This window comes from Homo sapiens, chromosome 5 (genome assembly GCF_000001405.40).
Source record: "Homo sapiens chromosome 5, GRCh38.p14 Primary Assembly".
NCBI classification, from domain to species: Eukaryota; Metazoa; Chordata; class Mammalia; order Primates; family Hominidae; genus Homo; species Homo sapiens.
Genome location: NC_000005.10, coordinates 56,292,967 through 56,365,055, shown reverse-complemented (window position 1 = coordinate 56,365,055; position 72,089 = coordinate 56,292,967). Strand labels below are relative to the sequence as shown.

General features: G+C 42.2%; 1 long non-coding RNA gene and 1 pseudogene across 1 annotated transcript, besides 5 other annotated features; one reads left to right on the top strand and one right to left on the bottom strand.

Annotated features, from left to right (window-relative positions):
• Positions 5,910-6,054: an enhancer, noted in NCBI's record as "145 bp enhancer 104 fragment used in the MPRA reporter construct; PK_construct_11". NCBI's record gives its function as "activates an SV40 promoter by MPRA in HepG2 cells {active_cell/tissue: HepG2}" and the evidence as "EXISTENCE:reporter gene assay evidence [ECO:0000049][PMID:23512712]".
• Positions 5,975-5,988: a transcriptional cis regulatory region, noted in NCBI's record as "HNF1 motif; enhancer activity is reduced when this motif is scrambled". NCBI's record gives its function as "necessary for full MPRA enhancer 104 activity {active_cell/tissue: HepG2}" and the evidence as "EXISTENCE:site-directed mutagenesis evidence [ECO:0005528][PMID:23512712]".
• Positions 13,641-14,840: an enhancer, noted in NCBI's record as "CDK7 strongly-dependent group 2 enhancer chr5:55646043-55647242 (GRCh37/hg19 assembly coordinates)". NCBI's record gives its function as "activates an origin of replication core promoter dependent on BRD2, BRD4, P300/CBP, MED14 and CDK7 cofactors, with strong dependence on CDK7, by STARR-seq in HCT116 cells {active_cell/tissue: HCT116}" and the evidence as "EXISTENCE:reporter gene assay evidence [ECO:0000049][PMID:35650434]".
• LOC105378977 (uncharacterized) lies at positions 13,994-68,620 on the bottom strand. The gene is made up of 3 exons (XR_948342.3): positions 68,276-68,620; positions 63,385-63,536; positions 13,994-14,453 (listed from the first exon to the last, which is right to left on the bottom strand). It is a non-coding gene; the product is annotated as an uncharacterized LOC105378977 (long non-coding RNA).
• Positions 50,244-50,383: a silencer, noted in NCBI's record as "silent region_16020". NCBI's record gives its function as "represses an Ori minimal core promoter by ATAC-STARR-seq in GM12878 lymphoblastoid cells {active_cell/tissue: GM12878}" and the evidence as "EXISTENCE:reporter gene assay evidence [ECO:0000049][PMID:35858748]".
• Positions 64,716-64,928: a silencer, noted in NCBI's record as "fragment chr5:55595955-55596167 (GRCh37/hg19 assembly coordinates)". NCBI's record gives its function as "represses an EF-1alpha promoter that drives an FKBP-Casp9 reporter gene in an ReSE screen in K562 erythroleukemia cells {active_cell/tissue: K562}" and the evidence as "EXISTENCE:reporter gene assay evidence [ECO:0000049][PMID:32094911]".
• On the top strand, positions 67,367-67,491 carry RNU6ATAC2P (RNA, U6atac small nuclear 2, pseudogene; annotated as a pseudogene).
• Positions 68,621-72,089: the final 3,469 nt, after the last annotated feature.

Below are 72,089 nucleotides of genomic sequence, written 5' to 3'. Positions count from 1 at the left end.
CCTAAGTTCTCCTAAAGTCACAGTTTCCAAGAACATATTGATAACATTAAGTGAGGACTTACTGTATATATTGAATTCATATAGTCAATATATTTCAGAGAATCTTGCCCTCATATATACCTATACACAAGCATCCACTTCTAATCAGTTGCCTTAAGGCAGGAATGGGATATCTATGGAGCTGCTTTCAATAGAAAATATTTGCAAAATAACTTTGCCTTGGAAGTAGTAGAAAGAGAAATAATCATTTTCTTTTATTTAATAGATATTGGGGTACCTATTATGAAACAGATACAGTGCTGGGATTAAAAAATAATAAATAAGACATGATTCCTGCCTTGAAGAGCTGTTATCTGAGTTGGTCTTGGAAGACTGGTAGGAACTAACAGCAAGCAAAGAAGAAAGAGCATTCCAGATAGAGGAAATATCATTTTCAATGGCACAGGAAATGTAAAAAGCCCTAGAAAGCAAGGAGAATCTTCAGAATAACTTGAGCACATGGTTCATGTAGGAAAACATAGAAGTTGAGGCCAAGATGATTCAAGAGGTACCTGAGTGTAATGGTCAGTAGACAAGAGTCTGGCCTGTGTTCAAAGCCTAGCTCCTTTATCAACTCCATCACTTAATCTCTGTGTACCTTCATTCTTCATCTCTAAAATGAGGATGATAATACCTCATGGGTGCTAAGAAGAGTTCCAGGCATGGTTTGCCAAGAAGAGTTCCAGGCATGGTTTGCTAGAGTTTGTCCTGAGAGATGATGAGGACCAGTGCTAAGAGTGTCAGTGGAGACCAATGGCTAGAGATGTCTCTCAGATGTATTTGAAAGATATGTCACATGATTGGATTGGGGAAAGTGAGGAAGAGAACAGCAAGGAAAAGATCAAGCGTGGTGTATTAGTCCATTCTCATGCTGCTAATAAAGGCATACCAGAGACTGGGTAATTTATAAAGAAAGAGGTTTAATGGACTCACATGGCTAGGGAAGCTTCACAATCATGACAGAGGATGAAGGAAGAGCAAAGGGACATTTTACAAGGCAGCAGAAATGACAGAGTTTGTGCAGGGGAGCTCCAATTTATAAAACCATGAGATCTCATGAGACTTATTCACTACCATGATAACAGTATGGGGGAAACTGCCCCCATGATTCAGTTATCTCCAGCTGGCCTGGCCCTTGACACACGGGTATTATTACAATTCAGAGTGAGATCTGGGTGGGGACATAACAAAACCATATCACATTGCAATCATGTTTCTCACTTGAGAAAACCTAGATGGTAGGGGCAGTGATCAAGATCAGAATATAGGAGGTTCAGAATATTACTTTTTAATTTATTGTGTTTAACATTCCCAAATGAAAATCAGGTAGAAGTCTCTGTTAGGCAGTTAGCAACAAGACCATGGAGCTTTGGAAATAGCAAATATAGATTTAAAGGTTGCCAGCATAAAGATAGTAGTTGAAATCAAAGAGAAACTTTAAAGTGAGAATATATAGAGCAGGATTTCTTAACCTTGGTGCTGTTGACACTTGGGGATGGATGATTCTTTGTGTGTGTGCAGGGAGGAGGGGGGTGCTGTCTTGTACATTCTAGGATGTTTAGCAGTACCATGGCCTCTACCCAACATAGGTGCCAACAGCACCTTTTAGTTGAGACAACCAAGAATGTCTCCAGATAGTCCCAAACTTCCCCTGGGGGGCAAAATCGTCTTTCCTTGAGAACCGCAGGTATAGAGTGAAAATGGTAGAGAGGGAAACTTGGGCAAATCACACACACACACTGAGCCTCAGTTTCTGAATCCATTAATTGCAAATAATTCTAGAAATAGCACAGATAATAAGCAGTGTGGGGAAGGACTCCTTATTCAACAAATGGTGCTGGGATAACTGGCTAGCCACATGCAGAATAATGAAACTGGACCCCTTCCTTATACCATATAAAAAAGTCAACTGAAGATGGATTAAAGACTTGAATGTAAAACCCAAAACTATAAAAACCCTAGAAGACAATCTAGGCAATACCATCTTGGACATGGGAACAGGCAAAGATTTCATGATGAAGATGCCAAAATCAATCACAACAAAAGCAAAAATTGACAAATGGCATCTAATTAACTTAAGAGCTTCTGCATAGCAAAATAAACTATCAACAGAGTAAACAGAAAACCTACAGAGCAGAGAAAATTTTTGCAAACTATGTATCAGACAAAGGTCTAATATCCAACATCTATAAGGAACTTAAACAAATTTGCAAGAGAAAAACAAACAAAAAAAACATTAAAAAGTGGGCAAAGGACATGAACAGACACTTTTCTAAAGAAGACGGGCTGGGTGCCGTGACTCACACCTGTAATCCCAGCAGTTTGGGAGGCTGAGGCAGGGAGATCACTTGAGGTCAGGAGTTCAAGACCAGCCTGGCCAACATGATGAAACCCCATCTTTACTAAAAATACAAAAATTATCCAGGTGTGATGGTACACGCCTGTAGTCTCGGCTCCCCAGGAGCCTGAGGCACAAAAATCCCTTGAACCCAGGAGGCAGAGGTTGCAGAGAGCCAAGATCCCACCACTGCACCCCAGTGTGGGTGACAGAATGAAACTCTGCCTCAAAAAAAAATAAATAAACATGAAAGTTAACAAAATAAAGACATACATGTGACCAAATATCATATTTAAAAAAAGCTCAATATCACTGATCATTAGAGAAATGCAAATCAAAACCACAATGAGATATCATCTCACACCAGTCAGAATGGCTATTAAAGAGTCAAAAAATGGCCGGGCACAGTGGCTCCCGCCTGTAATCCCAGCACTTTGGGAGGCCGAGCACCTCAGGCGGATCACCTGAGGTCAGGAGTTCAAGACCAGCCTGGCCAACATGGTGAAACCCCATCTCTACTAAAAATACAAAAAAAAAATAGCCAGGCATGGTGGTGGGCACCTGTAATCCCAGCTACTTGGTAGGCTGAGGCAGGAGAATTGCTTGAGCCCAGGAGGCAGAGGTTGCAGTGAGCCAAGACTGCGCCAATGCACTCCATCCTGAGAAACAAGAATAAAACTCTGTCTCAAAAATGAATAAGTAAATAAATAGTCCAAAAATAACAGATGCTGGCCAGGTTGTGGAGAAAAAAGAACCCAAAAGAACACTGTTGGGGGGAGTGTAAATTAGTTCAGTCATCGTGGAAAGCAATGTAGCAATTCCTCAAAGAGCTGAAAACAGAACTACCTTTCAACCCAGCAATCCCATTACTGGGTATATACCCAGAGGAATATAAGTCATTCAACCATAAAGACGCATGCACTTGTATGTTCATTGCAGCTCTATTCACAATAGTGAAGACATGGAATCAACCTAAATGCTCATCAATGACAGATTGGATTTAAAGACTGTGGTACATATACACCATGGAATATTATGCAATCATAAAAAAATGAGATAATGTCTTTTGTGGGAACCTGGATGGAGCTGGAAGCCATTATCCTTATCAACTAATGCAGGAACAGAAAACCAAATACCGCATGTTCTCACTTGTAAGTAGTTGCTGAATAATGAGAACTCATGGACACAAAGAAGGAAACAACAGACACTGGGACCTACTTGAGGGTGGAGGATGGGAGGAAGGAGAGGGGCAGAAAAAATAACTATTGGGTACTAGCCTTTGTAGCTGGGTGATAAAATAATCTGTACAACAAACCCCCATGACACAAGCTTATTTACATTACAAACCTTCACATGTACCATCAAACCTAAAATAAAAGTTAAATAGAAAATGTGATATATATACACAATGGAATACTGTTCAGCCACAAAAAAAATGTAATTCTGTCATTTGCAGCAACACAGAGGACATGATGTTAAATAAAATAAGAGAAGCACAGAATGATAAATACCACATGTTCTCATGCATGAGAGAGCTAAGAAAAAGTAGAGTACAATCGTGGGTATTAGAGGCGGGGAAGGGTGGCGGGGCAGGGAGGATGGGGAGATGCTGATTAACAATTACGGAATTACCGTTGGATAAGAGGAATGAGTTCAGGCGTTCTGCAGCATCACAGGGGGGATGTGGTTAACCAGAATTTATTGTACATTTTCAAAAAGCTAGAAGAGAGGATTTTTAATGTTCACAACACAAAGAAATGATCCAAGTTTGAGGTGATGGATGTGCTAATTCCCCTGAATTATTATACATGGTATACACATATGGAAATACTACTCTGCATCCCATAAATATGTACAATTATTACGTGTCAACTAAAAATTAAAGAAAAAAGTGGAAACAACTCAAATGTCTATCAACTGATGAAAGGATAGATAAAATGTGTTATATCCACACTATTATTGGGTAATATGATAAAGGACTGATGCATGCTACTATATGGATGAAATTTGAAAACATTATCCTAAGCAAAAGACAGACCCAAAAGACCACAGCTGTATGATTCCATCTATATAAAAAGTCCACAATAGGCAAATATATAGAAACAGAAAGTAGATTAGCGGTTGCCTAGAAAGGGCTGAGGGTTGGACAGGCATCGGGAATGACTGTTAATGGAAAGGGCTTTTCTTTTGGGGGTGATGTAAATGTTCTGGAATTAGATTGTAGTTGTGGTTACACCACAAATATACTAAAAACCATGGAACTGTACACTTTAAATTGGTGACTTTTATGGTATGTGAATTATATCTCAATTAAAATGTTTTTAAAAGTTGAAAATATAAAAGAAATAGCACAGATATCGTTGTGAAAGGCATTCTGAAGCAGTCAAGTGCTAAGCAAATGGTACTCATCACTGCTAGCCAAAGTTTAAAAATTTATGTATGAAACTGGTGAAATGGTGGGATTTTTGAGATCCCTTCTAATTATTGGTGTAATACAAAACGTATTCATCCATCTCCACTGATGTCAGCAGTCACTCCTCACATCACAGGCAAATTCTCAATTTCCCAGATGACAAAGCCAAAAATCCCATGCAGTTTTATAGGAGGATCCTCTGGCTGTTTTATGAAGTACAAGTCCCACTCGCATTCTGATTTCTCTGTTCTTTCTGCTCCTTCTTTAGCCCCAAAGGGAGAAAACTGATGTTAATGACAAACAACACATTCATGGCTATTCATGAATCTTGGTTGTTACAATCACGTGAGACTTGAGGTATCATGTATTTTGGAGTTACTTGGAAACATTTTTTAAAAAGCAAACAAAAGCAAAGTCTGAACCCGGGGTCCTGTTTTCAGCAGCAGTAAATAATTCCCTGTATTCTCTATTATCTCTTTTGGACTGGGCCCTTTACTCATATAGTCTAACTGTATCTCAAAGGAGGTGCCTAAGCATCGAAGGATTCCTGTAAATCAAGTGAACTTGCTTTAGAAAATGGCATAATCTCTATCTAGAAACTATTCCTCACAGCCCTTTAGGGAATAATCCATTCATGAAACTGAAATATTGTTGGGCTTACTTTATATCTGTTGCTCCTCTTGGCTGTATCTGAGAGTTGGCTCTTGTTCTTGCTCTCTCTTTCTCTCTCTCTCTCTCGCTCTCTCTCCTCTCTCTCCCTCTTTCTCTCCTCTCTATTTTTCTCCCTCCTCTTCCCAACCAAATGATCTTGAGAAGCAAAGATTTATTGCCTGGAATCGAGAGCCACTGCTCACTCAGCCAACAAAATCTGGTCTCCAGTTAAGGCTAAGGGCAACTGGCTGTGAGTGCCTCAACCTGCTGAACCTGCAAAAGTCCCCACCTCCCACACTACGGCCTGCTCATGGAAAATTCCTGGACACAGAAGGGTCAGCCCACGGACAAGGAGTCAGCCAACCATGCTCCCCTGGGCACAAGGACCTTGGCGCCTTTCCAACCACTATCATTAAAAGTGGGGGCTTTTATGTTAGTTTTTCTTAAGTTCACGTTTCGGGCAACTCTTTATTATGATGGTGATTATTTTTTCTCCAAGGCCAGGCCTCCACCCTCACAACTTTGGTGGAATGTGTTAATAATTTGCTCTAGGGAGATGAAAGCCTCTTTGATACAAGTAGAATAAACACATGGAACGCTGCTCAAAGGTCTAATTTTCACAATAGGAGTGTGGTTTTTTGGACTGAGAGTCGAATGGGGAGAGCAGTCTCATTCCTGAGTCACTTTCCACCCTGCTGTCTCTCCTCTGCCTCTGCAGCTCCTCCTCACTTGCCCCGCTGAGGGCAATGCCTGCCACTCCTCTGGGTCGCTCCAGACAGCTGGTGGCCAAGAAAGGCTGTCACTCACCATCGTGGTGAACACTGAAGTCCTGAAACAGACCTGAAGGGCATTTTCCTTCTGGATGATGTTGCTTTGTTTGGGCTGAGGATCTTTTCTAGATGCCAGGCAAAGACTTGCTTGGTGAAACCAGAACATATTAGAGCAGAAAAGACATCTTTGAATCCAACCTCTTCCTTTTACAGATGAGGTTCCAGAAGCCCAGGGAGGCTATGTAACTTCTCTAAAGTCAATAGGTTTTCTAAATCGCAGCACAACCTGTTCTCAAGCACCTGTGCTGCCATATTCTCCTGGTCCCCAAGGATTGACAGAAGCAAAACTCGGAAATGAAAGAAACCCATTTTCAGAATTGTTTTAATTTTCTTTCTGCACCACTCTCATTTTGGGGTGCCTCTCCCTACCAGACTCCATTCTTAGTCCCCTTTGCACTTGAGGCTTGTTCAAGTTTCATTTTAATATTCATTCATTGATACATTTGGTTACTTCAGAAGAATTGGTTTGGGGGCAACTCATGGTCTGGTTTGGTAGAAGAGGCCCAGTTAGGGTGTCCAAAGGTCAAGGTCCAGGGCCTGTCTATTAAGACTTGACCTCTGAAGCTGCTTCTCCCTCCCTCTGCGCTACCTGCTCTACTCAATTTCTGGAATGGTAGAGACATAAGTAAACAATAGATACTAAAGCCATTACTTTTGTAAGTGGATGATAAAGAGTCCTACATATTTAGAATGGTATAGTTTTCATCTAATAATTCTATGGATTTGTAAACAATGGATAAATATTCCTATTTATGGTGGCTATTCTATTAACATAGACTCATGCTTACTTACTCCTACTTTAAACTTCTTTCATGCAACATAAATTAAAGGGCTTTATTTGCATTATCATAATTTTCTCTGTATACATTTGCAAGATTCTTTTTTTGTGAGGTACTCAAATCTTCACATTCAGCCATGTGATCTAAAGATCATTCCATCATTTATTTTGCAAAACTTGAAACATGACAGTAGGGTTCTTTTCATCCAAATTGTGTAGCTTTGATCTTCATTATATCAGCAGTCAAAATACATAGATTTTTTTCTATCATCAAAGTCATAAAACATGTTTTGGCCCAGACACCTCAAGAGATGGAGATTGGTTCCTAGGTCACATTCCTCCTTTGTAACAATTTATCTGAGTAGCCCCAGGCCACATTCCTCAGACTCCTCCTCCTCAGCTCCTCTTCTCATCCCCCTGCCTCCACTCAGTACATACAGTCCTTTCTAGAACACACAGTTCAAAGATTACTTGAGAAAAGTCCTTCTTATTGGTGAATTGTCTAATTCCTTCAGGTTTCATTTCATCTCAAAGATAGTATTTAATTTGTGTTTCTAAACTGATACTCTTTCCAAGATTGAAATGTCCTTGAGAAAAACTAGCAGTATTTTTAATCCACTGGGAATTAGTGGCATCTTGCCCCTTAATACTTGGCAGTTACAACAGTTTGAAACTTCTCCCGGAAACTTCTTACTGAAATAGAGCTCCTTGGTCATTTATGTTCAACGAATTATTAATATTCTTAGATTCTACTGTAAAACCATACTCTGGCTGCATGTCCTTTGGGAGGAAGCTTCCTTCCCCAGTTATCCCCACAGAGAGATGACCCACAACATGCTCTTCTGGGAAGGCACCATCCAGTCTGCATTTGGATGTCTAAAAAGAACACCCAAAAGAGAGATGGGTGACCTCTTTTAGCTGCAGGATCTCCATTCAGGTTCTGGGGAAACCAGTCTTCTTTTTTTTTCTTTTTTTCTTTTTTTTTTTTTTGTATGTCATCCCTACCTCTAACCATCTGCTCCAGTTTGATGAGCATCAAACTGTGAATTAGCATGTGACTAGTTAGTGCTTTTCCACAGAAACAGAGAAATCACACTGACCTCCAAGGAGGCTGTGTGAATTTATTCTTGCTTTGTATCTTACTGAAAAGGATCAAAGCATTCTGTAAAATGTTAACACGGCTCAGCGTTTGAGATTTACAACTGTTTACCCAGCACTGTTGCTGCCACTGCTAATACGTCTTGTCACTTGCCCAAGTCTTGCCCTTGTCTTGCTTTCCTCTGACCACATACAATATGGGAACATAAATATGATTTCTCTAATAATGGTTCCTTTGTGTTTATATAATTGCTTTTCACTCAGAGATGCTTAAGTGTATAAACTTGCAAAGCCAGGGGCTCAGTTACACCAGTATCACATTCCTGCTGGCTTCTGGAGCGTAGTATCACAGGCTTGTAAACTCATTGATAACAGAATATATTTTCCACATGTGGCATTGCAGGAGTTAAGTGATTGGTCTGAGACCAGGAAGGTAGTAAAATGTGGCAGAATTCAACCTGTTTCACAACAGGCTCTGTCTGTGAAGTTACCTCTGGATGTCATCCCCTGTTAAGCACTAGATAAAATGGTTGTTGATACTATTAATTGATAACTGACTGGGACTTTCCACTACAAGGAAATGGCAAAACAATAAGCATTCCAATGAGCTGTGTGAGCTGTATTTTCTCCTGAGTCAAATCAACTCCAGGGTTATCCCTTTGAAACAAAGTGCCTTCATCCATTCAATATGCATTTATTAAATGTCTATTTGTCATTCTGCAGGGACTTATATGTGGCAAAACAAAATTACCTCCGTGTAAGAAACCGGTTTTGTCACTGGAAAGAGAAGATATACATACATGTAAATAATAAGTAATAGTTCAGGCAGTACACAATTAAATGCCAGAAGTAATGATTCACTTAATGAGTGTTGTAGGGTTCCCAAGAAAGGGAAATGAATGGGAGCTGAGAAGGTCTGGGAAGATTCATGGAAGAGGGAACTAGGATCTGGGATTTAAAGAATGATCAAGGCCTGCACAGTGGGCTGGGGAACAAGATGGGCATGCTAGCCAGGAAGCGCTACTGTACATGGCATGTCTTTAAAAGAGGTTAACAAATATGGAAAACTTAGGTTGACAAAGGTAAAAGAAACCTGTAAAGCTGAGAATCAAAAGCAAAACCTTTTGCCTTGGTAATAGGAAAAGCTAAAACTGTCAGTGTTTGTCTGGAAACACTGGGGCTCTGAGAGTCCAGACATTTTTCTAAATGCATTTTGGTGTATTTCTACTTTTTCCCAGGTGAGTGATTTGGCCAAACCAAGTGAAGAGCGTTAGTGGTATTTGCTGTCTCTTTGCTGGATTGCATATATTTTAAATTGATTATCCAATTTGAAATTTGTAAAACATTCCCAGAGAGAAGCCTTATTAACGTACTGGAAAACCTTTGATAAAGAGAAGGTAGTGTCTAATGACACTTTTCTTTATCAAAAACTTTATACCTAGAGATGGATAAAAATAAGACAGGTGGTAGAGAGAAGTGCTTCAGGATATTAGATAAGAAAATTGATACTTAACCAACTGAAATAAAGATAACTATACTAGAAAATATTAGAATATACCTCCATGGATCTTGAAGCAGAGAGGAAGAAGGGGAGATGCTGGCTTGCAGTAGGGCCCTGAGAAGATGAGGTGATGAAGGTTTCTCCTGTACCCTACACTACTGGCTCTGAGCCACATCGACATAGAACCTAGAGAACAGAAAGCCCAAAAATTGAACTTCAGAGATACCAGAAAGTTCTCTAAAAGTGTCATCTTCAAAAGAAGCTTGAAAATGGCATGGTAGAATGGAAAAAAACATGCATAGGCTTTGGAACTATTAATACATGACCCTGATTCTTGGCTTAAATACTTACTTCATCTGTGAGCCTCAGTTCCCTCATCTTTAAAATGGGGATAATGTTAGTATGGTTGTTGCAAAGACTGAATATGATCGTGTAAAGCATTTAGTAGAGAATGCTGAGTACTTAACATAGAGTAAGCTTAGTAGATGCTCGCTGCAAGTAATGATGGAGATGGTGATGGTGGTAGAGAGTGTGCCTTACGGTCCTTTTGCAAATCACATTTTGGGGGGTGGGCGTCTGTGTTCGGAAAGCACTGGTTAAGGTCCTCTGGTTTGACTCTGCCATGAGGAACCAGTGAGAAGTGAGATATTTAATGCTAAAATGTCTGATATAATTGCCAAATACATTTATACTTTGGGATGTTTTCTACAATTTCATTTTAGTGGGACTCATGTGTGACTGAGTATGTTCCCAGTGAAACTATATTTTATTCCTTTCCCCACCACACCTACCACATCTCACACACACACATAAACACACACTTAGCCATTCATGAAACAAGAAGCAAATGAAGCAAAATCCACTCATGCTACAGTCCATAAGCACAGCTAGATAGAATGTAAGATGTGGCTTCTTTTCCTATAACTAATCTGACAAGATAACTCATTTCTGTTGCACACCTTTAAAAATTTAACATTTAGCCCTATCTGATTTCGGACCTAGCCTTAACTTGTCATGTAAACCGTGCCTTTGAGTCACAGTTACTCCTGGGCACAAATTCTCAGCCTTCTAGAAGGCTTCCTCCTTCCTTTCCTGTTCCCACCACTCTCCCTCCCCATCTGTTTTTCCCCCTAAAGTGGTGAATGGAAAAGAGGGAGAGGAGAAGGTGGTTGTAGCTTAAGGTTTCCATGACCTCCTGGAGGTGCAGGGGGAGTCCTCTAGCTGCTGGAATCTCTGGCACAGGGATCCTTGCCCACCTGGGGAACTGTGGTGCTGGTGAACTGGTGATCTAGTCTCTCCCTCAGGCTGGCCAGGGCCTGGTGGAGATCCAGAGATGCATGAGTACTACTCTACTCTAGATAGGGTGAAACCTATTACTTACCCTTCCGCCATGAAGCCGTAGCCTTACTGTCCTGAGAAGCATGAGGCTTCTCTACTCTATGGGGAGAACCAATAGGGTCTTCAGTCTTGGTCTTTGGCTTCTTTTTTTTTTCTTTTTTTTTGAGATGGAGTCTCGCTTTGTCACCCAGGCTGGAGTGCAGTGGCGCGATCTCAGCTCACTGCAAGCTCCCAGGTTCACACCATTCTCCTGCCTCAGCCTCCTGAGTAGCTGGGACTACAGGCGCCTGCCACCACGCCCAGCTAATTTTTTTTTTTTGTATCTTTAGTAGAGACGGGGTTTCACCGTGTTAGCCAGGATGGATCACGATCTCCTGACCTCGTGATCCACCCGCCTCGGCCTCCCAAAGTGCTGGGATTACAGGCGTGAGCCACTGCGCCCGGCCGGCCTTTGGTTTCTTGAAGGAGAGATTTAAATTTGTTCTTGAAAATCCTCTCTCAGAACAATAGCCTAATAAATAGGCCCTATATTGAACACAAGAAGCTGAATGTTACCAGGGCTTTTACAATTGACAAATTCTAATTTTTTTTGTCCAACCCCTCCCATCTCCCCACTCCCCCAGCTCCACTCACATACAGACATATATACATACACCGCTTGAGCCTGCCTAAGTCCAAAGGCAGAAGGTAACAAAGTCTGAAAGCAAGAAAATAGCACGTTCATATTTTCCAGTTTTAAATTACACATGAAAGAAAAGTTAACAAGCCTTCTTCAATTAACCAAACCAGCCCCAGTGATATTTCTGAGATGATATGAAAACTTGGTCTACATAGTCATCCAAAATACCTATGTGTTTTCTCTAACATGAAAGCGACATAGGAAATTATGCAAACCACTTGGAAAGAATGTGTTCCTTCTGCAGAATAGTCCCTTTCCTTTCCAGATCTAGCTTTTACTTTTAGGCCCTGTTTACGTTTTAAAATGCCCTCAGTATTAGCAGCACAATAGCCACCAAGACTTATTTTTAGAAAGAACACCACCACCCTGTATTCCAAGACTCTGCTTTACCAAGGGAGCCTTATCTGTTACATTTCATCTGTTCATGTTCTACAATAAACACCTGATTCACAGCCCTTTGGCAATTACTGTTCTAAAGATGACCACATGGAAAATTTGAATTATTAATAAATGATTCTCTGAGATACATAGGCCCCAGCATAAAAAACAATCCAGCCTCAGCCAATTTCTATACACTGAACTCTGTACCCCCGAGATTCAAATATTTAAACCCTACATTCTAATGTGACTGTATTCAGAGATAGGGCTTTTAGAAAGTGATTAAGACGGACTGAAGTTGTAAGAGTAGGTCCTAATCTGATAGGACTGGTGGCCTTATAAGAAGAGGAAGAGAGAGAGAGAAAGGTCTCTACATACATGTATTGAGGAAAGGCCACGTGAGGACATAATGAGAAGGTGGTTGTCTGCAAGCCATGAAGAGAGCCCTCAACAGAAACCAAATTGGCCAGCACCCTGATCTGAGGCTTTTCAGCCTCCAGTGCTGTGAGAAAGTGAGTTTCTGTTGCTTAAGCTACCTAGTCTGTGGTATTTCGTTATGGTAGCCTGAACAGTCTAATACACCAACCAAGATGAATAGCAACACTACTAGGTAAGACAGCTTTGCTCAACGCCACTTTCAAAGGCAGTTTGAACATCTGAGTTACGTTGTGTGTGTGTGCATGCATGCATGTTTGCGTGATGCATGTGTAGAGAAGATATTATATTTTACTCTGAAGTATGCCCCTATATTTGTGAACGAGTTCACAGAAAATAAGCTTTCAATGGTTTCCACATGTTTATTTTAGTTGATTAAAAGTATAGAGCAGTTTCTTGAACAAAGCGGAGGGATATGTCCTAGCCTAGTATCAGATGTTGCTCACAGCTGTCTTACAAATAATCTCTATGAATTTTGAAAACTTTGTGTTAAAAAATAAAGAATACTGTGAATTACTTGTGCATTGATAGCAGACGTTGATAGCAGAGAGAATCACTTACTTATTTAAAAAAGTCGATGGCAGCCGGGTACTGTGGCTTACACCTGTAATCCCAGAACTTTGGCAGACCGAGGCGGGCAGATCACAAGACCAGGAGTTCGAGACCAGCATGGTGAAACCCCGTCCCTACTAAAAATACAAAAAATTAGCTGGGCATGGTGGCATGTTCTTGCAGTCCCAGCTACTCTGGAGGCTGAGGCAGGAGAATTGCTTGAACCTGGCAGGCAGAGGTTGCAGTGAGCCGAGATCACGCTACTGCACTCCAGTCTGGGCGACAGAGTGAGACTCCATCTCAAAAAAAAAAAAAAAAAAAAAAGGAGATAGCAATTGGGACAATTAGAAAGGGAATTCCCCCTTCCTTGTCTTTAGTTTGAAAAAGAAAAAGTAAGCATATATACTGTTGTACATTTACAGGGAACTAATCTCTTTAGCTGCTTTACCTTGAGTAAGCCTCATAACAATCTGAGGAGGAAGATATTTTGCTCCTTTCTAATTGCGTGACCTTGAGCAAGTTCCTTCAGCCCTCAGTGACTCGGCTTCCACACCTATAAAATGCGGACAATAGTACTACCCATATTTTGGTTTGTTGGAAAGATAAAATGAGATAATATATGTAAAATCCATAGATCAATGTCTGGTACAAAGTAGAAGCTCAATGATAGACATGTTGGCATTATCATTGCTGCTATTTTTTTATAATTGTTATTTTATAGATCTGAAAGCTAAGTCTCAGAGCACTCAAGGATCTTGCTGAAGGTTGCACAGCTAATAAGTGACAGATCCATAATTCCACTCCAGATCCATCTGATACCAAAGTTGATGCTTTTAAATCACCCATCCCTTTATCCTGTCTCCCAGCCATCTATACACAGGCACCATGTGATTACAAACACAGCACTGTAAATACTCCTCACTTACTCAAACGAAGAGTCCTTTCTTATTAATGAAGAGCTAGCCCATTTACCCTTTCTGTCTGTGGGTGAGCAGCTTAGATCACTCCCTCGGGGGAGCAATGACTGAGCCATCCTAACCCTCCTTTGTCTCACTTAACAGCCTTCCTTCTCCTCACTGTACCTTCTCAATGTTGATAAATCAAAGAAATGTCAACAAAATGAAAAGACTAAATAAACATTTTCTGTAAGGGTCATATGAGAGGGGAATTTTCTTTTTCATCAAATATTTGATAACATCTTGGACTTTTTGATGTTCCTTTCTCATACTTGGGACTGAATGAAAGTGTATGAGTCATAGACATGACCAAGGGAGGAAAAGCAAATGAGTCACTTGCCCGTTTGGACCTTCCGGCCTGGATGCTCCCTGGGATCAGCATCCCCAGAGGGCTGGTCTGGCCCATCCCACCTGCTGCAGCTGCCGGCTGAATGGGAAAGGGATTTCCTCAGGAGACACTGGGACTCCTGGAAAACAAGTGAGTCAGGAAAAGTGAAAAACATCAGAGCCTCAAGGAGTTGCCCTGTAACTCTTCCAAAAACCATTTTCTGCTATCAGTTTAGAGGTTTCTCATCCACATTTCGTCACTTCCCACTCCTGGATGTACTCCTGCTATAAGCTAATCACTCCTTAAATGCAGACACACACTTCAAAGAGTTGCCATCCATCGTCCTCTCCTCCCCATTAATGCAAGCTACAAGTGCTTGGACTCATGCATCCTTCGACAGATAAATCTCTGTTTCCTTTACTCTTTTTATTGCTCTATTGGAATCTGTCCAGCCTGTATCCTTCTGGTACCAAAGTGCCCCTGGTTGAAGCCCATACTGCTGGACTTAGTCTCTGGGAGTTGAAGGGAGAAGAATTGCAGTGTCCCTCAGCCCACTGTGCTACAGACCTTTTGAAACTTCCTCTCAGTCAGCTGGTCAGTGAATCACATTTAAAACCCAAGCTCACTGTCCACTTCTTTTCAATGGGTCTCTCTCTCAGAGTGTCATTTTTCTATGTTCACCCTGTTTTTCTCAGTGAGGACTTTGGTGCCTGGAAGCCATGAGTTTGAATTCCTACATCCTCTATTATTTTGCTTATAGACCTTGCCAAGTTTGTCGATCCATCTGAGACTCAGTTTCCCCATCTTGGCAAGGAGATAATTCCCATTTCTGGGTGTTGAGTGAGGATTTGGGGCTGGGTAAGACAGCCAAGAGCATTCAGGTGCTCTTCATTCGGCCTCTCTCAACCCGCATGATCCAATGACTTATTTTTCCCCAGGGGCAATCCCCTTACCCCTCACCACCAAAAGTGATTTTGTGACAATTTTCCACTCATTTTTTGTCACAGGAGGTCTCTCTATATTTTTTCCTCCATCTTCGCCAGGATTATAATTCTGCTGATAGCCAATTCTGAATCATCAGCAAATTATGTCAGCAGTTTATTCCCCTCATCCAAATACACAATAAAAATGTAAAACAAAAGTTCTTCTGTAGCTTGTTTCACAAATGTGCTTAAAACTTCTCTCCACAGAATTTATGTCACTTGTATGTATAGTTATGCACTGCATAATGACATTTTGGTCACTGACAGACCGTGACCCCATATAATATGACGGTGACCCCACAGATATGACGGTGACCCCATAAGATAATAACACTGTATTTTTACCTTTTCTATGTTTATATATGTTCAGATACACAAATGCCATTTGGGTACTGTTATGTTTCAATGACCAACAGTTTTCAGTACAGTAAAATGCTGTGCAGGTTTGTAGTCTAGGAGCAATACACAATACCATATAGCTTTGATATTGATGTATAGTAGGCTATACCATCTAGGTTTGTATAAGTACACTGTATGAGGTTCACACAACGACAAAATCGCCTAATGATGCATTTCTTAGAGCGTATCCCCATAGTTAAGCAAGGCATGACTACAAATCCAAACATGTAAACTGAAAAGTGCCAGAAAGGCTGCCATCATGAGCATCAGTAATTTTACCAGAAACATTAAAATACCCTCAGGTGATTTTTATTATTTTTTTTATTTATTTATTTATTTATTTATTTTTGAGATGGAGTCTCGCTCTGTCACCCAGGCTGGAGTGCAGTGGCACGATCTCGGCTCACTACAACCTCCACCTCCCGGGTTCGCGCCATTCTCCTGCCTCAGCCTCCCGAGTAGCTGGGACTACAGGCGCCCACCACCACCCCCAGCTAATTTTTTGTATTTTTAGTAGAGGTGGGGTTTCACCGTGTTAGCCAGGATGGTCTCAGATCTCCTGACCTCGTGATCCACCCGCCTCGACCTCCCAAAGTGCTGGGATTACAGGCATGAACCACTGTGCCCAGCCCTGATTTTTAAAATTAACACTTCAAGCTCTGTTCATTTTTTAAAAAAAGCAAACAAAAAAGATAAAGCTGTCAATATAATGTACTTTCATTTTATAAGTGTTAATTGCCCTTAGGTGTGTTCACATTAATTTTCTTTGCCTTTCTAGGGTGTTAAGAGATATTTTCTTTGCAAATAGTTTGTTAACTGTAAGTTTGATCCTCTATTTCCTTCTTTTTAGAATAGTGTACAAACTTCTAACACCAAATTCTTAGACATTTATAGACAGTATTCTCCAACAAAACAAAACAATTAAATCTGTCATTTAAATTCAGCCAACCATTCCTCCCTCCACCTTCAATATAACTTGATTTTCCAAATTTCAGTTGTGGAACAGTTTCAAATCCAACTAAAAGAACTACAAGGGAATTATATTGGGATGTATTTTTTATTTAAGTTGATTATTTTAATAGCCATGCCAAATCCACCTGACACTGTTCCCCAAATAGCCAGTGGTCAACAACAAAGTAGTAGAGTACGTCTCCATTAACTGTTCTGCTGTCAACCTAAGGATCATCCTGTTTGCTTAAGATCTTTGTCCATAAAAAGGATCTTAAAATTACAAGCCCAGCAAACATTATTAATCCTAGGAAAAAAAAAGAAAAATTTTCACATTCAACAGTATTTCTGATAGATTACCATTTTAGTTCAGAATATAAATTATGACTAAGCATACAATTAGGCTAAAAGTAAAACATCTCAATTCATTCATAATTGGACATTAGCCATTACTTCTACAGAAAAAGAGAGTTTCAGGGTTGGCAAGTGGTTTTCACTATGATCTAAAACATAATCTAACAAATACACACTGAATCAATCCATAGCAGTCAATTGTTGGTATTGACATATTAATGACAAGATCTAGACTATAAAAAAGAATAACGCCTGTAATCCCAGCACTTTGGGAGGCCAAGGGGGGCGGATCACGAGGTCAGGAGATAGAGACCATCCTGGCTAACACGGAGAAACCCTGTCTCTATTAAAAATACCAAAAATCAGCCTGGCGTGGTGGCGGGCGCCTGTAGTCCCAGCTACTCAGGAGGCTGAGGCAGGAGAATCACTTGAATCTGGGAGGCGGAGGTTGCAATGAGCCGAGATCGTGCCACTGCACTCCAGCCTGTTAGACAGAGCAAGACTCTGTCTCAAAAAAAAAAAAAAAAAAGAATAAATCATCATGCAGACCAGAGAATGCAAGTGTAAGCATCTCCAAAGGCCAGGCAAATGAGTGACTGAAACAGGCTTCAGGGTGTAAGGGCCAGGTGAAAGCTTCCCTTCTACCCTCTGAAGGTTTGCTGAAAATGAACTGACAATAAACAGATTAGTAAGAGAAAAGGCATGCTGCTTATTTAACATGCATAGCACATGGAAACCGCAGAATGATTGCTCAATAACCCAGTGAGGTCTAGATGCTTATATGCCCTTCTTCCTAAGGGAAGCAGAGATGGGGTGTAACAATTTTAAGGAGTAGTAAATGATTTTTTGAAGGGCAGTATGGGAGACAGAAATTAACTTGTAAATTATTCTCTTCATAATTTGAATGAGCCAGAGGCGCAGACATTATCTTGTGAAAAAGTCTTTCCAAGTGTGATTGCATTTCTCAATCTTATTTTCTGGATTTTAGGGAGGGGATGGAAGGCAACTGTGTTTCCTTTGGCAAGTCTGGTCTTAAAGTAGATAAGGGAATATCAGAGTAAAGCCTCATCCTGTGCTTTGGGAGAGACATAAGGCTGAGAGACAGGGCAGGGTTGAGGGGGAGGAAGAGGATCATAGAGACCTTGAGGCTATGACTTTTGAAATCACCTTTGCAAAGATTATGACAGTGAGAGAAGTCCAGCATGGTTGGCCCAATCTAGCCTCCCAGGCTGGCTGTCTTCACTCATTCCTGGGCATAGGCCAAGCTAACCATGGGAGAAATTTAGTTGATGGTTTAACTTTGAAGCAAGGATGATAATACTCCCTCTCTTAAACTGCGTCCTCCTTGTTTGGGGGCTGACACTGCCTTTGTAAAACTGATGAAAGGCTACAAGATTACTATTATGGGAGGGGCCCAAATTCTGCTAAAATGTATGCATAGTTTCTATAATCGCTTACTATTCAGGAGTCAGATGGCCAGAGGTCACAAGATTTGTGGCTTTCCCAATTGCTCCTATAGGTCACTATTATAGAACCTAAGATTGGTCTTTTGAGATGTTTTATAGACTGTTGCATTCCGGCAATTGACTGACCCCACCAAGACTCATGACTCATCGTTCAACTGGTCCCATAACCCCTGCACCCACCCAGAGGCAGACTCAATGCACAGGATCATTTTCCACATGCTTATGATTACATCCTCAATCAGTCAGCAGCACCCATTCCCTAGTCGCCTGCCCACCAAATTGACCATAAAAACCCTAATCTCTGAGCCTTTGGGGAGACTGATTCCAGTGATAACTCCAGTTCTCTTGCATGGCCAGTCTTGCATTAATTAAACTGTTTCTTTACTGCAATACCATGGTCTCAGTGAATTGGTTTTGCCTGTGCAGCAAACAGGAAGAACCCATCAGATGAGTACACTTTAGTTCAGCATATCAGAGCACCATATTTCGGGGTATCATTTTCTGAGCCCCAACAAGGGTGAACTGGAGACTGTAGACCTAAGCTAAGGGGCAGCTGCTACTTAATTTCAGCCATTTCATGACAAAAGAAAAGGCAGGCCCACAAGATTTTCTGATTTGTTGAAAGGAACCAAAAATACTAGATTTTCTTTTTATTTTTAAGTGTGAAATCTTCCCATATTAAAGTTTTTGAACAAAATTGACTTTTTAAACCACTTGATGCAGGCCAAAAGGAAACGCATCTGTGGACAACATTTAGCTTGCCTGCTGCTAATATGTGATCTTTAATTTAGATTATATGACAGAGACTGGATGAATACTTATCAAACCTATATCCTGTTCTTTCTGAGCACACAGCTAAATTATATTTCCCAGTCTCTCTTGCAGTTAGGCCAGAAGAATATTGGTGGGAACAATGGACACTGCTGCCAAGCCCAATCCTCCACTCCCTCCCTCTCCCTTCCTCTCTGCCAGCCAGATGCAGGGGAAGTAGGAGGACTCCAGGGTACTGAAAGGTGACAGAACCTCAAGGTGTAAGAAGCCTGAATGACTGTAGAGGAGAACTGCCCTGCCCACCCACCACAGCAGAGACCTGCACTGCCCTGTGATGAGAGAAAGAAAGAAACTTTTTCTAAAGTCCCAAGATTTAGAGGTTATTTGTTACAACTGCTAGCAGAACCTGATTAAGACAGGTTGTTAGGAATTTCTTTTTTTATGTGTCAATAATTATGTTTTTCAGCCCTTTTGATTCTGAAGCAGTGAAACTTCAAAAATAATAATTTTTTTCATGCTGAAGTAGTAGGAAAATAATACTGATAGTATGTTTTATGTCCACTTTGTTTTTTGAGATCGCAAATGGGCATACGTTTCCATATCCAAACTGCTTTCGTTAAGAAGCTTTACTGCTGGAGAAAGGAAGCCTTCCCTGGTAGAAGGCACTCTAACAGCAAAGACAGGGTTAGGTAAAGAGATGTCTGCATCCCACTACCATACCTTGGGCCCTTTTCCCCATCAGTCTATCTTTCATATTTATGGGTCATCTAAAACCCTATTACTTCTTGAATAGCCTGAATGGTCATGTGTTGAGTAGAAATCACAGTGCTTCCTTCCTCTCCCTCTTACACTTTAGTTTTTCTGTCTATACCTTCACTTTTAGATGCTTGAAACTCCTGTTTTTAACATTCATTCAACCCTAACAGAAATATGACTACATTAGAATATTTTAACCATTTTATTTAAAATCATTTCCTCTTTGGGAAATTTGAATAATTTCTAAATCAGGAAGACATGCATGAATAGAAAATAGAAAAAACACTGCAGAATGCAATTTTTATGACCCCCTGTGGTTCATCCTCAGAGTGGAGAATTCTGTTTTCAACAGCAGATACGTCCACTGGAACACAATAAATTTTTCTGAAATAGCAAAACAGGCTTTGTAATCATGATAGACATTTTTCAAATGATTTAATATACAAGTACTTGAATATCAGAAAATAAGATAGAAAAACTCAGGAGTGATGTATACTTACAGTTAGACTGGGCACCAAATGGGATGCTAAGGAGGCTTCGTGGGACAGGAACAGCCTTTTTAACATGGTCACTGTGAGACCCTGGGGAGAGCATCCCATCCAGCTGTGGTCCACAGCATGGAAGAAAATGCAGTACTTGGAGAGAGTTCAGAGGAGTATCATAAATTTGATGAAAGGGGATGATAACCAGATCTCCTTAGAGAAAGAAAATCTGTAAAGTACCTAAGACACAGTTTCCAAGTAGATAAAGGGCTTTGCTTCCTCTCTTTGGAGAGGGGAAAAGATACAGCAACACAACAAGGAAAAGTTGACTCAGTTTCCATTCTTTGGAGACTTGATTAGACAGTGAGCCAGACAGTGCAGGGGAAACATTTCCACAGCATTATTACCATGTCTGAAGAGGATACCTCTAGTGATGTGACCAGACTGTTCTCTGCTCATCACGCTGCCCACCTCGTATTCAGATTATTCTCTACTTCTTCTGGGGATAGGCCCTCTCCCTACACAACTGAGTATTATCAGAAGTAACCTGCCTCCTCACCTATTCAGTGTTAACTCCAAAGTGGGCAGAACTGATAAACTAGGCTTGGAAAGAATTAATGATATTTTTTAAGTGGCAAATAAGTCTTGATTCCTAATTCTATTTTGTTTATCTTCCCAATGGATACTCATCATGACCTTCCAAGGTAGGATTTTACAAGGTAGGCACTATTATTATCCTCATTTTACTGATGAGAAGACTGAGGCAGGGAGAGGTTAACTAACTTGCCCAAAGTTGTAGAGCTAGCCAAGGTAGAACTAAGACTTGAACCCAGGGTGACTGGCTTCAGAACCATTTCACCGTAGCTACCGTATCATACTGACAAAGCTAGGTAATGACTGGGAATGGAAGGTGTCAACCACCACTATGCTTTAAGTAATTTATGCACTAGGCTTGTTGCTCCAAATGGACCTTGAAGTAAGGGCAGACTCTACGATATCTGGGAGTTTGAGTCATGAAAAAGTTTAGTTTTTAAGGCATTGGGTGCCAGTCCTCAGATGGGGCAAAATACTGAGAAATGTCCGGGAAGAGCTACATCAGTTTCTAAGTATTGGAAAACTACCTGGAGATGACACAGATCAGAGAAAAAATATGGGTCAAACAGAAATGGAGTGTCTTGTTAATAATTCTGGCAAAATCAGATCAGAAAGCTGGGTTTTATAAATCAGTCAATCAGGGTTTTATATTTTCCTTGATTACGCTGATTTTTATATTCCATTGCTTTCAGAAGAGGCCCTTTTGCCTCTTCTGAAATATGAAATAAGAAAGTTCATCAATTTACTACTTTGTTTTGAGGCCAGAGGACTTAATTGGGTAGAGGATCTTGGGAGATACGGGAGGTAATACAAACAAGGAAAAGAAAGGGGTTTTGATTTTGCCCACACTTGAGCCCTAGAGGGAAAGCGGAAGCAATGGGGTCATAAATGGTTGTAACAGAGGAGGTCAAAGTGGAAGAACCCCAATGGGAGAGGGACACTCTAGTCAGGGACCTGTTTGGCCCACAAATCATCCTACGAAAGGCTTTGCCCAGAGCACTCATCTGTACCAACCTTCCTTAGAGGGCACCGAGTTTTAGTAAGGCAAGTTGCTCTCTTCCACCTTCACCTGCCTGCAGCCCTTCATCAGAACTGAATTATGTCCCAGGAGCTGTGCAGTGAAGATTTGTCTCCTCTCCTCATACAAACTCAGGAAGGAAATGAGTCTTCTGAGCTGGGACTTTCTCAAAGGTTAGGAGCATGAAGGAGGAGAAACACAGCTTAGAAAAACACCACTGGATGACAGGGCCCTAAGCAGCCCAGCTTAAGTTTAAAAATGACAGTATTAGTTCTCGAAGATTGTTCTTTTTCAAGACTGTCAACTATTCTAGGTTCTTTGCATTTCTGTGCAAATTTAGAATCAGCTTGTCAGTTTCTACACAAAAAAAAAGTCATAAGGATTTTGACTGAGACTATGTTAATGCACAGATCTGGAATTCACAAACTTTTTCATTTAAGAGTCAGATCATAAATATTTTAGGTTTTGAGAGCAAAAGCAGCCGTAGGTAATATGTAAGTTAAGGGAAGGAAATACATTTTAAATAGCTTTTACTCCACAGAAAAAGCAGTGAACAAGATCATGTTTTAGGGTATGGCTGTGTTCCAATAAAACTTTATTTACAAAAGCAGGCAGTGGGCTCCATTTGGTCCATGGGCCATAGGTTTTTGACCTCTGTTATGGACTAATTGGCATATTTACAATATTGAATCTTCTAATCCATAAATATAATATATCCCTCTATTGATTTAGGTCTTTTTTTATTTTGACTGAACAATATTTTATTGTTTTCAGTATACAAGTATTGTACACTTTTGTTAAATATATACTTTTTTATGTTCTTGTAAATGGGCTCGAATTGACTTTTTATCAGTGAGGTCTATTTCAGGGAGTATAGGACTTATAATTTATTCTCTATTATCAAGGATACAACTAATATTTTGTTACTAAATGATGTTCAAAAATAGAACTAGAATAAAATTTAAAAATCAATCTGGACAATCTACCTTTAAAAGCACATTGACTTTTTCCCCTTCAATTTAGTACTTCCAAATAAAGACTTTTCTAAAAAGCAACTCTGAGGAACAGAAAATGTAGAATTAAAATTACAGAGAGTGAGCTCTCCACAAGTAACTTGTAGGTAGGGCAAGAATGGCTCATTTTTTTAAGAATGGCTTACTTAAAAAAAAAAAAACAGGCTTACCATCATAATTATACCTTTCTTAGAACAACCTTAAGTTTTTGGACACCTATTTGCTTCTGGGTGGCCAAGAAATTAGATCTGGGGTTAAAAATGCTACCACTAAAAGTTCTCAAAGTACAAAGCCATCAACAATGAAAGGTGCTGAGTGTGAATGTAAGCACAGAGGTGAAGAGCATGGGCTTTGGTACTCACCCTGCCTCTTCTGCACTCTGAGACCTTGGGCAAGTCGTGCAGGCCTCCTATATCCCAACTTCCTTTGTGTGCATACTGAAAACAGTATCACCTGTTCTTGATACAGAAGCTGGAGAAGAAAGAAAGAGAGAAAGAAAGAAAGAGAGAGAGAGACAGAGAGAGAGAGAGAAAGAAAAAGAGACAGAGAGAGAAAGAAAGAGAGAGAGAGAAAGAAAGAAAGAAAGATGGGAAGGAAGGAAGGAAGGAAGGAAGGAAGGAAGGAAGGAAGGTAGGTTACCTATTTCACAAAGTTGTGGTGAGTATTAAATGCGATGTGTATAAAATTCTTCCGACAGCACTAGGACACAGCAAATGTTCAATGAGAGAGACTATTAGAATGTTTCTTTTTTATGAAGATAAAATTGGTGATGATTATGAGTTTTGTTATTAAGCTTATGTATGTAGCAAGTATGTTCTAACTTCCTTCATCATCGATATAAGCAAAAAAAAAAAAAAAAAAAAAAACCCACCAATCTAATAAATGGCTCAGCTTCCAGTAGTCAGCTGGAGAAGGGAGAGTAGAAATGGGAAAAATTGGTGGTGTGGAAACAAATAATAATTCCTCCTCACCAGGCATCAATCTAAGAAAGGAAGGCCCAGAAAAGAATACTAAGGTCCAGCTCTATGACTCTTTCTGTTCTATTACCATTGAAAGAATCTCCCTTAAGGGTTGCTGCTTCTGGTCTTTCAGATCCTAAATACACTATTCTCTGTTTCATGTCAAGGCCCAAAATGAAGACTCTGAGATTTTTCCTAAAAAAATACAGCACAGTGAGCTTCCCATGAGGTAGGATCTCCCCAGGGGGAAGTGGTTCACCTTCCAGTAAGACCAACAATAAGCTGATTGTTAATATCCAGGGTCGAACAAAGACAAGAGGTGAAGTCTGAAAGAGTTAAGGGAAGGAAATACATTTTAAATGGCTTTTACTCCACAGAAAAAGCAGTGAACAAGATCATGTTTTATGTGGATAAATTTGGCCCCTTTTAGTACGAAAAATGGCCTGCCATGCACCATAAACTCTCTTTTGTATCATTACTTTTAAAAATACACCCATTTATCTTTCATTATGTTTTATTATTGCTACATTTTATTATAAACATTAAGAAGAGAGTCATTCTTAGAGGAACAGTCAAGAAAGCAACACTTACTCATGACAGGCAGTGATGAAATGCTGATACAAACTGTGTGTGTGTGTGTGTGTGTGTGGATTTTCACATTTTTCTTTGTCTGCTTTCTCATGTTCTAGGTTAGCAGATTTCCTTACGTTAAATTTCTATTGAGAAGCTTATTGTTTCTTTAGGACTCTTAGAGTTCTTAACTCTCTAAGTCAAGCAGTGTGCTAAGCATTGTGCCTGACACATTTATTTAAATTTTCTTTATCCTTTTGGCTTTCCATCATTCCATCTCATATGCACTCAGATTCAAGTCAACAAAAATTTTGGCAATGGTTACAAAGCACTAGCTCTTTCCATCTGCCACCCAACTTCCAGAGAACCTCAAAAAAATTGATGGTCATCTCTGAGCTCCTTATAGTCCTGCAGGATTCAAAGATGGCACTCCTGAGTGTGCCATGTCTACATGGTCTATGAGTAGCTCCACGTTCTGCTGCTCTCTGCAAGCCCAGTGATGTTTCTTCTGACTCACAGGCTGCTTCACACCTTTCAGAAGTCTCGTACTCTGCTCCAGAAATGTGGGACTTTCCCAGGAAAATCCTGAGAATTGGTTCCTAATCTGTTCCCTGCGAACCCCCACCGTCACCATTGGTAGTTATTTACTGAATGCCTACTGTGTTGTAGACATTGTGCTAAGCACCAAGAACATCATAAGACCTATTTCAGGCTCTCAAGGATACACAGAACAGTGGGGGCACATGTGAAATCAACAATTGTGTGATAAGATTTGTTATGTAGGAGTATGCATCTAAATATGGGTGGAAAGGAGGAGGTTAAAAGAATGGTTCTCAGAGAAGGTGATGTTGAAGAGACAATGTATTGAAAGATTATATAGGAATTAGTTAGCTAGAAGTGGAAGAAGGAAGGAGGATGCTACAGGCAGCGAGATCAGTATGCTCAAAAGTATGGAGTAACCAAACAGTGGGGTTGGTTTGAGGAAATGTAAGAAACTCGGTATGACTGAATGAAGAGGGATTTAAGGAGTGGAGGGAGATGAGGATAACATGTAACATGTTGATTGCATAACTTATGGGAAGTAATCATAGACAACTTTATTTTTCCGTACAAATGACTCTTCCAAATTTATTTAGTGTGGTACTTTTCTCCTGCTCATGAAACACATAAGATCCGAAATCATGATTTCATTGCCTACTCATTTGTAGGCAAGGGATGATCTTAAAGCCCCTCTAAGTTTCTAATCATAATCCCTATTAGGAAATTAAAAAGTCTAGTCCAAGCTACTTTCAAAGGCTTTAAAATTCATTGAAAGGTGGAACTTCTCTGTGCTCATCATGCTAAGGCCTGATTAATAGCCACCTGCCTCTGGCAACATGGGTGTGATTGACTTCAACTCTCTCTGCATCCCCACTTCTCCCCCATTTATTAGTTATGGTTTCTGCCCCAACCAGGATGAAAAAAGATATGGGAGAGAGAATTAAAAGAATAAACCAGTTCTAACTTTGCCAGATAACATTGTATGTTTGCTTCTCAGCATATAGTTAAAGCTGACTCTGTCTTATAGGGCATCTTCATGGGTTATTTGGATGTTTATGTCCCTGGGGATTCCTCCCTATGTTTTCTTAATTCAGACAGATGTAACCCTATTCTTATCATCATTTGCAAATCCTTCCTAAGTCCTCAGACATTCAGCATTTACCTTGAGCTACTTGCCAGGGTCCCTCCAGCCATGTACGTGATCTTACTGGACAGAACCTGAGCCAGGGCCCACTGGCTAGTCCATGGGGCATATTCATACAACCTTTGTTCCCACTCTGTGAGTGCAGGTCCAACCTATCGTCACTGCTTCTGCCCTAACACCACTAGTTAGCTTTCCCTGGGCATGAGGGAGGCATCACCACTCGGAGCTCTGAGAGAGCTCATGAAAAACGTCCTATTATGGGTTGAATCATGTCCCGCCAAAAGATATGCTAAAGTCCTAACCCCGGTACCTCAGAATGTGACTTTATTTAGAAGTAGGATTATTGCAGATTCAATTACTTAAGATGATGTCACACTAAAGTATGGTGGGCTCTTTTTCCAATACGAGTGGTGGAAGAAGGAGGAGATTGAGAAGACGACGATGAAGAACAGACGAAGAAGGAGAAGGAGGAGAAGGAGTAGAAGAAGAAGGAGGAGAAGGAGTAGAAGAGGAAGAAGAAGAAGAAGGAAAAGAAGAACAAGAGGAGGAGGACGAGGAGGGGAGGAGAAAGGAGAAGAAGAGGAGGAGGAAGAAGAAGAGGAAGAAGAAGGAGGAGGAGGAGGAAGAGGAAGAAGACAAGGAGGAGGAAGAAGAAGAAGAAGACAGAAGGAGGAGGAGGAGGACAAAGGGGAGGAAGAGGAGAAGGAGCAGGAGGAGGAGGGGGAGGGGGAGGAGGAACAGAAAGGAGGAGGAGAAGGAGAAGGAGGAGAAGGAGAGAAACAAAGACAAAGGCAGGAAATTGAAGTGATTCATCTACAAGCCAAGGAATACCAAGGACTGCCATCCATCACCAGAAGCTGGGAAACAGACATGGAACAGATTCTTCTTCAGAGCTCTCAAAAAGAACTAGCCCTGCTAGCACTTTCATTTCAGATTTGTAGCACCCAGAAATGTGAGAGAATAAATTTCTGTTGTTTTAAGCCTCCCAACTTGGAGTATTTAGTTACGACAACCCTGGGAAACTAGTACATATTCTCATACCCTTGAGTTGAGAAAAATTGCACACATGCTGTCTCTCTCTCTCTCTCTCTCTGTCCTCTCCTCTCCCTTATTGGCAAGTGGAGCTTAGAGCATAGGAACAACTCTCTCCAAACTGCCCTCTTCACAAAATCCAATCTCTACCTTCCAGCCTTTTTTGATACTTTTAATCAGATTGAAAGGATATACGAATTATAGATCCAGTGGTCTTGAACAGATAAGAATTCAAGCACAGGTTGATTTGGGAGAAGACATCAGTGGGAAAAGAAGAAGTAAAATGAAAGAGAAGACAATAAAGGGTGTGTTATCAGGCCAGCTCCTACTTGGGGTGACTGGAGCTTAATCTCTTAGGGAAGCTCTGGGAAAGAGTGTAAAACATAAATCAGAGTTATCTCAACCCATCTGAGGGTGAGGGAACTGAGGTATTTATACATCAACTCTTTCTGTCATTGGTTGAGAGCTGCTACCTTGGGGAGTGGGATAGAACCATTGGTGTGCTGGTAAATGTTTAACAACCATAACAGGGCACTTTTCATGAGGCCTCTCAGATAATCTGTACCTGAGGGGCACCCTCTGGCACTTTTGTCGTGGGAGCAGAGTAGCCTTCTGCAAGGGTATGTAGATACTGGTGAGGGCTAGAGCCAGTGGTGTGCTGGTAAATATTTAACAAACAGCTTTCTGGCTGGGGAGGTGGGGGAAGACTATCAATATATTTTTAAGAAATTAAAAATATATTAAAAGTATTTATACAAAAGTTTATTATATTTTCTAATATAAAGGTTCTGTATCACATAATTTATAAATAATAATAAGATATATAAAGCTCTTTATTATAAATTGGATAAAGCCAATTGATGTTCACAGAATACTTCCATTGCTTTTTTGCTGAGTTCTTGTTTCTGTAGCCAACCAATGATGAATGCGTATAGTTTTGATAGGAATGTTGGTTGATATTTTTATTATGTTAACAAAGTGAAACTGTGAAGATGTGTTGTGGGCATTCATTAGGGAATGATGTCTTTGCTGAATTAGATAATACTTATGGAATAACTATGGAAGAATTTTCCTCAAAGTTTTTGTGCTATTCACAATGTAATAGCTACAGACATACTTTGATTTTAATCTGCCTTACTAAATAATGATAAGGTTCAGTGCTGTAAGCCTGTAAATTTTCCAAAAATTAACCTGTAAGTTCAATGCAATTCTGATGAAAGAAGCAGGAGAATATATAATGAAACTAAACAATTCTAAAATTCATTTGGAAGTTTAAATGTTCAAGAATAGACAAAACAACGTTCAAAAAAGAGAACACTAAGAAGGAGGCTAGTCCTGACATATAAATCTAAATCATTGAGACAGTCTGGCACTGACATAGGCATATGGATCAGTAGATTAGAAAACTAAATAGAGACGCATAAAGCACAAGTTATGTGATTTGTATGTGATCCAGGTGGCATTACAAACCAGTGAGAAAATGGTACAAGTGACTGTCATATAGAAAAAAAGTGAAGTTATGTTCCTACTTCATAATATTCTAAAAAATAAGTTTTATATGGTTTGGATTTGGTCCCTGTGCAAATCTCATGTCAAATTGTAATCCCTAATCTTGAAGGAGGGGCCAAGTGGGAGGTGACCGGGTCATGGGGGTGGATTTCCCTCTTGCTGTTCTTCTGATAGTGAGTGAGTTCTCATGAGATCTGGTTGTTTAAAAGTGTGTAGCACCTTTCTCTCCTCTTCCTCCTGTTCCAGCCATGTAAGATGTGCCTGCTTCCCCTTCACCTTCTGCCATGATTGAAAGTTTCCTGAGGCCTCCCCAGCTACGCTTCGTATACAGCCTGCAGAACCGTGAGCCAACTAAACCTCTTTTCTTTATAAATAAACCAGTCTGAGGTACCTCTTTATAGCAATGTAAGAACAAACTAATACAGAAAATTGGTACCTAGGAATGGGGCATTGCTATAGATACCAGAAAATGTGGAAGCAGCTTTGGAACTGGGTAACAGGCAGAGAGGTTGGGACAGTTTGGGGGGGCTCAGAAGAAGACAGGGAGAGGAAGGAAAGTTTGGAACTTCCTAGAGACTTGCTGAATGGTTTTTACCAAAATGCTGATAGTAATATGGACAGAGATGGCCAGGCTGAGGAGGACTCAGGTGGAGATGATGAACTTATTGGGAACTGGAGAAAGGGTAACTTTTGTTATGTGTTAGCAAAGAACTGGGCAGCATTGTGCCCCTGCTCTAGAGATCTGTGGGAAAGCCTGGATGTTCAGGCAGAAGTCTGCTACAGAGGTGGGGCCCTCAAGGAGAACCTCTACTAGGCCAGTGCAGAGGGAAAATGTGGGGTTGGAGCCCACACACAGAGTCCCCACTGAGGCACTGCCCACTGGAGTTGTGAGAAGAGGGCCACTGTCCTCCAGACTCTAGAATGGTAGATCCACTGATAGCTTGTGCTGTGCATCTGGAAAAGCCACAGGCACACAACACCAACCTTTGAGAGCAGCTATGGGGGCCAAGCCCTGCAGAGCCACAGAGGCAGAGCTGCCCAAGTCTGTGGGAGCCCACTCCTTGCATCAGTATGGCCTGGGTGTGAGGCACAGAGTCAAAGGAGATTGATTTAGAACTTTAAGATTTAATGACTGCCCTGCTGGGCTTCAGACTTGTATGGGGCCTGCAGCCCCTTTCCTTTGGCCAATTTCTCCCATTTGGGATGAAAGGATTTACCCAATTCCTATACCCCTATTGCATCTTGGAAGTAACTAACTTGTTTTTTTATTTTACAGGCTCATAGGCAGAAGGGACTTGCCTTGTCTCAGATGAGACTTTGTTTTCGTTTTTGTTTGCTTTTTTGGTTTTCTTTTGAGAAGGAGTCTCACTCTGTCACCTAGGCTGGAGTGCAGTGGCATGATCTCAGCTCACTGCAACCTCCATCTCCTGGGTTCAAGCAATTCTCCCTGCCTCAGCCTCCTGAGTAGCTGGGATTACAGGTGCCCACCATCATGCCTGTCTAATTTTTATATTTTTAGTAGAGACGAGGTTTTGCCATGTTGGCCAGGGTGGTCTTGAACTCCTGACCTTAGGTGATCTGCCCACATCGGCCTCCCATAGTGCTGGGATTACAGGTTTTAGCCACCATGCCCAACCTCAGATGGACTTTTGAGTTAATGCTGAAATGAGTTAAGACCTGGGGAACTGTTGAGAAGGGATTATTGTATTTTGCAATGTGAGTAGAACATGAGATTTGGGAGGGGCCAGGGGTAGAATAATATGGTTTGGATTTGTGTCCCCATCCAAATCCCATGTCAAATTGTAATCCCCAATCTTGGAGGAGGGGCCTGCTGTGAAGTAATTGGATTTTGGGGTCAGATTTTCTCCTTGCTGTTCTCATGATAGTGAGTGAATTCTCATGACACCTGGTTGTTTAAAAGTGTGTAACACCTCCCCCTTGTCTTCTCTTTCTCCCGCTCCAGCCATGTAAGATGTGCCTCCTTCCCCTTTGCCTTCTGCCATAACTGTATGTTTTCTGAGGCCTCCTCAGCCATGTTTCCTGTACAGCCTGCAGAACCATGAGCCAATTAAACCTCTTTTCTTTATAAATTATCCAGTCTCAGGTAGTTCTTTATAGCAATCCAAGAACAGACTAATACAAAGTTCTGAATAAATTAAAGATCAAATGTGAAAAATAGGACTTAAAGACAGTGTATACATTTAATAGGAAAATCTTCATGAATTGAAGGTAGGGAATGATTTCTTAGACAAGACAAAAAAAGTATGACTTATAAAAAACAGGTTTGGTAAATCTTTAAGCTTTTGATAAAACTTTAATTGAAATTTTTGATAAAAATTTAATTAAAATGTAGAGCTTCTCTCCCTCAAAATACATCATTTTTAAAGGACAATTTACAGACTTACAGAAAATATTTGAACCATAAGTGACAGACTGAGGATTAGTATTCACAAATGTAAAGGACCACCGAAGTTGTAACAAACATGGGTGGAGACTATGAACAGGAAACTCACTGAAGTGGAAATCTAAATGACCAACAATCATACAAAAATATTATCGGCTTCACATGTAATAAGGGAAATGTGAGTAAAATAATAATGAAATACTACTTTACACACTTTGGATTGGCAAAGACTTTAAAGTCCAACAGTATCAACAATTGGCCAAGATGTGGGAAATGGAAAGGAGCACACACTGCTTTGGTGAGTGTAAATTAACACACTCATGACTGGGAGTGGTGACTCACACCTTTAATCCCAACACTTTGAGAGGATGAGGTGGGAGGATTGCTTGAATTCAGGAGTTTGAGACCAGCCTGGGCAATGTGGTGAGACCCCTATCTCTACAAAAAATACAAAAATTAGCCAGGTGTGGTGGTGTGCACCTGTGGTCCCAGCTACTGGGGAGGCTGAGGTGGGAGGATCGTTGAGCTCAGTAGGTCAAGTTTGCAGGAAGCCATGATCATGCCACTGCACTCCAGCCTGGGTGACAGAGTGAGACCATGTCTCGAAAAATAAAATAAAGTAAAATAAAATATTAACATACTTGCTAAATATCTTTTTTAAATTTATTTTGCACTCTTTTTAGCTCATTTTATTTTATTTTTTAAATTTTTTTTTTATTTCAATAGGTTTTTAGGAAGCAGGTCATGTTTGGTTACATGAGTAAGTTCTTTAGCAGCAATTTCTTAGATTTTTGTGCACCCATCACCCGAGCTGTGTACACTGTACCCAGTGTGTAGTCTTTTATCTCTCATGCCCCTCCCACCCTTTCCCTCAAGTCCCTAAAGTCCAGTGTATCATTCTTATGCCTTAGAATCCTCATAACTTAGCTCCCACTTATGAGTGAGAACATATGATGTTCGGTTTTCCATTCCTGAGTTACTTCACTTAAAACAGTAGTCTCCAATTCCATCCAGGTTGCTGTGAATGCCATTATTTTGTTCCTTTTTATGGCTGAGTGGTATTCCATGGTATATATCTACCACATTTTCTTTATCCACTTGTTAATTGACGGGCAATTAGGCTGGCTCCATATTTTTGCAATTGCAAGTAACACACTCACTAAATATTTAAGTAAAGTGGAAACTGCACATGCCCTGTGACTCATAAGTTTAAATCCGTGGAAAATTACTGTTCAATGTAATGCAGGACTGTGTTAGCTCCTGTGGCCGCCATAACAAATTACCACAAGTTTGTTTGGCTTAAAACAACAACAATTTATTCTCTTAGAGCTCAGGGGGCCAGATGCCTGAAATGCAGGTGAAGCAGGGTTGAGCTCCCTCCAAAAGCCCTAGAGGAGAATGCATTCCTTGTCTCTTTCACTTCTGGTGTCTATTGGCTTTCCTTGGCTTATGGCTGCATCTCTGCTCTGTGCTCACATTGCCTTCTCTTCTGTATGTGTGGTATTGAACTTCCCTCTGCCTCTCTTTCTCACATGTGATTGTATTTAGAGCCCACCCAGATAATTCAGACTAAGCTCCTCCTCTTAAGATATTTAACTTAATAACATCTTTCACCATACAAGGTGATATTCACAGATTTTAGGCATTAGACATGAACATATCTTTGAGGCCATCATTCAGTTCACTACAGGGACATACACAAGGATATTTATTTTTTAAATTCTATTAACAGCAAAAAACTAGAAACAGCACAAATGCCCCACCCACAAGATAATGCATAATGTATAATGTAATAAGAATATTATATAGCAGTATAGAGTCAATTTCATCTTCATCTATATCAGCACACATAGTTATCAAACACTTGTCATAAAGCAAGTTGCAGAATGACATATACAATATTATATCATTTATTTAATTTTTAAACAGGAATACATATATTTATTAGAAGTACGCAACATGAGCTAAATAGATATATACAAATATATGACAGTGTTGGAAACTGGGGAGCACCCATGGCATAGAAGATGGGAAGTAGAGCAAAGATGGTTCCATTAAAAGAGAAGCTTCTTTTATAATAATACACAAAAGACAAATTCCAAAATGTGAACAGTCCTTAATCTTGGGTTATAGGCACTGAAGTGTTTGTAATTCTATGCACATTTTAAATGATTTTTTAAATATTTTATAATTTTGTTTTTTATATTTAAAGATAGAAAATATTTTATGGTTATTCAGAAAACAGTATGAAGGATAAATTAGAATAGGCAGGAAATAGAGGGAAGGAAACCATTTAGAGACTACTACAAATAAGAAATAGAAAAGATGTATGAAGATTGGACCTAAGAAAGTGACCATGAAAACAGTGAGAAAAGGGTGATTATGAACAAAATTTACAAGGTAGACTCTTTAGGGCCTGTCTACTGAGTCAATGGGCACCAGGAGCGAGAGCGAGAAGGAAGATTCAAGGTGATGCCAAATTACTGACCTAAGAAACAGGTTGAATGGTGGCAGTGCAGTCACAGACAACTACTAATCTGCTTTCTGTCACAGTGAAATAGTTTCCATTTTCTAGCATTGTATATAAATGAAAGGCAGTAGGCACTATTTTTTTTTTTTGGTCTGGCTTCTTTCTCTCAGCACATTTATTTTAATATCCATCCCTGTTGTGTGTATAGCAACAGCTCATTCCTTTTTATTGCTGATTAGAATGGCAAGTTTCATTGACTGTCAGTCACCCTGGAGTGTCATTCCTGGCTGAGCCTCTCCCTGGCATGTGGACACTCAAGATTCATTCCCCCATCATCTGCCCACCTCCCTCCCACATCTGAATCTGCAGCTGTTTGCCTTCCCCAAATCCTCTTGTCACTGTTTGACGAGCAGTTACTGTTAGAGTGATTTCCTGGTGGGTTGCAAAATGTTACAATGTAACCAAGTATTAAATGAGCAAAATACTCTCCAAGGAATTGGAGGAGGTTGTCTTCAAAGTTGAATCTCAAAAATTCTGATTTTTCTACATTTCTGCTTAGTTCATCCTTCTAAAAAGACACCGTCATTTCTAATATGGACTCACTAAAGACATAAAGATGGCCAGTACAAGTAAGCTAAGACTACTGAATGAACACTCCAATTACCTTGTTTGAGGTTGGTCCCAAATTTATCTTTTGGTTGGCCTGCACGGATAATAAATAAATAAGCAAACAACAATAGAATAAATACCAGTGGCCTAAGTTCCACATCATTAGCATTTTGTGTTCCCAGAGCTACCATGTGGATCAGATTCAACTGGTATCCTGAGGGCTCCAGTGCTGCCTTAGAAAAATGATTAGTCTGGTGTACCAACCTCTGGGAAGTCTGCTATAGCCAGATTCCAGGAAATAGGCACTTTGACAGAGTCTTCAGCATGAATGCCCAAGGGAAGGAGAAGCTCTGAAAGAAAATTGTTTTAAATAGCTGCCTAATGATTGAGCGTCATGAAATGCTTTCACTTGGCAGGGCAAAATTGCACTACCTAGAAATGTCTGGGTGGCATTTAGAGTTGACAGACAGTAATGAGCGCTGGTTAAAAAAAAAAAAAAAGAGGTATTTTAGTGCTCTAGCAATTGCTAGACCTTCAGAAACACATCTCCCTTCTATATTTACACCTGCATTTTAAAAAGAAAAAAGAACAAAGAGAAGGAAAGAGAAAAAGGAAGGAAAGAAAAAAGGGAGAAAAGTATATCTATCATTTTATCCATTTCTAAAGACTCTTACATCAATTTAAAAGCTAACCATAATTGATCTTTTACTATGAACAATGTTTTGTGCTAAGTGCTTTACAAATATTAGCTAATTTCATCTTCACAACAACTGTTTAAGGCATACAACATTATTTCTCCCTTCTTACACATAAAGAAACTGAAGCTTGCCTGAGGTCATCATCTAATTGACAAGTCACGGTTCAAACCTAGGTGAGTCTAGCTTTAGAATTTGGGTTTCAATCACCGTATGGCATTGCTTCTCTTTCCTAACCTGGACTTAGTGATTGTGCAAACAGTGATGTCAACCATCTCAGCTTGCCTGGGTAGGGATGAAGAGAATTTCCTTCGCTCTTGCTTCTGAAGTTTAAATAATTTGAGTCTATAAAACAAACTAACAATAGGCAGATTCACAGGGAAAAAAAAGTGTACAAATTTTATTAATGTGCATATGGACACAGAAGCCACACACAAAGTATGAGACTCAATGGAAAGCCAGATGGCTGAAGGTTATATACCATACAGCAAGGAATAGAGGCTTGGGGCATGGCAAGACAAGTTATTGGAGGAAGAGGGGAGAAAAGGCATGGTGAGCAAAGGCTATCTTGTTATGCAGATAGAGCCCCATGGATAGCAGCCCTCGGAAAGAACAGACAGTATCCTGCTCTTATGTGGTAAAACTTTATCTGTCAGACCTTTTGAAGTGTCAGAACTTTAGTCCCTCTTTCCTGTGATTTAATCTTTCCTAGGTCTGGATAAGGGAGGCCTTATAAAACCCTGTTTGTGTCTGCTGTTAACTTCATTTCACTAATGTAGATTTCCTCTACAGATGCAAATCTCCCCGCCTCCCCAAAAGACAGCTTTTCAAAGCTTTTCCTGTGGTTTGCAGTTCCTGTGAATAGTCATATCAAAATATACCAAAGAAGTATATTTTGGAGTGGCATATTTTTGTTTCCTTTACCTGAGACCCACAGGACCTAAAGCGCTAAAACCTGGAAAGTCCCAGGCTAACAAGCATGAGTTAGTCATCCTCCAAGAATGCAAAAATATGAAAGAAACCTCTCTCTACTCAGTGATAAAGCTTCTCCAACTTAAGTGAAGGGACATTATAGTGTGCAAAGAGACCAGGCCCTAAAAGAACTGAGTCCTTGTCTCAATCTGCTTATAGCCAGCTCCAAGAGACCTTGACCAAGTCAGGTGACCTCTCTGGGCCTCAGCTCCTTCCTTCTTAAAATGATGAAGGTGGGTTAGATAAACAGGTCTCCACTTGGCTGTACATGAGAACCATGTGAGGAACTTTCAGTAAAGGCCGGTGCTCAGACCCCACCCCACCCCTGACCAATCAAATCCCAGAATATCTGGGGTTGGGGAACTGAATTTACTGCAGAGAACAAAGCATACATGTCCCACTTCTTAGAGCTAACAATTTAGTGGAGGAGCAAAAAGGCAAACTATGATTCATATACATATATATATATATATACACACACACACACACACACACACACACACACACATATATATGATCCTCCCTTCTATATTTATGCCTGTATTTAAAAAAAAAAAGAGAAAAGAACAAAGCAAAGAGAAGGAAAAAAGAAAAGGAAGGAAGTAAAAAAGGAAGAAAAGTGTTTCTAATCTGTTTGCCTGTTTCTAAAGACTCTTACATTAGTTTAAAAGCTAACACTAATTGATCTTTTAATATGAATATATATATATACACATGAATCATACACACACATATAATTTGTAGTAAGAGCTATTAAGGTGAAAATAATGTTATGAGAATTATGAAAAATTAATAAGGGGAACATAATTAAAGGGAGAGAGTCTGAGAAGGCTTCTGTGTGTGTCAGAAGAACAAAAAATTGCAGTTAGGCATACACATTACAGGGGAAAGAGCTTTCTAGTCAAACGGATATCTAACTTGGTTATCTGCTTCCGTATATGTCTACATACATACATACTTATACTATATGTACATGAATGAATGACTTACTTGAAGACTCATAGCCAGAACAGAGGGTGGAAAGGAGGGCGGAGAGTGGTGGGGAGAGCGGCACGCAGAGTGCCTGGGGAGGTCGGCAACAGCCAGACCATGTGGCAGACTTGAGGTTTTATCTTAAGTACAACAGCAATAGCAAGCCAGTGGAAGGTTTAGGCAGGGGAGTTACACTTTCAGATTTGTGTTTTTAAAAATTCACTTGTGCTTAAGTGTAGAGGATGGTTTGGATGGGGCATAAGGAAAAGAGAAGTTATAAAGTTATCGCAATAACATGAGTGAAGGTTTTGTTCCTTGATGATGCCAAATTTTAGCAGAATTCTGGGTACCTGCAGAGACTCACTGGAGTAAAGGAACAGGAAACAAATTTGATAGAATGCAAGCGGCATAACTCATGAAAAATCAGGAAATCGCTTTATACTGAATGTAGATGAGTGAGTGCCCTTGGCTTACTGCGTGCTATTCTCAGCTGCCCGAGTGTATTCTGTCCCTCATAAAAGCACACCGAGTTGCCCTCCCGCCATTCCTCTTCTCTCTCCCACTGTGTCTCTTCTTCCTTGTCATTGTTTATGTCTCTATTCCTAGGCTTAGGGTGGCATTCAACCTTGGAGCTCCCATTTTCTATCCTTGCAAGGGTTCCCTTTGTGCACTAAAGCATGGTTGGAGGAGCACACTAATTGTGCAGAGTTTGGCCACGCATTGATTTTTTAGCTTTTTGTCCCCTGGTGGGGTGGCTGGTCCCTTGGCCTCAGTCCATTTCCTAATGGATAGGTGTCAGCTTCACAAAACCATCACCTCGATTAGCACTAATTACCACCTTTCAGAGCCATCATCACCCAAAGGCTCTGGATTGAAAGGTCAGCAGGAAAATGAACTTCTACTCACACCTTCACGGGTGGTCCCTGGCTTCTGATCATGCAGAGGACAAGGGCTAATAGGGACAGACCTTTCCGCCTTTCTGCTCTTAGACCAAATGTTTCTTGAGAAGTCAGCCTTGGGACCCCAAGCCTCAGCTCATGAGATGACTGAACCCATGGCAAAGCACAGTCTTGTTAAACTTCCCTCCCTGTCCTGTCTCCCAGTGGCCTTGGGCTCTCCACACCCAGCCCTCACCCTCAGCCTCACACCATGCTGGTGAAGGAGGTGGCAGAAGCATGCCCACACTCCCTCTAGGTGTGTTTATGGTGCCCATATCCTCTTCCAGGCAGTGAGGGAGCTGTCACCCAAGGATAGGTAAAGAGAGCTCAGCATCAAATACAACTTGTCAGTATAGCAAGTCCATGAGCGTGTCTTTCCATTTAATCTTCACAGTACTTTGGTGGGGGACACAGTGCGAGCATCATTATCTGCCTCATTTTACAGATGAAAAGATAGAGGCCAGAGAGGTTGACAACTTGCACAAAATCCCACAGCCATTTCATGGTGGATTTGGGTCCCCAAACTAAACCATTAGGGGGTACAAATGAAGCCATGTATGCATGCCAAAGCATTTTAGAAACCAAAAAAATACTATACCAACATATAATATCTGTGTTAGTTTCTTGAGGCTGAAGTAGTAAATTACCACAAACTAGCTGGCTTAAAATAACAAATGTTTTCCCTCACAGTCCTGGAGCCTGGAAATCTGAAACACAGCAGGGCCATTCAGCCTCTGGGAGGTTTTGAGGGGCAATCTGCTCTTTGCCTCCTCCAGCTCCTGGTGGCTGTCACCATTTCTTTACTTGTGGCCTTATCACTTCCATCTCTGCTTCCAGGGCCACATTGCCACTTCCTCTTCTCTGTGTTCTTCTCTTCTTTCTGCCTCAAATATCCCTCTGCCCTTCTCTTAGAAGGATACTTCTCCTTGGATTTCAGGTCTACCTGTATAATCCAGGATGGTCTCCTCATCAAAAGATCCTTAATTTAATTATATCTGTAAAGATTCTTTTTCCAAATAAGGAAGGTCACATCCATAGGTCCCAGAGTTTACAGCATGGACGTATCTTTTGGAGGGCCGTGATTAAACCCACAACAGTATTTAAGGCTGCTGCTGGTGAGGGTGGTGGTGGTGATGCTGCCGTGGGGGTGGCAGGGCCCTGGCTCTATCCGCCAATCCATGCTACCCCCATCCTTCTAGTTCTAGTGATCAATGTGAGGCAAAATAGTGCGGTAGATAAGAACACAGACTGTGGAGCAGCCTGCTTACAATTCAAACCCTAGTTCCATCACCTGATGACTGCGTGACATTGAACAACTTTCTTAACCTCCCTGGATCTTAATTTCCTCCCCCGTAACATGAAGGTAACAGAACCCTCTCTCATAAGGCTGTTGCAAGGATCAAATGATTTAATTATGTGTAAAGTGCGTAGATCAGCGTCTACACTACAGAAATGCTAACTGTAATTATCCCTTGGCTGGCACCGGGACTAATGCTAAGTTCTCTCCCCTCGCCTGTTTATCATTAAATAATGACTTGGATAAACAAAGAATGAACTTTCTCCTCTAGAAGAGCACTCCTGAATCATTCATTAATTCCCAGGTATATTTTCTGAAACGCTCTAAATTCTTTGTAAAAGGGGGAAAAACATGAAATGCAATGGGAAGGGACCACTGCTTTAAAATCTTCCATTAGCTTCCCGTTTGATCCTGAAGGTTTGGAAGTCTTTTGAACCCATTATTCAATCTAAAATTTTGGTTAGTTTTGCAAGTACTTGAAAGAGTTCTGCAGGCTGATGAATAAAAAATCTAGTGTTTTATAGAAAGGACTAGGAGTTTGAGCAAAATGTTACCAAACAAGAATGATGTCAAATAGAGTGACCTTGTATAGCTGCAATCCGAACGAGTGACATCAGCTTGCCTGGGATAGGATTGAGTACTATTTTCTTTCTTTTCAGTTTTACCTTGCCTTAAACTCTGCTTTCCCTGGTATTTGTTCAATTGTTTCTATATCTCAACCAAAGACACAAATGTCTGTCCAACAGATTGAAGCCACAGTATCAGAAGATAAGTAAAGTTTGGTGATTTTTTACTCTTGAAATTAGGTTTAGTAAGACAAGCATTACATTTGGCAAGGACATTAATGTAGCCAAAAGAAAATGATGGAAAAACACCCATCCTGTCATCAAAAGAAATGTTGGCAGAACAGAAAAGCTGCCCACATGCAGCGGGTCACACCTGTAATCCCAGCACTTTGGGAGGCTGAGACGAGAGGATCACTTGAGACCAGGAGGTCAAGGCTGCAGTGAGCTATGATCCCACCACTGCACTCCAACCTGGGTGATAGAGTGAGACTGTGTCTCAAAAAAAAATAAGGAAAATAAATAAATAATAGAAAAGCTGGATGTAACTGGATGGATGTCAATTTATCCAATTTCAATAAATTTATTTTTTATAACTTTTAAATTGTAAAGGTAAAGTATATTCATTAAAGATTTTGAAAATTATGGAAAAGTACCCAAGGAACCCCTAAAAACCTAAAATAAAATATCACTATCCCATAATAACTGCTGCCAATATTTTTGTTTATTTCTTCCTATGTAAAATGCAGTTTTCTTTCTACAGCTGAAATCATGCTACCAAAGTTAGGAATGCCTCCTGTCTCTAGAAATGCAGTAGTTTTGGTGCTTTTTTTTTTTAATTATAACAAGATGATAACTTTTATTATAAAAGAGATGCAGCAAAAGAATCTCATTCTCCCTTGAGTTCTAGCTCAGTACAATGCTAAGTAATACTCAACTATTGTCAACACTAATGCTGTCCTCTGCCCAAAGACAGGACTATTCAACTATCCTACCAGATCTTTCACAGCTACTTCAAGTGAATGACACATATGTTGTCTTTTTCCTTTTTTTTTTTTTTTTTTTTTTTGAGAGAGTCTCACTCTGTCACCCAGGCTGCAGTGCAGTGGCATGATCTCGGCTCACTGCAACCTCCGCCTCCTGGGTTCAAGCAATTCTCCTGCCTCAACCTCCCAAGTAGCCAGTATCACAGGCATGTGCCACCATGCCTGGCTAATTTTTGTATTTTTAGTAGAGACAAGGTTTCACCATGTTGGTCAGGCTGGTCTTGAACTGCTGACCTCAAGTGATCCGCCAATCTCGGCCTCCCAAAGTGCTGGGATTACAGGCATGAGCCACCTTGCCCGGCTGGTTGTCTTCTACTTGCAGCTGAGCAGCAATATCAGAAAGCAGACACAGATAAGTTTTTCCAGGAGGGTAGAAAACATTTTTAATAGTCGTAGCTAAAATTCACTGAGGGCTCACTGTTCTAAATGCTTTGAATCTAGTAACTTAATTCTTCACAACAATCCTGGGAGGTGATTCACCCTCAATAGGTGGCAGAGCTGGGCTGAGAAGCCACAGCCTGGTTCTGTAGTCTGGGCATTTCATCACAACAGGGAAACAGCTCTGAAGCTGCCGACAGGGTGATTGCTGATGCTGCAGAACATTCTAGTGCTATAGTCAAACTGGAAGAGATGCCCAGCAAAAGATTTGAGAGTGAGTTAGAAATTCAGGTTCTATTCAAGTGTAAGATAAAATCATACTTAGAGAAAATGAGCTAGTTAATTACATTGAGTTAAGTGCTCAATTTTGTTTTAAAATTAGTATCTTCCATGGAAATGACATGACAATATTCCATAATGCTTAAGTTTACCTTTTTAATGGTTTTCGGTTGATAAAAGTATAATCAAGTCGAAATGCTTCTTAATTTTGCCTCAGCTCATTCCCCCGAGGGAAGGCCATTACCAGGCCATAGGCCATGACCCATAAGGGAGAGTCAAGGGGTGTAAAGGCCATGGACTGCAGATTCAAATTCCTGCTCCATCGTTTGCTAGGTAAGTTACTTACTAGGCACCTCTTTTGCATCCTTAATTTCTCAAATAGGGAAATGGAATTAAATCTCCTTTGCCATGTTTTTCTGAGGACTAAATAAGATATTGTATGTAAAGAGCCTGGCAACAGAAGTCACTTAAGAAATGGTAACTTCTTATCTGTGCCTCCTCATGGCAGTTTATTGAGTTCAAAGCGTAACACTCACAGGAGAAAGAATATCCTCATATTCCAACCTTGGAAATGCAAAATTGGTCATGACGGATGTGTAAGAGCAAGATGAATACACAGGGGAGAAGGAAATAGCACAGTCCCCTGCCCTAGCCTGGTGCCCCAGGCGTCCAGGCAGGGAGTGACACTGGGTCAGGTGGCTGGGAGTCAGCTGGCCTGCTGAGGTCCACTGGGGCCAGAGGAGAGAAGAGCAGCGAGGGGAAGACAGTCAGCTCCTTTCAAAGCCTCTCGCCCGGCCGGGTACAGTGGCTCACACCTGTAATCCCAGCACTTCAGGAGGCCGAGGCTGCCGGATCTCCTGAGGTCAGGAGTTCGAGACCAGCCTGACCAACATGGTGAAATCCTGTCTCTACTAAAAAAAATACAAAAATTAACTGGGCGCATAGTCCTAGCTGCTCAGGAGGCTGAGGCTGGAGAATCACTTGAACCCGGGTGGCAGAAGTTGCAGTGAGCCGAGAGCCCACCACTACACTCCAGCCTGGGCCACAGAGTGAGACTCTGTCTCAAAAAAAATGAATAAATAAAACCTCTGGTATTTCACAGGCCCACCATGAGTCTCCACTCTACAACCCCTGCATCCCTTGGTGATGCAAACAAAGACAGAATAGCTGGAAATATGGCTCCATTACATTATACTATTACAGATTAGAGGTCTGTAATCTGCAGATAGGCTGTAGGGTGGTTGACAATAAAGTACTTCCAATCCCCATAGAAACCTGCCTTTGATATCTCTCGTTTGAGGAGTCCAAACAGTCTTGAAAATAATAAACTCATTATTGCTCCCAATATTGCTAAAAAACAAAGAAAAGGAGAGGGAGAGAGAGAGACTCCTCCAGGGCCCCAGTTGGTGGACACAGTTATTGGGCTCTGTTGAGCACTAAAAGCCAAGGAGGGGCGCACACATTACAAGTGTACAAGGTGCTTGTGAGGGCAAAATTCACCTAACAACTAAATGGCAGAGATCAAGGAACAGTGAAGTAGTTGGGCTTTCCCTGAGAGTTAGGACTCCAGCAGGATGAGGGGAGGCTTGATTATTTTGTTTGTAAGCACTGCTTGAACTTTTCTGAGGGCTGTGGGGGCACATTTACCTGAGGACTTCCTGGGGACCTTCTGTGAGGAAAGCGATTAAAAGGATTAAAGCCCCAACACCTCTTCCCCGAGATTCAAAGTTACTGAAATTCACTGAGGTGAACTAAAGGTGAGTGGGTGACCACAGCCATACCCAAGCACAAGAAAGGCAAGGAAGCCCCTGAAAATCACCGTGAAGGAAGAATGTGACAGGACTAAAAAGAGAACAGCAGAGGAGCCTGTCCCCTAATGCAGGGGTCCCCAGCCCCAGCCCACGGACTGGTACCCGGTTCATGGCCTGTTAGGAACCCAACCCCACAGCAGGGGGTAAGTGGCAGGTGGGAGGGCATTACTGCCTGAGCTCCACCTCCTGTCAGATCAGCGCCAGCACTGGATTCTCAGAAAAGCAGGAACCCCATTGTGAACTGCGCATGCTAGAGGAATCTAGGTTGCACAGTCCTTATGAGAATCTAACTAATGCCTGATGATCTGAGGTGGAACAATTTCATGCCGAAACCACCCCTCCCACTCACACCCCACTCCCCCATCCGGGCAGTGTGTCTTCATGACTGTCAATGACTCTACGATGGTGTCACTGGGAGTCTGGCCCGTGTCTGTGGGAAGTCCTCCTGACTGCAAGTAGCACCTAAGTGGGTAGAGGGCCAGGCTGGGTGGGCATCCTGCTTTCCTTCTGAAGAACTATGAGCATCACTGAGGACCAGAAGCAGAGCTTGAGCCACACCACCTCCAGGAAGCCCTCTTAGCTATGCAAGGAGAGAATCTCTCCAGACCCTTGGATTTCAGCTGCTTCTGGCATCCATAGGAGCACCTGACAGCTGGTAAGAGTTAAAAAGTCCCTGCCTCAAGGGGCACCCCTAACAGAAGAGCTGGTTTTCCTGCTGGCTTGGATGGGAGTGGGCTTGAGAGTTGTATATTTGGAGGCCAACTGAGTGGCAGGTATTTCTATTCCCAAACTGCAAAATAGTTTAAACATGAAAGTCATTCACAGAGGAAGAGAGGGTGGCCATGGAATGGTTCGGAGCATGGTCTTTGTGGCCAGACACGCCTGAGTTTGAATTCCGTTTCTCCTACTTTCTAACAGCTGTGTGTCCTTGAGCAGATGGCTTCTACCTTCTCAGCTCCAGTTTCCTCATCTGTTATCATCCTCAAATGGGGATAATAACAATCCCTACATCATAGAGCTGTTATGAGAATTAAATGAGATAATGCATGTAAAGTATTTGGCACCTAGTGGGCCTCAATAGATGTTAGATTAAACAAACAAGCCAAAACCCAAATAGGCACCAGGGCAAGTTGTGTGTAAGCGACGGGGCCCCCTACACTTAGCGAGCACTCAGAGATCCTGCTGAGAAATGATGAGGAGTGATTTCTCACCGTAATGGAGAGAAAAAGGCAAGTAAGTTTGAGACAGGTCCAAAATAATCCCAAGAAGAATTCGCATGGTGCCTGAATTCAGCCAGGCATCCAGGATTCCTGATTCCAAAACAACTATGCTGTTTTTGGTGTAATTTTGGACCCTCCCTGGTGATTTTCAGTTTTGTACAAGAACAGTTTCTATTTTAGTTTATCTCCACTTGGTTTTTCTCCCCCTCCAATTCTCTCCTGAGGGTTCTATTTCCATTACTTCTTTACATCTTTTGATTTAAATTCTCATTTGAAAATAATTATATGTGCTATTATTCATCGAGTGTTTCTGTTAAACGTGCTTGCCCTCTCTAAGACATGGGAACGCGCTTCTCTGAAACAGCACAGAGGTGAAGCCCAGGCGAGGCCTCTAGGTTGGTGGTGGAAGGGACATAAAACTTCGTGTGTCAGGGATCTTCCTGACAGGCTTTACCAGGCCTGGGTCCAAGATGAAGCTGAGAAAAATGAAAAGGGATTTGGCTGACAAAGCAGATGACAGGCAGAGAGAGCCAGTAAAAGGGAATTGGCCAATGGCAAAAGGGGAATTGGCAAGGCTTTGTGAAACCCCTTGGTGGAAAACCATAAACCTCAGCTTGTCCGTCTGGCGCATCAGTCTTCACAGGCAAATCATTTTTGCCTGTGGAAGGTGCCTGCCAGGAAGCTGCCCCTCAGGGGGCGCCTTTGGAAAAGTGGATCGTGTCTGGCTGCGTGCCCAACCCTAAGTGCATGGGGATGAGAAGAAAATGCTCACAATGAGATCTCTGAGGGCTGGGAGATGGGGAGTGCTCCAGCGGCTGACACTCGTGAGTCACAGAACGATGGGAAAAAAGAAGTTGAGAAACAGAGGAAGAGGACGCGGGACGGGAGGAGGTGGGAAGCCGCTTTGTTTCTGCAGTCCGGGACTGTCAGGGCCTGCCTGTCTCCCTCTTTGACGGGTCCCACTTGGAATTACTCATCGACGCTTTCGAAACTCAAGCCTGTCTTCTTCCAGGTGAAGAACCCACTTGTCTGGGTCTCCCAAATGAGCACTTACATTGTGAAAACTCTCTTTCAGAAACCCTATCTGTGCTTGTGTGCATGACCTTGACAGAGGCTGAGCTGCTGCCTGGGGCACCGGACTGAGATCTGGGGGCTGGGGGTTGGCAAGGGCGTGGCCTCCTCTTCCGTGCCCTCCTAATGTCTGCTTTCTCTTGTCTGAGTGCTGTCTTTTGTCTCCAGGCCATCCAGATTTCTTCACTGGCTTCCTCCCACTCAAGTCTGGTTTCCCAGGGAGGGCCAGTTGATGACCTGTATTTTCACCATTTCCTCTACCAAGATTTGCCTGACATATATTTCCCTTTCATAGAAAATTGGCAGAAAAAAAAGTTTGTTAGAAAAATTCCTGAGGTGTTTAATAACTAGTCATAATTGAGGGCGATAGCCTCTATCAGAGGACAATGCCCTAATCTGGGGGATCCCTAACCTTTTCTCATGTCTGCACACAAAAAAGTCCCACGCCTATAATCCCGGCACTTTGGGAGGCCAAGGTGGGCTGATCACTTGAGGTCAGGAGTTCAAGACCAGTCTGAGCAATATGGTGAAACCCCATCTCTACTAAAAATACAAAAATTAGCCAGGCATGGTGGCACATGCCTGTAGTCCCAGCTACTTGGGTGGCTGAGGAATGAGAATTGCTTGAACCTGGGAGGCGGAGGTTGCAGGGAGCTGAGATCGTGCCATTGCCATCCAGCCTGGGCGACAGAGGAAGACTGTCTCAAAATAAATAAATAAATAAATAAAATAATCAGCATTTTACCACACACTGTGACAAATCAAAGTGAGAGACAATGAGGCCTAGCCCCAGCCACCACCCCACTTGGACCCCCAAGCCACACCGCAGAAGGCTGAAAGGATCCATATCTCCCAACATCTCTAACCCTGGTGTGCACATTGACTGGGAAGCTCCGTCTTAACCCAGTGGAGCTTTTGTTTTGTTTTTTGTTTGTTTGTTTGTTTTTAGTAGAGATAGGGTTTCACCATGTTGGCCATGCTGGTCAATTCCTGGCCTCAAGTGATCCGCCTGCCTGGGCCTCCCAAAGTGCGGGGATTACAGGTGTGAGCCACTGCTCCCGGCCACTGTGGTTTTTAAAATGTGCTTTGATGAGCCCTGGTAGTTTGCCCTTGTGCCTCAGAGGGAGTGGCCAGCTGGACCAATGGGTCGCCTATTTCAGCTACAGCATCTCTGCTTTTATCTATTTTATTTGTTAGATCACTGAAAGAAAGAATGTTGTGGCTTAAAGGGGTTAGAAAATTACTATCTTAAGTCCAACAAATAAAATCTTTAATGGCAGAAGCTCACTCAACCATGACAGGGTAGTGAGGGATGTATTCTGAGGACAGAGGGGTTTTCTGGTACCCTTCCACCGTATCATTCAGGAAATAGAGTCAACCACAGACAGACCTATGTTCGCCCTGTCAATAATCTGTGCACATGCTGCCTCACAGACCATAGGGGTTTTGTTTCTTTAAAAAGTCTGATCCTTGGGCAAGGCATAGTAGCTGATGCCTGTAATCCCAGAACTTTGGGAGGCTGAGACAGGACAATCGTTTGATCCCAAGAGTTCAACACCAGTCTGGGCAACATAGCAAGACCCAGTCTCTTAAAAAAAAAAAAAAAAAAAAGGTCCAATCCTTGAAAAATGATTATAAGTAAGTAAAATCAAGTAAGTAAATACCAGAGACCGCTAATGTCTTCGCTCAGTGAAACATAAACACAATCACCATCCTTGCCTTTGCTACCTTTCCTATTGTAATTGATTTATTTTTGCTATTTTTCAGAGGCCATACATCTGGGAAATCAAAGCTGCTGAAAGAAAGCCTAGCAAAACTAAGTACTGAGATATTTCACAAGATTGAGGCATTGGTTTATTTACTATTATTATTATGTTATTGTGTTGCTATTATTACATATATTTCTACACCACTTTGTTTCACAAAAGGCTTATAATGGGAAAGACTTATTGAATAGTGTTCCATAGAAGAGGTTTAATCTCAAAGTTCAGGTTATTTGGTATTTGCTGGGTGACACCATTTCAAAACTATCAAGGTTTAATGTGAAATTAATTTAAGATTTCAATGATCTGGTTTTCATTTTAAACCTTGTATTAAAATAAAGTATCAATCAGAGTTACAGCTTTGCGTGTGCATGTGTGTGCATGTATGCATGTTTAATTTCCATTCCACATTGTTCCATAAAGGATCTGAGGGCACAAGTACTATAACTTTGCAAGTTAGTGAGAATGCCTAAAATACTAGTAAAGGCTTATCTTTCAGCAGGGATTCACCAGTTGTTGTCTGCCATTTTTCCATTGATGAATAGAATTTTGATAATATGCCTTTTTAATATAATTTCAACTTTTATTTTAGATCCAAGGGGTACACGTGCAGGTTTGTTAGCTGGGTATATTGCATGATGCTGAAGTTTGGGGTATGACTGATCCCATCACCCAGGTACTAAGCATAATGCCCAATAGTTTTTCAACTCTTGCCCCCCTCCCTCCTCATTCTAGTAGCCTCCATTTTCTATTGTTGCCATCTTTAGTCTATGAATACCCAATATTTAGCTCCCACTTGTAAGTGAGAACATGCAGTATTTGGCTTTCTGCTCCTGCGTTGATAACACATTTGAAATATGCTTCTTCACCCTTAGATGTTTCACTACTAGAGTTTTATTACCTTTCAGCACAACAGAGGAGAGTGGAGATACAGACTTAGATAGAGGAGCAGACTCACTTCTGTGGCTCTTGCCACAAATTTTCTTTTGAAGGTTCTGAAAGCTCCGAATACAGTTATCTGATTTATTCTAGGTACACTTGGGCCAGTGAAATTCTAGGCTCTAAAATAGAAAGTTTTAGAAAGAGCTCAATGAAGCTTTATTTCTTGTACAATAAATCCATCTCAGCAAAGAGAGCCTGCCATTACATGGAACTCAGCATCTACTGAGGCAAGTAAGATTCACGCTCCTGAAGACAAAGCAGGAAGTCAGCTCATTAAGGCTGTTATCTTGCTTCTGACTCTATCTTGCTTTGTGCAGTCTTCACTGTCTCAAGTGCTATATTGTCTGTGTGGTATTTCATTTTAAAATTCTTCCGTTTGCTGCTGATTGGTTGGTTTAATAGAAAAATAAATAAATAAAATTTTTCAGTTGAGACATTGTGATGTAGTTGTATATACAAGTTAACTCTAATCTATCCTCCAAGAGGGGAGGCTAGAATTTAAAATACCCTGTTTGGGGGATCCAGCAGTTAACTACTGCTGGAGTTGGTTAACTCAAATGAAGCACCCTAGCCAGAGTCAACATCTTCTAAGATGGTCCACTTAGCATTTAAATATAATTAACTAAACCCATGCCAGGAGGCTTACTAACATAATGGATATTTAAAATAGTTTCTAATTGGTGAGGTGAGTAGTAATCAAACCAGATGGTTGGTTAGGGGTGTTATACCAGAAACTCTGCCCTTACCTGAATGAAGCATAAGCATTGGCAAGCCCAGCTTTCTGAATACAAATGGTGCAAGCTTGCAGTCTAGACCCCCAAGTTGCTTCTACGTCCTCCACTTCACACAGCACCCTGTACCTGACCCTGTACAAAACTGGACACACCTGCCATCAGAATATGCTTGTCCTAAATTCAACTAAGCCTTTTATGGGGAATGCTGAACAGACGACTCAAAGGTAAAAGAGGGCCCAAGGATAAAGACTGGGACTTTCCTAGCTACATGCCATGTTTAAGACTGTTTTTGAGACTTTTTGTGAATAAATGTCTAGGTATTGTCAGAATATTTTCTAAAACCTCTTTTCATTGTAATATGACTCCTGGTAGCCAGGTTGTGAAGGAAGGAATATACTGACTCCCCCAACACTTCCTCACTTCCGATGGTTGGAGCCTATTAATATTTACCAGGAAATTTTTATATTTGCCAAAACGATTGGCTTGGGTAGAATGCCATGCCATGCAAATTTCAAATTCATGTTTTCATATAGAGAATTAAGCTAAAGATGGTTAGCTTAAGGTTGTGGGGTTTTTCTTTGAATTTTGGGACTCCGATTGCATTCTGTAAATGTCCCTTAATGAAGGAACTATTTGGTGGGCCTTATACTTGTCCCTGAACACCCTTTAACTGTGACTTGTAGGATAATTTCTGAACCCATTTAAATTCTGGAAACCTGAGAGTTGCCTGTCTAAGCAGTAGCTGTGCTCCTTCTGTGGCATCTTCTTGTAAAATATTGGATTCTAAACTGGTTGCAGTGGAAACCCAGGGCCACTGAGGGAAGAGTGGAAGCCAGATAGAGTGTCCCCTCCTTCTGTGCTGGCTGGGACAGGCAATCTCAGCCCAGGGGTCGGGGAGAGGAACCGGGATTCATACCCGCAGGATTTTGTTTGAGATTTCATGCCTATCAAGTTCATCCTCAAAGAACCCAATGTCATTCTGATTTATTATTATTATTTGAATGAGAGTCAACCACCGACTAATTGTGTCTGGGATATGTCAGCCCCAAGCCTGCCTTAGGGCAAAAGGTTGGACAAGATAATTAGGACTGTGAGGAGGAATTGAGAGACTTCCTGTGGAAGTATCAGAGTAGAAGAAGCCAACACAAAAATCTGGCATCAGTAATGGTCTTTCTTTTATTCTCCTCTCAGGACGGTTTGGAACTTTGGGATCCTTGAAGGACCCCGTGGCCTAGCAGATGAGCACCCTGCCTGCGGCTGCAGGGCAATGTCACAGAGAACCCCTAGGGGGAAGCACTCAGGCACAAGTCTCAGTGAGATTCTCAGCGGCAGGGCTGTGCATGCATCCGGGGACACCATCTCCTGTTTCTCACATAAAGATTACGGCACAGGCAAAGATAAGGAACATTTTCCTAACAGTAAGAAGGCTTTGAATCCAAGAAAGCAACAAACCAGAGCAGACTCATTTGAAACATGAACAGAGTGATGTGGCCAAAGGAATCCAAGCCAGGTTTCACCAGGTTCCTATTGTGAACACACTGGATGTTTATATGAGAATCCCAGTGTATAGCAATCATAACTAGATAATAATTATGCTTAAGATTTGGTCCTCTTTCCATATATGGATTCAGTCCTTTTCTGTCATTTTGTCATTTTCATGGAATCTGGAGTTACGGAACCATCCAATGTTTATTACAGAGAATGACCACCCATAAGCCTCTCCATGCTTATGGAAGCAACAGTTCTGGGGCCGCTGGCTGCATATTCCTTCCAGGTGTTTATTTCTGGGTCTACATCATGTCCCTCACTCATCAATTTAACTCTATCCAGAGAATTCCTCTATGGTCTTCATCAGATTAGGAAGTAAATCATCAGTCACTTCAAATATTTCAAGCTTGGTTTTCTTTGACATAAATCAGTTCTCCTGACTACAATTCCTGGAAAATATTGTAGAGCCCAGCAGCATTGCAGTATTTCAACCTTCATTTGAGTTGCCTGTGACCCAGATGTGAGCTAGTGCTTCCACAGTCTCAGATGTCTGGGTGAATCCACCAATTCTACACCTGTGAACATCCCTGCCTTTGATTCTTTCTAATTGTCAGGAAACTTGCACTCATAATCCCTCCTGCCTCTGGCTCCTGGGTCCATATGTACTGGCTCTGTATCAGCCTCTCTCAACCCAGGTGTAATACTCAGCCCTTTGTCATTTTATACAAAACAATTCACACTTTAAGCATTTCTTGAGTAATACTTTGTACAAGTAATACCTTGGGATGCAGAGTGAGAGTATGTGGGTGGGTCATGTTACATAGTTCCAGGCTTCCCAAGGTCCTCTACCTCTAGGCTCTCTGTCCTGTCCTCTCTTCCTTCCTTATTTTCCCTGGGAGCTCCATGACCTTCTCCCTCTATCAGACAAATTAGCCCAGTTCCCCTTAGCTCCTACCGCTAAGTGTCCATCAAGGCCCTCAGCGAAACAAAGTGTGTTCTGTTTAACAAAATCTATGTTCCTTAGAACATAGCTAGAATATAAATAACAACAAAAGTTCAGGTGCATATATATATTAGTTGATGAAATCAAGTATAAATCTCTGCCTCCATTGAAAGATAGCACAATGTTTTAGAGAAGGAACTGAATTAGGAATCAGTCTATTCGAATTTGAGGCCCAGCAGCACCCTTCACTAGACAGGTGAAAAAGCCAGCAATTCATTTTCGGTCTCAGTTCATCATCTGAAGAGTGAAAATGTTACAAATATTTTGAATCATTATGCTGATTAAAGGAAATAACTTATTCACATGCACTCTGAAACATTAGAGCAGCGTTTCTCAGGACTTTTTTAGTTTTACCATGACTGAGAGTGCTGCTGGCACTTTGGAGGAGGTGCTGGGGATGCGAGGTGGCTGCCAATGTGGAAAAATTGTATATAACACAGTACTGCCTAATTATCAATAACATACCCATTGAGAAATGCTACATCTGAACACAGTATAAATGAAAGGTACGTTACTTCTGACCTTCCATCTTTTACACAAAATGCTGATGAATTTCTTCATGGTGTAGATAATTCTTTTAAACAATTTTCCTCATTCTGGATTATTTTAGCCCAATCTTTGTTCCAAGGTGATAGTTTCTCTGCCTTCCAATGATGCTGCCAACATTTTAATTGCAATCTTGAGCTTCCTTCTATACAGAGTGCTTCCATTTAGGGTATCTTTGTTTGATCTCTCAGTTGAAACTACATTTTACCCTCCAGAAAACAAAAAGAAGAAAGACAAATTATGGGTAAAGGCTGAGAGAATTTTCCACGTGGTGAAGGCAAGCAGTATGAGGAAGCAGGTGAGCTAAGTACCCACGGGGCAGCTATTCGGGCCAGTAGTTGTTTTCCCAAGGCCAGCGTCACCTGGTGTAAACAGCTGGTGGGCTTTTAATCAGGCTTCAAATCTCTTTCCCACCTCTCCTCTTCTGATTGCAATAAGCAATGTAGCCCTAACTAGGGCCCAGACTTCCAGACTGCAGACTTCCAGGAGCAACACAGTTCTATCCCCATTCTGTGACTTGCCATCTGCCCATGAAGCCTTGAGAGGGTCCATCATCTGCAGGCCTGACTCCTGATTTGCTCTCTTGGCTGTGGTGAAGCACTGTGGTCACCCACATACACTCTCCCTTTATCCTCAGGCAAGGACTCAGGGCTGCTACTCCTACCACAGAGGTAGATGGACCCCATGAGGTGGGTTTGGGGGAGGATTAGCATGTACTTTCTTTGGGCCAAGAGCCAAATGAGCATTTACACTCATCTTACCAACACTACATCCTTAGGGTTTAGAGAGCTGTTTTGAAATGCTTGATACAGTGAGGGTGCTCAGAGATATTTCATCACTTATATAAGAGGGGGGACCCCTGCCTCTATAGGCTTATGGAGGAATGTGATTCAGATGAGAGTAGGAGGGCCTAACTGGCTGGGAAGGTATGGAATCTGTAAGCCAGTTATACTCCTATTTCCAGTCAACAGGCTGAACCCATAAGTTTTTGTTTTTAGATGATATCTCTGATTATTTTGACAATGTCACTTCTCTGAAACTTTCAATGACTCTCTCTGCTGATAGAAAAATTCCAATTTCCTTAGCCTTTCATTGAATCTATCCATAATTTGGGTCCAACCTACTTTTCTAGTCTTCTATTTTGTAACTCCCCTCGCAAATCTTACACCCCAGCAGTTTTGAATTAAAACAAAACAAAACAAACTTTTTCTTCCCTGAAAACAGGTCCTCCAGCTGGTCCTACTATTAGTTAATGAGCAAAATGACCCTGGCAAATCATTAACGTCTCAAAATCCCAGCAGCCTAGCTTTTAAAATCCAGTGGCAAGACCTTGGCTGATGAATTTTTCACAAGTTGCCCAGGTGAATCTAACACATCAAACATCTGGACCTAAAGCCCTCTTCAACTATGATTTTCCCACACATTCCCCAAGCACTGCAATTCTCTGTCTCCACGTGCTTATCAAAGTATCTTTTCCTGGAATGCTTCACTTTCTCTCTGCTTAACCCTGTAAACTCAGGTGCATACACACATGCACACCTGTGCACATACACACACGCCAAGGCCCTTCAAGATCAGCTCCAACACTGCCCTCTCCAGAAGGTCTTGCCTAAGGTTGGAGCTCACCTTTCAATGCCCTCTTTCTTCAAACAGCTTTAAATAGCATTTATCACGATTATTCCTTGGTGGGTCTTAGCTCACCACCGGTAGACTGAAACTTGTTGAGAGTATTCCTTCTTGCTCACCTTTCATTTTCCACATTAATCGTGAAAGTAGCTTGTGAGAGTTGGTTGAATTGAGTTAAATTAACCTGACATGAATTAATTGAGAGACATCTTGCTGAAGGTGACAAGTTGGAGGCTCTTGGGAGGATTATAGATAAGGGTGGAGGGCTTGTGTCTCCTGACCTATGTCTCTGCCTATCGTGGAACTCTTACCAGGCACATCCCCTATCTGTCTCTATCCACATGTGATTGTGGACTCAAAATCAAAAGAAGGGCTGCAGCTGTTTTTTGTCAAAATCGGACAATTTTATATCTGTAATCTTGCAGCCAGAGCGGTTGAGCTGATATATTTCATGACTCACTCTAGACAGATTAAAGTCTGTCCCTGAGAAACGAGGAGGGGGAACCATTAATCTTTCCTAAAATAAACAGAGAGTTATAACAGCTCTTTAATCTGAAAAGTGGAGATCCTGAGCTGGAACACAGCACCCAAGGGCGCGCCAAATTCCACGATGAGTAAAGAGTGCCCAGATAATAATTGATTGTGGGATCCTCTTCCCTGTGGTCCCTGAGGGGCGTTCACAGTGTCGCCAGCATTTAAAGAGGCTTTGGCAAAGTATCTGTCCCAGCTCCATATGAAAGAAAGACTTGTCATCATCTGAACCCTTTGGGACACTTGCTTTGCTAAGCTTGCATGGAAGCTTTGGGGTGCCTATGCAATTAGCATTTCACTCTTGGTGGCCTACCACTGTGTCCCATCCATGCGTCTCCCACCCAGCCACCCCCATCCACAGGAGTTCTTGCTTCTCCCCAGGCATGGCAGAGTTTCTCCTCTACTTTCCCAGTACTCCCTCACTAAACCCTGAAATTTGGCCAATTCCGCCTTCAGGGTCATCAAGCATCACCTTTCTTTATGCCAGTGAGGCTCAACAGTCTCTCTCCACTGCATCCTGCTCCACCTCCCAGGACACAGCAACCAGTGGATTCCCTTTCCTTCCTTGGTTTCCAACCTGATTCTCCTTTGCTTCTCCCTCTGACCTTCTCTGATGCCTCTTCCTTGTCTGTCATTTAATTATCAGTATCCCCAAACTTCTTCCTCAAGTCAGCCTCTCTTCTCCCTCTACATTCTCTTTCTTGACAATGTCATTTATTCCCACAGAACCTCAATGACAAAGACTCTCAAACAAATTACCTGTTCCCAAGCTACAGACTCATTCTTTGAATGGCCTGATAGACATCATTTGGACATTTTACTGGTATCTCACACTTACCATTTCCAAATCTAATGGATTATCTGTGATTCACCCCACCTCCAGCCCCTCTTCAAATAAGCTCTAGTGCCTATTTTCCTTATTTCCTACAGTAGCACACAATTACTCAGTCACTTTATACTTTAACTCATGGAGCATGTACAGCTCTTAGGTTCTTCTCCATTCCTCTCTCTGACATGCCTCTGTTTACCAAATTCTTAGAGTACAGTCCTATAGATTCTGTGTCTAAATTGTTTCTGGTAAGTATTTTCTCCTGTCCACATTCATGACCATAACTCAGGCTCTTACTATTTTTTGTCTCATAATAGCTTTGTTACTGGTTGTCCTGCTTCAAACATTGTTCAGTTTATCATATTCTTGCAGAAGAATTTTTCTAAACCACAGACAGGAACATATTCCACTGCACAACTTTCAAAGACTGAGTACTCCCCATTGCCTGCTGATTGTATCAGAAAATCTTCAGCCCAGAATCTAATGCCCTCCATAATATGACTCCCACCTACTTTTCCAATCTCATTTCCCACCAGAGTCAAGTGTGACTACTCACTGTCCCATGTAAACACGCCAACTTGCATGCCTTACTGCCTTTGCACCATTCTCTCATTCTGCACTGCCCCAAATATCCCTTTTCTGCCACCTAAGTCTTTCTGTGACGATCTTACCAAGGATCAAGGCCATCTCCAAGCCACCTCTTTCCTGAAACCTTTCCTAATCTCTCCAATGTTGGAGAGCACTCTTCCTTTCAGCCCATGCCGTACTTTTCTGTGATTTCCTTCCTTCCTTCCTCCCTTCCTTCCCTCCTTTCTTTTTCTTTCTTTCTTTTTTTGACAGTCTTAGCCTGTCGCCCAAGCTGAAGTACAGTGGCGCAATCTCAGCTTGCTGCAACCTCTGCCTCCCAGGTTCAAGCGATTCTCATGCCTCAGACTCCCAAACAGCTGGAATTACAGGGGTATGCCACCATGCCCAGCTAATTTTTGTATTTTTAGTAGAGACAGGGTTTCACCATGTTGGCCAGACTGGTCTCAAACTCCTGACCTCAAGTGATCTTCCCACCTCGGCCTCTCTAAGTGCTGGGATTAAAAGCGTGAGCCACTGTGCCTGGCCCCTTTCTGTGATTTTTCATTGTAATTTATGTGCTCTTATTTTATTCCCTTCATTAAGTGGATAGTTATCAACCTTTTTCACCCTTATGAAGGATGACAATCATACTTTTTTTTTTTTTTTTTTTTTGAGACGGTGTCTCGCTCTGTTGCCCAGGCTGGAGTGCGGTGGTGCAATCTTGGCTCACTGCAAGCTCCGCCTCCTGGGTTCACACCATTCTCCTGCCTCAGCCTCCCGAGTACCTGGGACTACAGGCGCCCACCACCATGCCCAGCTAATTTTTTTGTATTTTTAGTAGAAACAGGGTTTCACTGTGTTAGCCAGGATGGTCTCGATCTCCTGACCTCGTGATCTGCCCCCTCGCCTCCCAAAGTGCTGGGATTACAGGCGTGAGCCACCTCGCCCAGCCGACAATCATATTCTCTATACATGCTTGTGTCAGGGTCCAGCAAAAAAGCTGTAACTTAATCCTTTTCTATCCCAATCAAAAAGCATATCAAAAGGCAAGATGGGGATATGCTTAAATCTATTTTATTTACATAAAAGGCACATGCACTGGAAAGGGTTAACTCAGAATCCCTAAGTTGCTCAAACTCTTCACATTCCAAAAGAAAGCCTCTCTTCAGGACTGACCCTTGGCTTGGGCAAAACCTCTGAGCTCTTAGAATATTCTGCATGATAAGAGTGTTTTTTGTATGCCTGAGGCCTTGGGCCAGGCTGTACCAGTATAACCAGATAAGTTTATGCTAAAAATGTGATTTTTGATAAATGCCTGTTTTTGCTCTGGGGAGCTAGAGACTGAGTAGCTGAGGTCAGTCACATGGGTGCTGAATGCCTATGTAGCGGAACCCCAGTTAAAAAACCCTAGATACCAAGGCTGGGGAGCTTCCCTGATTGGCAGTACTTCATGTGTGTTTTCACACATCATTGCTGGGAAATTAAGTATGGCCCCTATATGACTCCACTGGGAGGGGACATCTGGAGGTTTGTTCCTAGTTTCTCCTGGACTTTGCCCTATGTGCCTTGCCCTTTGCTGATTTCAATCTGTAAACTTTCACTTTAATAAAACATAACTATGAGTATAGCAGTTTCTGAGTCTTGTGAGTCCTTCTAAGAAATCACTGAAGCCTGAGGGTGGTCTTGAGGTCCCCTGACACAGCACATCATTCACAAACTTCAAAACTTTAGGTTGTAAATTGCTAGTGACTAACTTCACAACTGATTACAACCTACCACCAAGTCCTAACACATGGATTGTCCTTTGCGGTGAGAAGGAATATGTCTTTTTTATCTTTTCATCCCCTGCTATGCTTTGCACAGAGACTGGCCTTCAGTAGGTGCTCAGTTAACATTCAATTGCAAACATTAGAATCAAGATCTTGACCAAATATTAGAAAACACCTCTCAGCCAGGTGTGGTGGCTCATGCCTGTAATCCCAGCACTTTGGGAGGCTGAGGCAGGCAGATCACTTGAAGCTAGGAGTTCAAGACCAGCCTGGCCAACATGGCGAAACTCCATCTCTACTAAAAATGCAGAAAATTAGCCAGGCGTGGTGGTGCATGCCTGTAATCCCAGCTACTTGGGAAGCTGAGGCACGAGAATCGCTTGAACCAGGGAGGCAGAGGTTTCAGTGAGCTGAGATCCTGCCACTGCACTCCATCCTGAGGGACAGAGTGGAAAAAAAGAAAAAGAAAATATCTCTCAAGTTTGGGTATCATCTACAAACCCAAGATGCACCATGTAAGGCTAAGCTGTGGTAACAGAGAGACCCAAACATACGATGGCTTAAATAAGTCAGGTATTTGTTTTTCTCATCAACAAGTCTTGGGGGAATGGTCTAGGTTGGTGGGCAGTTTTTTCCCATGTGTTCATTCAGGAACTCGAGTTCCTTCCTTGTGTTACTCAGTCATCTCTAAGAGCAGAAATCAGCAGACTACAGCCTGCAGGTCAAATCTGTAGTGCCACCTGCTCTTGTAAGTGAAGTGCTGTTGGAACACAGCCATGCTCACTTGTTTATGTGTTGTCTATGGCTGCTTTTGTGCTCCAACGACAGACTGGAGTAGTTGTGACAGAGACTCTATGGCCCACAAAGTCTAAAATATTAACTATCTGGTACATTATATTAAAAGTGTGGTAAGCCTACAGGAAAAAGGAAGAGGGATAGAAGATATACATCAAATATTTTAAAGCCAAAGCATAAAAGTGACAGGTATCACCCTCACTCATATCTCCATGGACCAAGGCTAGTCATATGATTTCACATAGCTGCAAGAGAGGCTAGACACTGTAGTCTTTAGCACGGGAGTCAACAAACTTTTTCTGTAAAGGGCCAGAGAGTCAATATTTTCAGCTTTGAAGGCTGTGTGGTCTCTGTCACAATTATCCAGCTCTGTCACTGTAGTGTGAAAGCAGCTATAGACAATGTACAAATAAATGAGTGTCACTGTGATCCAAGAAAAGTGTGTTTACAAAAAAAGCAGTGGGCCGGATTTAGCCCACAGGCCATAGTTTTCCAACCTATGCGCTAGCTTGATGGCCATGTGTCTATCTTAAACTCTGGGGGTTTCTGTCATTAAAAGGAAGAAGAAGAGAATGGCTATGGGGCAGGGGGCAAGGGATATCAGCCTCTGATACAAATACTTTTTGTTCCCAGGCAAATTTTGAAAACAGATAATCCCATTCTTGATTTATTTGTTGGTATATTGCATGCTGACTCTAGTTGCAGAAGGCATATGTGTTGGAAAAAGTTATCCATTTACCATTTTTAAGAAATGATCTCCACTGGGCCTGAGTTCAACTCCATACTAAAGAAACCTGAAGCCTCTCCATTCAGTGTTCCCAGCAGTCTTCACTGATTCCTTCTGTTTTACTAATTAAAATCCATGTAACCCACGGTATAACTTTGCTGGGTATGGTTGATTGACACTCTCCATTCACTCCACCTCTTTCTATGTACTTTTCTGTACTGCAGTCTGGAAAGCTAAAATCTGCATTTCCCAGACTCTCTTGGATCTAGGGTTCTGGATGCACTTAGGCAAGACCTAAACCACAGCAGTAAGACAGCAGCTATCTCCCTGCTGCTACATCTGTGGACAAGCAGGTCATGAAAATGTGTCAGAGCAGTGGTGGCAGCTGGATTCCTGATTCTGTGATTTTATCATCAGCTTTGAAAGTATGAGGAGGCAGCTGTGGCTGCCATACTGGGACCAGGAAGCCAGGATCAGGAAGCTGCTGCTGGCCCTGGCACAGGCAGAGGCCACCTCAGCAGACAGCCACATCACTGCTAGAGAGGCAGCCAGGAACATTCCAGGTGGGAACTCCAGGATTCAAGGAGAGAAGTCACCACGGAAAAATTACCAATTTGCAGGACGATAAGTAGGCTTTCTTCCATGAGTACATTTCCTGGCCACAAAAAGACAATCATGGTTTTATCTTGGCTTTATATATAAGAATATGTAAGTAGAGTAGTTTGCTTCTGCTGAAGTTCTGACCATATGCCTCACCCTCAGGTCATCATCAGATGCCAGTTGTATATGTTTAGGGATGTCACATAACATCTCTGGGCTTCAGTTTCTTAATCTGCCAAATAACAGCATATGATGAGATGACTTTTCCAAAGACATGTTCTGTTCTAAAATCCTGTGAGCTATTAGTGTAATTAAAAACAGATATCTGCTACATCCTTTTTTGCCCTGAAGGACTGAGCCAGCCACAGATTCATTTCAGTGCTATTAGTGACTGTTATTGCTGAACTGCAGGCCTCTCAAAATTCGTATGTTGAAGCCCCCACCCCCAGGGCCTCAGAATGTGACTGTATTTGGACACAGGGCCTTTACAGAGGTATTAAATTAAAATGAGGTAAATATGGTGGGCCTTAATCCAATACAACCGGTGTCCCCACAAGAAGAGGAGATTAGAAAACAGAGAGACGATCATGTGAAGGCAGAGGGAGAAGCCACCCATCCACAAGCCACGAGAGGAGACTCAGGAGAAACCAAACCTGCCAACACCTTGATCTCAGACTTCTAGCCTCCAGAGTCATGAGAAAATAAAGTCCTGTCTTTTAAGCTACCCAGTGTATAGTATTTTGTTAGGGCAGCCCCAGCAAACTAATACAGTGATATCAAAATAAAACTTTCCAGAAAGCTTTCTGACAGCAAGAGAAAAAAGGACTAAGAAATTTCGCCAGCCAAGATATTCACTATACAATTAATGACCAGGAATGTAGCTAAATGTCCACAGGTAGGAGGCAGAATATCTTACCAGAGAAAGTGGAGACAAATACTGGACAACATTTCCATTTAGTAATAGAAAATGTTGTTAGCTCTATAGAGTATATGTAAAAGGTCCCCTGATGTTAAAGAATTGTTGGGATATCAGAAATAATGGCACAGTCAAAAAATCTAGAGCTCAGAGAATATGTACATTTTCTGCGAGAAAAATGACAATCACTTTATTGGCTATAATTTGAGATGTAGTCTAAGTTACTCTGGTCACTGCTTCCCAAATGTGTTGAGTTCCTCCCTGGGCTTTCCACTGGGTAAGTGAATGACCAGCTCATTGTTTTTGCCCTCTTTAAACATTGCTACCAGCCACTCTCCTCTCAGAGCCTCCCAAGTCTGACAAATATGAGCACCAAGAGGAAAGGAGAAGGGTCTGATTTCTGTTCATGCTATGACCCACTTGGTTCTCTGCATCTGCAGTCCAGCAGTTAGTTCCACACCTGGGACCATTTGGATTCCACTTGCAGGCCTGGCACTGCCTCCCCTCATAAGCTCATTTTAAGCCCAGGTGGATGTAACTTTGTTGATTCAGCATGAAATAAGCTTTGGCCCACCTGGCTTAGATACTGAGCTTCTGAGAGTACAATGACCTGCAAAAGGGTGCCCACACATACATAGTGGTATGCTGATTTCCAGGTCCATTCCACTATCCTAGGGATTCTCAGCTTTTTTCATATTGTGAGACATCACTGTGGGGCAGGAATGACCTAAAGGTTCCAGCCATCTAGGACCTGCCTGTGTTCCCCAAGGGTTGAGAGGATCAATTACTTGGACACGCCTGTTACCCAGTCCTACGGAAGCACACAAGCTGGGAGCTATGATGCTCTACTCCACTGCAACCATTAATGGCACTAAGTAGAACTAAGACTATACCTTATTGTCTACACCAGGGGTCTCCATCTCCCAGGCCTTGGACCAGTATTGGAACCAGGCTGCACAGTAGGAGGTGAGCAGTGGGGGAGTGAGCATTACCACTGAGCTCTGCCTCTTGTCAGATCAGCTGCAGCATTCAATTCTCATAGGAGCGCAAACCCTACTGTGAACTACGCATGCGAGAGATCTAGGTTGTGTGCTCCTTATGAGAATCTAACTAATGCCTGATGATCTGAGGTGGAAGAGTTTCATCCCAAAACCATTCCTTGCCCACCCTTTCCATGGAAACATTATCTTCCATGAAACTGGTCCCTGGTGCCAAAAAGGTTGGGGACCACTGGTCTACACTATAGTAGTACTTGAGGGTGACCATGAGATGCCTACTAAGAACTTAGAAAGAGTGAAATGATATTGCTTTCTACACATTAAACAGCGAGAGCAGTTTATATTAGGCTGTAATAAGAATATACAAATCACTTTAAAAAGACAGCATGTTACCCGGGAAGCACTGTTGATTATAACTTGATTAAAAGCATAGAAAATGTAAAGATAGCATGAACCATCATCATCAAGATCTAGAAAATGGGAGGGTGAATATTGGCTGAGACTGTTCAGGTGTTCAGGGACATGGAGCTTTAGCTGCTAGGCTCCAATTTCTCCCTTTTTCCAGACCATCCTGATGGCAGGATGGATACATCCAGCCATCTCATCCTGATGCTATTATACACATATATCTAAATCTCCTCATCTTGATTCCATGCACACAAAGCATCCTTCTCATTTTAGTTTTGCCTTCCATGTAAGTCTGCCTTGGGAAGGGGAGTGAGGGAATGTACTACTTGCAGGGACTTTCAAGAGTTCTGGTCCCCAAGATGGGGATGTCTCCTGATAAATCAGAGAGATGACTTCCGATTACAACTTGGGTTACCATGAAGATTTTTACAGGGAGAAAATTTTCTGGAACAGGCCAAGAGGAGCTTTCCTGTCCATGTGACGGCTATAGATTTCATGCAGATTAATTGTTTGACATTCTTAAATCTCATGCAAACTAATGTTTATTTTTATTGGCATGGATAACTTACCACCTGATCACCAGCCACTGCCAATGATGAGAATCTGAGTATTTGAAGAAGTGAGCGGACCCTCACATGATGGAACTTAATGAGGGCCTATAAAATGTGGCCATGCCCAGCTGCAGTGGGTACTTCCTTGGGCCGTACCACCACTATTTCCATCTCTGTTCTGTCTCCCAGTTTCTGTATAACTCGTGTCTATTTCAGAAGTAATATATAATCTTGAAGCAAGTGATTGTGCTGGGTGATTCTGATCTCCAAGTTCAGATGACTTTGAAAGAATTATATTTATTTATTCAACAAACCTAGTTTACCCCCAGATCTCCATAGCCAGATAAAAAGACAAAATGAGAATTTTTTCCTTGTGACACTGTGCTTTGTGAGCTATTTATCTAGCACTAGAAAACTGACCTTTTTTGTTTGTTTGTTTTTGAACTCCAGCAATTCCACATCCTCTGAGGCTGTGCTCCTCAAACTTAATGTGCATATGAGTCATTTGGAGATCTTTGTTAAAGTGCAGGTTCTGATATAGTGGGTCTGGACTGGGGCCTAAGATTTCATATTTTTAAAAGTTCCCTGGTGATGCCAGTACAGCTGGTAGACCACACTTTGAGTAACAAGGTTCTGGGGAAAATGTATAGGTAAACCAGCTAGTAGTTACATGGAGGTATTGAAGAGGCAGAAATCGAGGCCCCTGGCCCTCTGCAAAGTACTAACCCCAATATCTGTCATTCAGCCATTATAGTTTTATGCCTTTGTCTCCAGGAATTATTTGTTAAAATGCAAGTATTCATTGATGAAACCATGCATTAAGTCCAGCTAATACCATGATCTTCAGTGGTACCTTAGCAGAGATCCTGGGCTATCAGGAAGGTTGCAGTATGGCATTTCAGAAAGAAATGCTATTCAACAATAAGGAATATTAGATAAGAATGCTTTTAGTTGCAATTAACAGAAATCCAAATTACGAGTGATTTAAGCAATGAATACATTTACTCATCTCACCTAGTAAGAAGTCTAGCAGTTCAGGACTCTGTCATATCATATCATCTAGGTTCATTACACCCTTGATTCTCCATCTTTGGTTCTTGGCTTTTTATCCTTGTGCTTATTGCCTCGTGGCCCCAAAATGGCTGCTGTGGTTTCAAGCATCACTTCTACGTTGAAAATGGAAGGAAAAGAAAGTATTAAATAGCATTGCAAGCCACGCGTCTGTCTTTTAACAAGAAAGTGAAATCCTTAGCAGAAGATTCAAGCAGACTTCTCCTTGCATCTGATTGGTTGGAACTGGATCCCTTGCCTTCCCTTAAACCAGTCACTGGCAAAGGGGAATGAGATTGCCTTGGGCTTAAAGTAATGATGACTCATTCTCTGGAAGTTAGGAGAGGGACTTGCCCTTCCCAATAGGAAGAAAAATCCACCTATTACAAAATCAGGGAGTGAAACACGGGGCAAATGCCAGTGAGTAGGCCATGAACATTGCCTGCCCCAGGAAGAAACCAGTTCCTACTTGTAGAGAAGGCAGCAGAATGCCAAAGCCCAATTTCACCTATGCCACAGTGCAGCCAAGTCCAGCCCTTCCACCCACCCCCTGGTACCTCCCCATGATTTCTTCACTTTACAACAGGAACAGTAATTTGATGTTTACTTTGAGCTCAGGAAGGCTGTGGGGGGCACAGAATGTGCAGTGGGCATTGTCAGAAGAATGATCTGAGGTGTTGAGAGAGAGGCAGAGATGTAGAGAAAGGTGCTCAGAAGCAATGGGTAATAAAGCAAAGTGTTTAATATAAACATTATTTCATTTAAATCTCAAAACAATCCTATGAAGTAGGGTCCTTTTCCACAGTTTATGGATCAGAATGCAGGGAGACTAAGTTTTGCCCAAATTCACATCATTTGTTCAGTATGTCCTCACCTAATGTCACCAATAGGTTCTTAGAAATTGGGACAGGGGCCAGGCACAGTGGCTCATGCCTGTAATCCCAGCACTTTAGGAGGCCAAGGCGGGTGAATCACCTGAGGTCAGGAGTTTGAGACCAGCCTGCCCAACATGGTGAAACCCCATCTCTACTAAAAATACAAAAATTAGCTGGGCATGGTGGCGGGTGCTACTCAGGAGGCTGAGGCAGGAGAATCACTTGACCCTGGAGGCGGAGGTTGCAGTGAGCCAAGATTGTGCCACTGCACTCCAGCCTGGGCAACAGAGCAAGACTCCATCTTAAAAAAAGAAAAGAAAAGAAAAAGAAAAAGAAATTGTGACAGGAAGCTAAACGCTGTACAGCAGGTGCCGAAATAACATCATTTAGCTCAGTGTCATTTCATTATAACATTGATGAGGAAAAAAATGGTTATAGGTCTTTTTGCTTAAAGTCACAATTTCCAAGAACTTATTGACCATGTTAAATGAGGGCTTTCTGTAATTGGAAGACTTGAGATTCCAATGGGCCCATGGATCCCAAAGCTCTGTTCCCTCACACCCATACTCGCACATTCAGATGAGGGTCTTGCTCAAAGAGGTCACCCTGTGAGTTTTGTGCACTTTGTTTAAGGACTCTGTTTTGCTGAGAAAGTCTTTAGACCCCTCCTGTGGAATTGGTCTAAAAGCAGGTCACTGGCCACCCAGTCAGGGTAAGAGAATAGCCTTAAATATAGATATATATAGTTATATTACTTTATGACAGTCACATCTCAAAACATGAAGTTCCATATCTACATCATAAAACATACATCTCTAACTCAGAACTCATCCCTCCTCTCCTCTCTACCACCATCTCTGCTCCACCAGCCATTGTTATCATTCTCCTCTTACAAAAATATTACAGGTTTATTGGGGGAAACACAGCACTTTGGAACAGAAACAAAAGTACCACTCTAGGGCTACTTTAAAAGTTCTACCATTGTATTGCCTTCCTTAATTTTCTAGTAATTTTCCTGCACTGGGTCCCTATTCACTCCAGATACAAAAACTTTCCACCCTTTCATTGGTTATCTTGTCTGATGGGAATCCAACTCAGGCCATTACAGAACTCTGGTGGAGGGCATCTTATTTGGGCCAGCTTGTCTACTAATTTGTTTTCGCCTCCATTGATTCAATTTCTTTTGAGTTGCCTCCAGCAATTAGGCATTCAGATCCTTGAGGCAAGGATCAGTGCTACAAATCCCGAGAGAAACAGATGTCTGGGAAACTTGTCCTTTCTTTTAACTTCTGGCCCTTTGGTTCTCCCTGGTGGGGAAATGACTTGGCTTCTGCTACTGCTATTGACCTTCCTTGGCCTGTGTGCACCCGGCCTGGGCTGCCTTTGCCCTTTTCTGAGATGCAGCGAGTGTTCAGCTAGGATGAGAATGTCCCATTCCTTGGCACAGTTCTCATAAACATCATTATCAAGACTCCGGATAATTATCCAGACTATAGATGCTAGATTTGTGCAGCCTTTTCAGAAGAAATGAAAAGCAGGTATTACCTTCTCTAAAGTGTGAGCTACAGCAAAAATAAAAAGAGATGAATGAATATAAGGGGGTAGAGAGAGGAAGGAAACCAGCTCTGACCACCTACTGGGAACAGGCCTAGGCATTTTTAGCATATATTATGTCATTTCATCCTCACAAGCCTGGCAAGCAGGCATTATTTTTTTACATTTTACAAGGATATTGAGGCTCAGGGAGGCTGAGAAATTTGGCCAAGGTCACCCAGCTTGTAAGTGGAAAATCTGGAATTCAAATACTCTCTCTGAGTCCAGAGACTCTTTCTATAACATTTGGATGTTTTGGCACCTAGAACACTGTATTTGAAAAAGACATGGGAAATGGAGAGATGCCATCCTGCTACTTTTGCTACAGATTTCAAACTGTCTCAGTGTCTCCAGCAATAACATGTAGATGATGCTCGTGGGAATAAAACCATTGCCCCACCATGCTGTGGAAAGCAGAAATGTGGCGTTTTTAATCCTTTGGCTACAAAGAGGAGAGCATGGAAACAGGCCTAAGATGAATGAAGATAGCCCTGGAGATCCCTTCCCTCATTGATAAGGAAGTCCATCGTAACAAACTTCCCAGACTCCAAAACTCTGAGAATCCCTTTTCTTGGCATTTGAGTGGTTCAGTCTCTGACCGGGCCAGACCTCTGGCCCAACTTCAGGCATCTTCCTCCCACAGACAGGCCAAGAACTGGAGCTCTGTTGGGCCAGGCGTCACAGGGCCAAGCTGGGAACGGAGGCAGCCCTGGCCTTTCCGTCTACCCCTCGCATGCCTGGAAGCATCCTTCTCTCTTCTTCTTCTGTTACTCCCTTTCAATTCTAACTTCTAACACTATGGGTGGAACCTTCAAGTTGCCAGCAGCTGAAGCTATTCACGCAGACCTGGCTCTAGAAATGAGTTATTTGGGGAAAACATTGATGCTAAAAATAATTATTGCTGTGTTTCACCTTTCTCCTCCAACTCATTAGCACCAAACATGGACCTGTATTACATTATCCAATTTTGGAAATAGATATTTCCTTGTGTTTCTATCAGTACCAACAATCTCAGGCCAGGTGAGTGCTCAGCACTCTGCAAAAGCCACTTGGCTGTGAAGTCTTATTGGATAAATGAGGTTGTACGTAGTGGAAAGATAAGGTACAGAAATTAAAGAAAACTCATTGCAACACTCATTGAGTAAGCAGGGCAAAACTCCTCAAGGAAGCAGTGGGAGGAAGGGTAAAAGCATTGTGCTTTTAAGTTGAAGAGAGACAGGTTCCAATCCTAGTCCACCATTGATCATCTGTATGGCTGCGAACAAGCTCCATAACCTCTCTGAGCTTTAGGACTCCCACCTTTTAAAGGGAAACTGTAATCTCTGTACTGTATTGGGAAGATTAAATAGAATAACCATTGTATGGCAGCTATGATCATTATTATGATAATGAATATTTTATGTCAGGTGACTAGAGGCAGCAGGTCACTATTGTCCTGCACCTATGGGTTTCCATTTCCCCTATAAAACCCTGAAAACGTGTTGTATGAAAGGAGAGAAGGTTAGCACTCCCCTTGACAAGGATGGAAGCGGCCCTCGGGCCTGACAACACGCATACGGTTAAGGCATTGCCACCTACTTCGTGGCATCTAACCATCGTTTTTTATACATCATGGAATACTATGTAGCCATTAAAAATGATGAGTTCATGTCCTTTGTAGGGACATGGATGAAATTGGAAATCATCATTCTCAGTAAACTATCGCAAGAACAAAAAACCAAACACCGCATATTCTCACTCATAGGTGGGAATTGAACAATGAGAACACATGGACACAGGAAGGGGAACATCACACTCTGGGGACTGTTGTGGGGTGGGGGGAGGGGGGAGGGATAGCATTGGGAGATATACCTAATGCTAGATGACGAGTTAGTGGGTGCAGCGCACCAGCATGGCACATGTATACATATGTAACTAACCTGCACATTGTGCACATGTACCCTAAAACTTAAAGTATAATAATAATAAATAAATAAAAAATTTTAAAAAACCTTGAAAACAGGCTGGGTGCAGTGGCTCACATCTGTAATCCCAGCACTTTGGGAGGCTGAGGGGGTGTATCACTTGAGGTCAGGAGTTTAAGACCAGCCTGGTGAACCTGGCAAAACCCCACCTCTATTAAAAATACAAAAATTAGTTGGGTGTGGTGGCACACCCCTGTAATCCCGCTACTCAGGAGACTGAGGCACAAGAAACACTTGAATCCAGGAGGTGGAGGTTGCAGCGAGCCAAGATTGCACCACTGCACTTCAGCCTGGGCAACAGAGTGAAACTATTTCAAACAAAACAAAATGAAAGAAAAACCTAAAAAGTATAGACAGTGCAGATATATCCTTGGGTCCCATGGCCAGTGCCCAGTTTTCCTTTTGTGGGGAGAAAAGCCTTACCTGCTTTGCAGAGTTGCTTGTCAGAGCCTAGTGTGTCCGAAATTGGTGGGTTCTTGGTCTCACTGACTTCAAGAATGAAGCCACGGACCCTCGCGGTGAGTGTTACAGCTCTTAAAGTGGCACGTCTGGAGTTTGTTCCTTCTGATGTTTGGATGTGTTCGGAGTTTTTTCCTTCTAGGGGGTTCGTGGTCTCACTGGCTCAGGAGTGAAGCTGCAGACCTTCGAGGTGAGTGTTACAGCTCATAAAAGCAGTGTGGACCCAAAGAGTGAGCAGTAGCAAGATTTATTGCAAAGGACGAAAGAACAAAGCTTCCACGGTGTCGAAGGTGACCCGAGCGGGTTGCCACTGCTGGCTTGGGTGGCCTGCTTTTATTCTCTTATCTGGCCCCACCCACATCCTGCTGATTGGTAGAGCCAAGTGGTCTGTTTTGACAGGGCGCTGATTGGTGCGTTTACAATCCCTGAGCTAGACACAAAGGTTCTCCACCGTCCCCACCAGATTAGCTAGATAGAGTGTCAACACAAAGGTTCTCCAAGGCCCCACCAGAGTAGCTACATACAGAGTGTCGATTGGTGCATTCACAAACCCTGAGCTAGACACAGGGTGCTGATTGGTGTATTTACAAACCTTGAGCTAGATACAGAGTGCCGATTCGTGTATTTACAATCCCTGAGCTAGACATAAAGGTTCTCCAAGGCCCCATCAGAGTAGCTAGAAACAGAGTGTGGATTGGTGCATTCACAAACCCTGAGCTAGACACAGGGTGCTGATTGGTGTGTTTACAAACCTTGAGCTAGATACAGAGTGCAGAGTGGTGTATTTACAATCCCTGAGCTAGACATAAAGGTTCTCCAAGGTCCCACCAGAGTAGCTAGATACAGGGTGTCCATTGGTGCATTCACAAACCCTGAGCTAGACACAGGGTGCTGATTGGTGTATTTACAATCCCTGAAGCTAGACATAAAGGTTCTCCATGTCCCCACCAGACTCAGGAGCCCAGCTGGCTTCACCCAGTGGATCCCTCACAGGGGCTGCAGGTGGAGCTGCCTGCCAGTCCCGTGCCGTGCACCTGCACTCCTCAGCCCTTGGGTGGTCGATGGGAGTGGGTGCCATGGAGCAGGGAGCCGTGCTAGTCGGGGAGGCTCGGGCTGCACAGGAGCCCATGGAGGGAGTGGGAGGCTCAGGCATGGAGGGCTGCAGGTCCTGAGCCCTGCCTCGTGGGAAGGCAGCTAAGGCCCGGTGAAAAATTGAGCACAGCGCCGGTGGGCTGGCACTGCTGGGGGACCCAGTACACCCTCCGCAGCAGCTGGCCCGGGTGCTAAGCCCCTCATTGCCCGGGGCCGGCTGCTCCGAGTGCCACGCCCAACCGGAACTCCAGCTGGCCCGCAAGTGCGGCACGCAGCCCCGGTTCCCGCTCGCACCTCTCCCTCCACACCTCCCTGCAAGCTGAGGGAGCCGGCTCCGGCCTTGGCCAGCCCAGAAAGGGGCTCCCACAGTGCAGCAGTGAGCTGAAGGGCTCCTCAAGTGCCGCCAAAGTGGGAGCCCAGGCAGAGGAGGCGCCGAGAGTGAGCGAGGGCTGTGAGGACTGCCAGCACAGTGTCACCTCTCACTAGTATAAGATGATACTTGAGATAAAGTAGATGGGAAGGTGGGATCTCCTAGTGACTCAAACCCATTCACAGTGCATGCTACCAGAGAGCATTGTTTTTCTATCCTCATCCTTTCTTTCCATATCCTTCCAGTAAATGGCCTGTTGCGTGAGGTACAGCTCAATGGGGCAGGACCACTGGACTTGCAGCAGGAACCGAGCTTGAGGCACCACCATCAGCACTCCTCCAACCCAAATGGTCTCCTCGGCATGGGGAGAGAGGGCCCAACTGCATCCACATCCATGGCAAAATGAGGGAAGGGCCTCCTAGCCTGGACACAAAGACCCTCATGGAGATGGCAGACCTTACCAGGATCACCCCTGTTGTCAATGTTCAACACTATTCTAGGGAGTCGTAATTCAGTATCTGCTAAGTAGCTCCATGACATCTGGTTGGAAAATACAAAATAAGCTTATCTATGATTCATCCACACAGACCACACGCAGCTACCTGGGACCAACACAAGTCAGTTCTCTTGGCTAGGTAAGGTGTCTGTTAGGGACTAGGAGCACACACAGAAATGACAGCACTGCTGGCTAGAAGTTGACTTGGGACCCATTATGGGAAGCTCTAAATGTCCAGGTAGGAGTGGCTAGGCTATGTTTCAAGGAGAGATGTAACATCTGGAGCCCAACTCCTTTCTCTTCCACAAATGTGGGTTGGAATACATTTTCTGCTGTGCTCTGAATTGAAACAAGGAAGAATTGCAAGAGTAAAACCAAGAATAAACGCTTCAGAAGCATCTTTTAAGACCATGCAGCAGCCCCTGAAAATAAAATTTGGGGTTATTCTGCATGGGGACATAAAAAACACAAACATAAATGCCCTCTGAAGACAAACATCTCCAAAGTAATATAATGAATAGGGAGTGCAAAAGTAAGAGAAGGAACAAATCTCGGCCTCAACACATGGCAACTTTGCTGTAAATTATAACAAAGTGTGTTAGTTTTAGATTTGTTTCACTAATTCTTTTAGGAACTAAAAAAGTTGCCATGGTCTCTTTGCCACCATCTCTCCTTGAAACATAGCTTCCCATATTTCGGGAATGGAAGGTGCATGGGTCCCACCAGGCAAGGAGGTCCTTCCCTTCTTTTGCCATGGGTGTGGATGCTGTTGGGCCCTCTCTCCCCATGCTGAGAGACCATTTGGGTTGGAGGAGTGCTGATGGTGCCTCAAGCTCGGTTCCTGCTGCAAGTCCATGTGGTTCTGCCCCATTGAGCTGCACCTCACCCAACAGGCCATTTATTGGAAGGATATGGAAAGAAAGGATGAGGATAGAAAAACAATGCTCTCTTGTAGCATGAACTGTGAATGGGTTTGAGTCACTAGGAGATCCCATCTTCCCACCTACTTTATCTCAAGTATCATCTTATTCTAGGCTCTGACAAACAACTCTGCAAAGGAGGTAGGGCTTTTCTCCCCACAAAAGGAAAACTGGGCACTTGCCATGGGACCCAAGGAGATATCTGCACTGTCTATGCTTTTCAGGTTTTTGTTTTGTTTCGTTTTGAATCCAGAATCTACAAAGTACTTAAACAAATTTACAAGAAAAAAATCAAACAACCCCATCAAAAAGTGGGCAAAGGATATGAACAGACACTTCTCAAAAGAAGACATTTATGCAGCCAACAGACACATGAAAAAAATGCTCGTCATCACTGGCCACCCGAGAAATGCAAATCAAAACCACGATGAGATACCATCTCATACCAGTTAGAATGGCGATCATTAAAAAGTCAGGAAACAACAGGTGCTGGAGAGGATGTGGAGAAATAGGAACACGTTTACACTGTTGGTGGGACTGTAAACTGGTTCAACCATTGTGGAAGACAGTGTGGTAATTCCTCAAGGATCGAGAACTAGAAATACCATTTGACCCAGCCATCCCATTACTGGGTATATACCCAAAGGATTATAAATCATGCTGCTATAAAGACACATGCACACATATGTTTATTGCGGCACTATTCACAATAGCAAAGACATGGAACCAACCCAAATGTCCATCAATGATAGACTGGATTAAGAAAATGTGGCACATATACACTATGGAATACTATGCAGCCACAAAAAAGGATGAGTTAATGTCCTTTGTAGGGACATGGATGAAGCTGGAAACCACCATTCTGAGCAAACTATCACAAGGACAGAAAACCAAACACTG